Below are 63,668 nucleotides of genomic sequence, written 5' to 3'. Positions count from 1 at the left end.
CTGCTTTCATGTTCATGTTGTTTATTGTTAAATACAATAAGCTTGATTTAATTAAGACCAATCCAAGTAGCCTATGAGTTTCTCTCTACTATTTGCATCTTCTGCTCTATCGCTGTTTTATTATAAGCCTAATGCGTCACTGCTCGCCACCCCAACATTTTAAAAGTAAGTAGTGAACTGTCAAGTAATTGCAAAAAAGGAAACATTCAAGTAAATTAAAAGTTACATTCCACCACTGATCTTAGACTCACTTAAACTTCATTATAGTTTGTGGCACATAATAAAACACACTAATCCTGTTAATTATTGGTTGTCTATAGGTGGTTGTAGTAATAATAAAACACACTAATCCTGTTAATTATTGGTTGTCTATAGGTGGTTGTAGTAATAATAAAACACACTAATCCTGTTAATTATTGGTTGTCTATAGGTGGTTGTAATAATAATAAAACAAACTAATCCTGTTTAATTCTTGGTTGTCTATAGGTGGTTGTAATAATAATAAAACACACTAATCCTGTTTAATTCTTGGTTGTCTATAGGTGGTTGTAATAATAATAGGGAAATTGAAAAGACGATGGAGTGCTTCAACCCCCAGACCGACCGGTGGAGCATGTGTGCCTCCATGCAAATGGAACGCCGCTGGCCGACGGTTCAAATGGTTGAGGTGGACGGAAAGATCTACGTTCTAGGAGAACCAGATGAAGACGATGACGAGGCTAAGTATGACACTGTTGCTCCTTGAATGTCTGGGGAATGTCTTCTTGTCCACACCAGGCATTTCTCTCATGGCTGTTTGTGTGTCTTTGTGTAGTTTTATCCACAACATCGAGTGCTACTGTGAAGAGACGGACACGTGGACACATGTGGGAGAGATTGCTAATGCTCGCCCCGATCTCAAATGTGTGTCTCTCAAGCTGAGGAGGGATCACGGTCAACCCATAGATGATGATGATGATGAAGCAGAAGATGATTCTGATGATGACTAGGGTTGGGGTCTGGAACCAGAACCAGCATTGAGGAGCTGTTCCATCACACTTGGAACCAGTTGGCCACACTGTCAGAGCTGGTATGTGGACTTCATGTCTGCTAGACAATTACAATAGCAGTGGTTCTCAAACTTTTTTATTTTTTATTTTATCAAGGACTGACATAACTCTGAGTTACAGACACTGTGCTTAAACAAATCTATATAATTTTGGCATTCATTAAAATCTTTGATAAATATAGGGTTCGTCAAAGGGGAACCGTTAAGGAATCTGACCGTTAAGAGGGAATCGAAACAAACCAGAATCCTTAAGATCCTAAAGGTGACAGAATAGAGATGTGTATATAATATGATTAGATTAGATTGATATAATGTAAACAATGAAGAAGATGATCGAGAAGACTTCCTGCTGGGACATCACAGAGAAGAATAGACTCACTGTGTTGTGATGGTGGTGTGAGTTGAGGTGACTTCAGAAGCTCTGCTCAGACCAGCTCACTGTGTTGTGATGGTGGTGTGAGTTGAGTTGACTTCAGAAGCTCTGCTCAGACCAGCTCACTGTGTTGTGATGGTGGTGTGAGTTGAGTTGACTTCAGAAGCTCTGCTCAGACCAGCTCACTGTGTTGTGATGGTGGTGTGAGTTGAGTTGACTTCAGAAGCTCTGCTCAGACCATAGACTGTAAAAAATATGGACAAAGCGTTCCCCGGGTCTAACATGAACGTAAAATGAAGCCTGTAATAATATGCTAATTCCTGATGTAAGTCGCCATCTTTGGTACCAGCTGGCCATTGGCTGGCTCCGTTTTGTATACCAGCTGGTCATTGGCTGCCCAGACAACGAGGCGGGACTTCCCCCCTTCTTCTCCGTTGGTTTTTATTTTGACTCGAGTGGGAGGGGAATCCCGATCATAGACTGTAATGGTAGCCACGCCCCTCAGAACATACGCGATGGTTTTTTTTCTTTATGGTCATTTTTTTAATTAATGGGACCATAATTTTCCAAAAAGAATATTATGACATTAGAAATGAGACTTTAAACTAGTGACTGGAAGAAGAAAGTATTCATGACCATGTTTATTAAGGTAATACAGTCTAGGTGAAGTTGGGCCAAAATACATGGGCCTCTATGGAGCTATGGGGCTTTTTGGGTCCGGTCCAGCGCCACAACAGGCCATTATATGAACTACCGATTTCAAATGAGGCTTCACGAAATATCTGGCTGACTGCACCCCTGGCTCAGACCAGCTCACTGTGTTGTGATGGTGGTGTGAGTTGAGGTGACTTCAGAAGCTCTGCTCAGATGAAAGAGATCGGGCGTCTCTTCCGGGTTTTTAGACAGCTGGTGATTGGAAATGAAGCAGCTCCACCGACGCTCCAAGTTGCCGCTCCGGTGGAGCTTCATTTCCATCCACCAGCTGTCTAAAAACCCGGAAGAGACGCCTGCCGCTCGTGGCTTTTGGCATCTTCGTGACTCCACTGTCTGGAAGCAGTGAGTGAGATGGACACAGCGTCCCATGCTGCTGCTGCTCCTGGCCAGCCTATCAGAGCTGAGGGGCGGGGCCTTCCCTTCCAGTCCCTAAAAAAAAAGGAGAGGGAAAATACTCAGACTTGTTCTTTTCATTGTATTTTTTAGAGTTGCCAGTTATTGCCACTTCTTTTTTTTTCTTTGTCATTATGCCAATGCCTTCCCCGCAAATTGCCACTGCTGTTGTACCGTATTTACCCAGCGAGGAGCCCCCACCGGGACGACATAGTATTAGTGCCTCCCCAGTCCATTGGAGTCGCTAGCACAGCTTCCCTCTCCCGGACACGGACAGTGTGTTGGTATACTGTATACTGTAGATGCCCCGTGGTGGACTGGAACCCCCTAGACTTTACCCTGTAATGCCACAACCAGGTGCCACTGAAGTTGACCTTGTTTTGGTGGTGGGACTCAGTGATGTAAGTGACAGATTAGGTTTATAAATAAAAAGATTGTTCAGTGTTTTCTGTCATACATCGATCTAATTAATGTTACAGGAAGAATGGCGACCAGGCATAACTATAATATCCAAGTAACTCATTTAGTAACTATTAAGAACTGAAGTTGAATAAACTACCTCAATGTGTTGTTAAAGTATTGTAGTTGAGATACTTTGCACCACTGATAACAATTCAGGAATTTATAAATAGTCCAGGTTAGAATCTAATCTTCATCCTCCTTTTGTTTCAATTAATATATTCATTCAGTGTACAGTATATACATACAGGATTGTAGTCTAGATACAAATACTTTGTTAAATCTTTGTATTTATACTTGATTTAGTATTTATGTCAGCAACAAAGAAACACTAAAGTGACTACACTACCAATCAGGTGGATATGTAACATGTAAATATATATACAGGTACACGGTAAAGAGTGTTAATGTAACCTTGAACCCGAGAGGAGGTTAAAACACTCCAGATTATACAGTGTCTGGTATTGAGATGGGAGGGGAGAGACATGACGAAAACATGAGTGTAGAAAGTTTCACATTTATAAAACAATTACATTTTATGTGATGGTATTTATTAAACCATCTGTGGTTCTAATACCATACTTTGTAGTAAGATGGATGTCAGAACCTGTTGTCTACAGCAGACCTATGCTGCCATCTAGTGGTGCTGTGGTGGTAAGGACTCATTGCTCACACATTCATACAACATCTAAAATAAAGGTTTATATTCTTATCTTGTGTCAATTAATGACCATTTATTTCTACATAATGGGAAAATGCCAACATATGTCGAATCAGCATTCCATGACAAATGCATAGGTAAATTATGGACTAAGAATAAATGCAGAGAAACGTCGTTTATGAAGACAAGAGGTCATATAAGTTTGTACATCTGCTACTTCTGCCGAACGTTTGCATATTTTCAATTGAGTAGTATAATAAATCATTCACCACTCAGATTGCTTAATTGTCCTGCAGCTTTATCAATGAGGGTTTAGCTTTTATTTATAAAGCTGTTTTACAAAAGCCCCTGGGGGGATCAAATAAATAAATAAGTCCAATTTGTACCAAACTAAACATTTTAGGTGAACTGTGTTCTGGCCGCATGATGACGTCAGGTTATTTCCGCTCCGTCCGGAATCACCGGATCAGAAACCCGGAAATGGTATTTACTTTAGTGTCCGGAACCTTTCTACTGTAGTGTGTTGTTGTCAGGCGGACACAGTTAGTGGTAACACGTCGTTCCCTGTGAAGAAGGAGTAAAGTTATCTTATTGTTAAAGTTTAAAACGTCTAAAAGTGAAACTTACATTGTTTGACGGACTAATTCCATTGCTGTTTGTGTGCGGCTGTCCGTCTGTTGTGGAACACTTGGTTGGACTTTGGATTTGTAGGCAGAACAACGAGGTTTGTTTATTTGAGTTTTGTTTACGTTATGTTTGTGTCATATCATTACATGCGTGTTGTCGTGAGAGCTTGTTTATAGTCGGACGTTGGATTTAGGCTGATATTAGAATGGTGTACTTCTGCGTGTTGCCAGGTGTTTGCACATGGACTGTTGTCTCTATGAGGTTGGTGGATTGAAAGAGGGTAGTATAGTAGCTTATAGTATACCAAACTATACTTGTGTAAATGAAATGACTGCACACAAACATTTCATTTCATATTCAGTACGAGTTGCAATTTGGATCAATGGGATGTCAATGGAGGGTATTGCAACTCTAGATTCATACCATTTATTAAACAAATCTAGTATTGCAAATTGCGGCTAGTATATAGGCTGTATTTTTCAGTGTAATATGTATGATGCTATGCTATGTTATGTTTGTGTCATATCATTACATGCATGTTGTCGTGAGAGCTTGTTTATAGACGTTGGATTTAGGCAGATATTAGAATGGTGTACTTCTGCGTGTTGCCAAGTGTTTGCACATGGACTGTTGTCTCTATGAGGTTGGTGGATTGATAGCCCCTCTCGGAACCCCCTGGGTCAGCCCAATCTATCGTGCCGAACCGGGCTACCCATTGGGTCCCTGTGCGGTGATGTGTTTTCGTATGGAAATGATGGAACGCAGACATAAATACCTTCGGTAACGTCGTTTCTGCGCTGTTTGAGGGCTTCTGAATGTGTGAACTCTAGTTTGCAACGTACACTGCTGCGAATTCTCCTGTGCCGCGGAAGCCGTTAAGTATATTTAATCTATGTTTGACCAATTTGGAAGCTTTGATTCCTCTCTTCCTGCCTTGTTTATTGACATCCAATTGTACCGCCTCCAGGGTATTGCAACTCTAGATTCATACCATTTATTAAAAAAATCTAGTATTGCAAATTGCGGCTAGTATATAGCCTGTATTTTTCAGTGTAATATGAATGATGCTATGTACTATATTTTAGTGATGTAGCATGTATTCTTTCTTCTATAGATGATAACATATGACCAATAATAATAAAGTTGGTGTAAGTGTCGTGTAATTTGAATCATATATAGCATATGGTTAGTCATAGTGCAAGCCTTTCTCCCTTCATCCCATTACAGTGTTGTAACTATTTGCATATCAATTGTCCTACAGGCAGGAAGCCTTGTGGGCCTTCTTGGGAGTGATCTTTTGATCTTTAGGCCTTCCTGTTTGATAAGGACAGGAGGCTACAGTTTGTCTCCATGCATGCATTTTTATGAGTACTACAGGGACTGTCACAGTTGGGGGTCTTTTGATTAGCTGTTTAGCACACACACACACACACACACACACACACACACACACACACACACACACACACACACACACACACACACACAGGGAAAAGGGTTACAACCCACTGCATGAGAGAGATGTACGATATAAAGGGTTGGGGTTGGAGAGAAGTGGGGGACTTGTGGGTTGGGAGACGGAGGAGGCGAGGCAGGACAGGGCTTGACCTGGCCTGGAGGTATACCATGCTTGTAACTTGATGTAACTATGGGACATGCCTTGATTGAATAAAAGAAGGACTTTGCCTGGGAAAACGGAGCTCATTTCTCGTTCTTGTACAGTGGGGAAATAAGGTCATAATCTACAAACTCCTGGAAGAAAATATACCACAGATTTTGGCGCCCGACGTGATATATTCGATTCCGTGGATAATTCTGCGGCACGAACACTGGACCTGCGAAGGATTTTGTGGATTTTCCTTAATTTCTATTTTTTTGGAGTGAGTTCTGCGAACCAAGGACTGGCAAGAATTCGTAAGCTGAGTGTTTGGATGATAGTGTAGGTCAGTGCACACTGTGTTAGGGAGTTTAGGGATTGAGCGTGTGTGGTATGAGTGAGCGACTGTGTGTGTATGTGTTTGGTTTGTTTGAGTTTTGTCTGTGAGTCTATGTTCATGTATATGTTAGTGCTGGTAGATCATTGTGAGCTGTGATTGAATGCCAAATAGTTCTCAATCAAGTCTTTTGTTGCTATTTTTTAATTGTGCGGTCTTGGCTGTATAAATTGCTGTTGTTCAGGGACGTACACGTTGTTTGGGTGTGATTTGGCATTTATTAGTGGGAGGCCTTCCTTTGCCTCAAGGGCTGAGGGCTGGGGGAGGATTTTATTTTTTACTTGGGTGGTTTAAATTTGGGCTGGTTTTTTGTAAAGCGTTAATTGGTTTCTTTTAGATATTTCTGAAACATGTGAAACAAGTTTCAGAGGGGGGAGTGTATAGATATTAAATTGGGGGTTTAGTTCAGGTTTAAAATTAAATTGGCTTTAATTTGGGGTTAAATCTAAATTTTGAGTTTAGTATGAGAATACATTTCACATTTAGGATATTTCATTGATCTTTTGTAAAATTAGATAGGTTAAATTGGATTGTTAAGCCTACAGGTTTATTTTAGTCAAAATGTATAGTCTGCATATAAATAAATTGACCTTAGGGACGAAACCACTGGCACGGTTGCTTAAATGCAAATGAGATAGTGAGACATGCTGGTGGCAGGTCACTGAAGTGATCAAGGGGGGTATTTTCCCTAAATCAGTCTAAAAGAAAATAGAGGCATTTCTATATTTCTTTCTTAAATTGCAGACTAAGTATATAGTTTGTCTATCTCATTTCTTTATTTTACACTTTCCTGTGTGAACGGGGATAAGAAAGTATTGCCTGTTTTCCTTGAGTGAGTGAGTGAGTGAGTTTGTGGACTATCTGCTCATTCTATGGGGCCAGTATGCAAATGAGTATGCGTGTCTGTGACTGTGGGAGGTGAGGAGACATGCATGCGTGAGTGTGTGTCACCCAGAATGAGTAACAGTTAGTGAGATTAGCTACAATTTAGTAGTTATGGCCACAAAGCGTACTCCAGTGCAGATTATGCACAAGAAATATCCATCTAAGAATATTTCCAGCATTTCAGGAAAATGGCATAATCGTTGGCCGCCATGGCCAAAAGAGGGCTCTTTCGAGGTAGAAGACCTTGAATCTATAAAGGCAGAGGTGTGTAAATATAGAGCAGATGAGACGACAAAAGAGAGAGAAATGAAAAGGAAAGAAGAACTGTCAGTTTTAGACTTGTTTTGTGAGGAGGGTCGAACTCGAAGATTGAAAGAAAAAGTGAAAATGGGTCCTCATATTGTCGCACATATAGCGAGCCAGAGGCCTACTGTCAGTGAGGAGATGAGCAGGAAATTGTCAGACTCCGCACCATTGTCTGTGTCAGTACTGCCGGAGGAGAAGATTTCCGCTGATTGCAGCACAGACAACCAGAACCAGTGCATTGACATTGTGGGTCCCAGCGACAACTCAGCACAGACTGAGATGGACTTTATGGAGAACAGTGACATGAGGACATCAAAGCCAGACGACAGCGACACTCAATGCTCTGTTAAGAGGGAACTGGAGCGGGTACGTTCCCTGAAAGAGGACGTGACCAGTGAATTAAGGACACAGAGACAGTATATGCGTGCTATAGAGACACGTTTGAGTGAAATTCTGATGAAAGAGGCCCATCTGGTCCTCGACTTGATTGACCTGCATGATGAGGCTGCACACAGCTACAGAGAGGGAGGTGAAGACATCTACAGAAGGGCAGCCCGCCCCAACACAGACATGAACATTGATTCTGACACGGAGGAGGACAGTTCTACTCAAGCCCGCAAGAAGAGAGACTTACAGCATTTGAGACGACTTTATGAGAAATGTGGGGACAAAGACACTGCACAGAACTTTATGGAAAGTATTGCTACAATTGCTATGGAAGAAGTGGACTTGACCGCAGGATGTGAAGCTGCTCGAGAACTGGACAAGCTGAAAACCAGGCAGAGTGGAAGTAAGAGGAAGAGGAAGAGCATCAACAAAAGTGATGAGGACTTTGAACAGGACAGCAGTGATTGTGAGAGGCTTCCCCGCACTCGCACAAATTTGAGCCAGAGATGTGTGAGAGACTCCAGGGGGGCTTTGAGCAGGCGCCCATGCAGACCACAGAAGAGGACTGCCAGTCGCGCACTAGGATCGGAGGACGGAAGTGGAGATGGCGCGGATGGGGGTACACTCGCCCTGGATGCCGAGGCTTTCCGTAAGAGGCTGATCGAGATCAGGGAATGCAAGACACGCCAAGCGAAGGACCTGAAGGTATACAAAGACAACAAACCCATCGCGGATAGTCTGATGGCCAGTCTGGATGCGTTGACGAGAGAGGAGGAGGAGGTCAGTCGATTCCTGGTCGAAGGGGACAAGAGGCAGAAACGGTCAGGACAGGGCCGAGGGAGGAGGCACGAGGAGGCACTACAGGAAGCAATGACTGCCATGGCTGCCATGTCGTTAAGAGAGGAGGCCCTGGACCGGCAGATGAAAGACCTGAAGGAGCTCTTGGAGGAAGCCCGGGAGAGCAGGGCAAAGGCATCAGGCCCAGCACCGAGGGAAGGGATGGAGACGCGAAACCAGAGTAAGAAGAAGAGGACCGGATCCCGGGATGAGAAGGGTGGAACATCAGACACTGAGGGCAGGGAAGAAGAGGAGAACTGGGAGCCGGCCAGAGAAAATGAGAACAAGGGAGGAGGAAGTAGCAAGACGATGGCCCCCGCCAAAATACTGCCAATGACGGTACGCGGTCCGCATGTTGACTACCAGCCATGGCTCCATATGGATATGACAGATCTCGTCACAAAGCTGCCGCCAATACAGGAAGGAGCATACCCGTGGCTAGCGAAATTCGATGTAATGATGGTGGGAGTTCCCTTGGCCGTGGGAGATATGAAGAGACTATTAGCGCAACTGGTGGGGATTCAGAGGTTGAATGAAGTCCTAGACCGGGCAGGAATGCAGGCTTATAAAGACACTGCCGTGGGGGATGGAGACATGTACGCTGAAAACCAAGGAGTGATAAGCAGAGCACTCCGAGAGCTGTACCCCACGGATCTGAACCCAGACAGAATTCTAATTGACCCCCTGACTGACAGCGAGAACCCCAGGGCATATGTGGCCAAAGCGCACCAGATCTGGTCGAACGTGACGGGGAAGGACGCGAGCGGCCCGGGCTTCGAACGTGGGATACTGAGGAACAAGATTCTCAAAGGATTGCCCTTGGTCGTACAGGGCAAGCTAGAGGAAGTAGTCTCCCTGTCCACTCTGACATTGGAAACCTACACAGATCATATCGCACACGCAGTTGAGCTACACAGGAAAAAACAGGAGTTCCAAAGACTTGAAGATGTTGACCTTGTACGTCAAATGAACGAGAATACAGTGTCACTACAAGCGGAAGTGCTGACAAAGATTCAAGAAGAGAGACTGATTCAACCAGAAGTGACACATTTGCAGGACAGCGCAGACCAACAAAAAGTGCCGCCATGGAGAGTGAGGGCACCACAACAGCCAGTGCCACCCTATCAGTGGGCTGCACGTGCACCTCAGCAAGGATATATTCCACTGACACGTCACAGTTCAGAAAGCTGGAGGATGAAAGGAGAGTGTCATAACTGTAGGACACATGGTCATTTTGCTGGACAGTGTGATCAGAAACCGCAACGAGAGACTCTAAGAGGCTGCACACTGAGACGCCCCTCTGTGCTATTGACAGCATAGCTTTTGAGCTGTCACCTAGCTGTCATCTGACAACTGACTTTTTCTAGACTCCATCTAAGTGCGCTGAGGAATAGTGGTTATCTATTGTTTCCATGTTGATGTATTGATGTTTGATTTTCATGTACTGTATGTTTCTTCATTCATTTATTCTTGAGATTGAGATTGCAATAGTACAGTCTGATTGACAAATATTGTTTTAGCTCTTCTCTTGGTTTGTGTTGCTTTCCAGATCATTGGGTCAGATGATGGTTTCTGCAGGGCTATTCATCTGTCCATTATTCTGTGAAAGTTACTCACAAACTAAGGGGGGGAGAGGGGGATATTTATAAGGGAATATTATTCTTATCAAGTCGATATTGGAATCCACTTTCACACAAATATTAATGTCCATACAGGTACAGGGATCAGCCTCTCTTCTCTCCTTTGCACAGCTGGCAGGGGGGGGGGGAGGGGGGTCAGAGGTGCAAGGGGTGTTATGTGTCTGTGAGTGTATTTAAGTCCTGGCCAGGCCTGTCTGTGATAGAAAAATGTTGGGGTACATTTATATATTTGAATTAATTTTAATTATTCTGTTTAATTCTATTTACAGTTTTCTTTTAATGTGTTAAGTTTCATTTGCTGTGAGGAATTCTCAAATCAGGACTTTTATGTCAAGAACAGTATGTGAGTCTAAAACAGTCGCAGGGCAAGATAAGACGCAGTCGCAGGTCATTATCTAGCAGATGTCAAATAACATAGCTTTTGATTTTGTTCATTTTGTTTCGAGTTTTTGTGTCAACCTGACTGTGTTTTACATTTGGAATAGTGCCCAGGGGGGAGGAGGGTACTTATCTTACAAAAGGGATTCGGTTTCGGGGTTAATTGAGACATTTTTGGGAATTTGAACATTTGGGGATTGTGGGGAGGAAAACATGTTGAGCCAAATTATGATTCATATTTTAGACTAATAGCCTTGAGGACTATTAGTAGGGGGGATGTGTCGTGTAATTTGAATCATATATAGCATATGGTTAGTCATAGTGCAAGCCTTTCTCCCTTCATCCCATTACAGTGTTGTAACTATTTGCATATCAATTGTCCTACAGGCAGGAAGCCTTGTGGGCCTTCTTGGGAGTGATCTTTTGATCTTTAGGCCTTCCTGTTTGATAAGGACAGGAGGCTACAGTTTGTCTCCATGCATGCATTTTTATGAGTACTACAGGGACTGTCACAGTTGGGGGTCTTTTGATTAGCTGTTTAGCACACACACACACACACACACACACACACACACACACACACACACACACACACACACACACAGGGAAAAGGGTTACAACCCACTGCATGAGAGAGATGTACGATATAAAGGGTTGGGGTTGGAGAGAAGTGGGGGACTTGTGGGTTGGGAGACGGAGGAGGCGAGGCAGGACAGGGCTTGACCTGGCCTGGAGGTATACCATGAGAGGATGACTTGAATGCTTGTAACTTGATGTAACTATGGGACATGCCTTGATTGAATAAAAGAAGGACTTTGCCTGGGAAAACGGAGCTCATTTCTCGTTCTTGTACAGTGGGGAAATAAGGTCATAATCTACAAACTCCTGGAAGAAAATATACCACATAAGCACAACAGTAATGTTGTCTGTTCTCTCTCCACCTCACCTCAGCCATGGCTGACAACATCCTGGATGCTGCCAGCCAGAGAGAATCACCACAGGCTGCCAAGAGGATGAGACTGGACACTGACCATGTGATTGACCGTTTCCAAGCATCATTACCAGATCAGCAACATGACTCACAGATTGATAGTGGTTTATTTGTCTGCATTTAAATGTCCGTCTGGATGTTGATGTTGTTGTCGTTGCATTCAGGAGGACGCCACCAGTGTACCTCCATCCTCCCTGAAGGCTGAGGTGTTTGTGGACCCCCACCATCCCAACAAGCTGTTAGAGGGTCTCAACAGGCTGCGTCTCAACAGGTTCTTGTGTGATGTGATTCTGGTCTGTGAGGGACAGGACGTCCCCTGCCATCGTCATGTCCTGGCCTCCTTCAGCCCTTACTTTGAGGTAAATGCACACGTGAGCGTTGCAGTCCCACCCCCGACGACAGGCCCGGAAGAGAATTCCCCGTTAATTTTCCCCATAGAGGGAATCCTCTTCTGGGGCTCTCGTCGTCATGAAAGGGAGGCGGGACTGCAACGCTCTATTGAGCTGCTGCTGTTAAGGCAATGACATTTAACGTTTGCCTTGGCTTTCACATGAACCGTTACCAAATATCACTCTACTTCTACACCAAATTAATTAATCAATTAACAATGTAAATAAGAAAGAAACTATGGACAGTCCCCAGCCAACCGTTCTCCTTTCCAACGTGCACAGGCCATGTTTACGTCTGGTATGAGGGAGTCCACACAGGACAGAGTGACCATCAGTGGACTGGAACCTCAGATGATTGGTCTGCTGGTGAACTACGCCTACACGTCTAAGGTGTCCATCTCTACTGATAATGTGCAGGTAATATATTTTATTATTATCATAAACATCAGACATTGTCTCCAAGTTAGTCCTACATAACATCAGTTCCCCATAAGGCTAATGTGTTCATTTGTTCTAGTCCCTGCTGGCGGCATCAGACCTGCTGGAAGTCACGTCTGTGCGAGAGGCCTGCTGTGAATACATGAACCGTCACTTGGATACCACCAACTGTGTGGAGTTTTACTGCAGTGCTGACGACCACTCCTGTGAAATGTTGAAGAAACACAGCTTGGATCACATTCTGCAACACTTCAGTGTCATCTACCAGAAGGTCAGTGGTTGAGGATCATACATTTACCTCAGTGTTTGTTTTATTACCATTACTCAACTTCCCACCATCACAACTGACCCAGAACACCTGGGTAGAAACATTCAATCAGTCACGTCACATTGATTACACGGTAACAAGACTACTCGCCCCGTTTCTGTTTTCCTCCCAGAATTCTCCCCAGTGAGGGGTGGGAGAGGCTGGACAGCAGACGGCTGTACTTTGAATTTATTAACTATAAACTTTCATGACAGCCTAAGTACAAATATAATTTATGAAAAGCTACTACAGTGAAGTCTGTTCACAGAAGTTGTTGTAGGATATGTGGGGATTATCTGACGAGGTACCATTTGAGGGGGCAAAACCTTACATATACTAAATAATACTAAATTGTTTATAGGTTCAATATAAGTCAAATAATATAGCCTTTCCACAGGAGTATCTTTTTATATTTTTCCAAAAAGAATACAAACAGCCAATAGTATATTACAAAGTTATCCACCTCACTGGGGAAAATTCCGGGAGGAAAAACAGGCAAGCACCGGGGCGAGTAGTCCAGTATTCGATTACACTAGCCCTTACCCGTTGTGGCCGCGGGGGGTACTGCACCCTGGGTGCGTTTTCGCTTTTTAAATTCACTAATAAATTCATTATTAATCATTAATGTGTCAAATCGAAAAAAGGGCTTCGTTAAGACCTCCACACTATTATGGTCAATGCCTGTGTGAGCGATTGGTGCAGGCAGTGAGGAGATATGGCGGTGTTTCTGACACACACAGACAGACAGACAGACAGACAGACAGACACACACACACACACAGACAGATATTGACTGAATTATAGTATGATGATGATGATGATATACCCATATTAAAGGACCACTTCACCACTTTTCAACCTATCTTCATATAATAGGTCCTCACTAATAATCATGAAAATTATCTCATTATCTCATAGGAGGGCTGTGGGCAGTTTAGAAACCGTCCTCCAGTGACATCATCATTAGGCAGATTTTTTTTTAAACAATATTTTTTTACAAAAATGTTTAGATTTTCATTATCGTGAGAACGATGGCTTCGATGATGCACTGGAGGACGGTTTCTGAACTGCCCACAGCCCTCCTATGAGACACAGACTGAGTAGAAAGAAATCGTGCCATTTTATCATGATTATTAGTGAGGACCTCTTATATGAAGATAGGTTGAAAAGTCAAACCATCAGCCATCACCAGTGAACATTTGTTACATTTCAGACGAGAAAATGTGACTTCAGTGTGAAGTATGGGAACAGTCTTCATCTATCAGCTAATTGTGTTTTTTTCCCCCTCTACCAATAGGAGGAGTTTCTCTCTCTCTCTGTGGAAAGGCTGACAGAGGTTCTCTCCAGTGACCATCTGAATGTTCCTGAGGAGGACATGGTGTTTGAGGCTGCCATGCTGTGGTTAGACAAGAGTCCTACCCACAAGCAGAGCTTTGGACAGGTCAGTCATTTAAACAAGAGTCCTACCCGCAAGCAGAGCTTTGGACAGGTCAGTCATTTAAACAAGAGTCCTACCCACAAGCAGAGCTTTGGACAGGTCAGTCATTTAAACAAGAGTCCTACCCACAAGCAGAGCTTTGGACAGGTCAGTCATTTCTTATTCTCTCGCCTTGTAAGACAATCGGAGGTCTCTATCATGTTGATCACCCAATATCCAGTTGGACTAGTACTAATACTTGGTGTTCTGTGTGTTCTTGAAGGTGTTGGAGCACATCCGTCTGCCTCTCATCAGTCCCTCCTACCTCCACACTGTGGTTGAGAGTCTGGAGGTGGTGAAAGAACAGCAGGGCTGTCAGAGGTTCATCTCTGAGGCCAAGGGGGAGCAGCCATACTCTGACACAGCACGCCCACGCAGGATCACAGGTACCCTGCTGGACACATGCATGCATGTTGCACCTGATGATGCTGGAAAAAGCTTATCAGCCAATAAAGAATATGACTGGTTTTCTATTCAGGCTTCATAATGGTTATTACATCATGATTCCATTATTCTTTCACATTATTTCTTGTGCTTTTATACATGTCAAAATGCACACCAATTGTCTACTAATGTAGTGCTGCCTCTCTGGGGAGAGAGTTCCAGAGGGTTGGGGCTGCCACACTGCAGCCTCTATCCCAGAAGGTTCTACTCTCCATGGGGAGAGAGTTCCAGAGGGTTGGGGCTGCCACACTGAAAGCTCAAATACATTTGGTTTCTCCTTCAACTCTTAAATCTACTCTGTCTAACCTGCTCGTTCTCCTCTGCTTGTTGAAGTGATTGTGATGCTGGGAAATTCTAAAAAAGTTGAGAGCTTCGATCCACTGACCAATCAGCAGAAGGCTCTTGGACGACTGCCCATGTTCATAAAGGAGTCTGCTGTGTGTGCATCAGGTGAGTCAAATGAACTTAAGACCTGTAATGCAGTGGTAACCTACCTTTTCAAGCCCAAGGGCACATTTTATTATACCACTAAAATGTGTTAAAAATATGTAAAAACGAAATACAAAAACACAATTGCAATTTCAGACAAGCTCAATGCATGATCACACATCCACACATTTTTTTTATAAGAATAAACAGATATAATAAGCTAATAATATCCATTATATAATCAATGGCTAAATAGTAAAGGGATACTTCACCCTTTTTGCAAAAATATATATGTTAATGAGGTTTAGAAGATTTAGAACACTTTCCTGGGGTCTTTGTGTGTAATACAGTTCTTGGCATCTTTGTAATGTTAGTGTTAGTAAAAAGCAGGTATAGTAACGTTTGAAGCAGACTAACATCAGTCACTTTTCCATTCACTGTAGTAGAAGCTTGGTGCGGGGAAACCGCAGATGTGTCGTCTCCGCCTACAGGAAATACGTAGGCTGCGACCATGAGACCCGCTACGGAATCGCTCTATAGGGGGAGGGCTGTCTTACTGAGACAATGTAGTCCAGGAAGGAAGTGAGACTTTGGGTCAGTCTTGCACGTAGAATCTGAAGGTGCGTTCAAACCTGAAGATATATTTGTCTCCAGTCGCTTCAATCGTTTCACTTTAATCACACAGGTCAGCGTTGATTAAAAAAAAGTCCCTTTGCTCGGGTTGCGAGCCGATTGGCTGTAGACACTGTGAGCCGATTGGCTGTAGACACTGTAATTTAACTTTGGTAGTGTAACCAAATGGACCGGCTCGTTCACACAAGACAGCTCGGTTCAATATAACATAATTCCTGCTACTATCTGTCATGTATGAGTATAAGCAGCCAGAGTTTTAACTAGAACTAAGATACTAAGATTACTCCAGTTTTGGCATCACTGCACTGGCTTCCGGTTGTTTTTAGGATTGATTTTACAATTATTTTACTTGTCTATAAAGCTCTCAATGGTCTCGCACCTTCCTACCTACATGACTGCCTGCCTAAATATGTCCCAAACCGCCCCCTAAGGTCTTCCACTGCTGGCCTGCTCGCTTTGCCTAAAAAAATGGCAACTAAAAAATACGGGGAAGCAGCTTTTTGCTTCTACGGGCCGTCGGCGTGGAACAAGCTCCCACTGTACCTTCGTCAGGCAGCCTCTGTAGACATTTTTAAGGCTCAGCTCAAGACCCACTTCTACAACATTGCTTTTAATTGATCTTTTATTTTTTGTGTTATTCATGTCCTCACTTTATTGCATTACTGCTTGTTTTTTAATGTCATTGCCTTGCTTTCCTTTTATTCTCCATTGTTCTGTAAAGCACTTTGAGCTTCATGAAAGGTGCTATACAAATAAACTTTTATTATTATTATTAGTTCCTACTATATGTCATGTATGAGTATAAGCAGCTACATTAGTTCCTATGTCTATTATTTTCAAAGTTGCTGAGTCCCGGCAGATGAACGTTGCTCCAGTTAGATTTCTACAGCGAGGGCGAAGATACCAGGCAGCCGTTCGCTTCGTTGGCAGGAGCCTTTTGGTCAATCTGGGTCCTGGGAACACACTTTACATTCTTGTGAATCTCACAGTGCTACAGGGTCACTCTAGAAGCATTTATTTTAACAATCAAGGTATAACTTGTTTTAATTCTGCTCTTTCTCCACCGTAGGTTCCAGTCTGTATTTGGCCGGAGGCCGTGATGATTATAGTGACGAAAGCAGAGAGATGTGGCGCTATGATGTTCTTCATAACTCATGGTTGAGGATGGCTCCCATGAATGAGCCACGCTATCATTTCAGTAAGATTGGCAACAGATATTTTATGTAATTTGATAAATAATTCTAGACAATATCAGAAGATTTGATATAATATAGAATTATATGGAAATTCATTCAACTAGCAGAGGCAACTGTACAGGTAGCAAAATGTATTCCAACTGCAGAATAATGACATATTGTACATACTGTACTGACTGTAATATTGACCTACCAGTAAGATGCCCTGAGGGGCGAGAAGCCTCGGTGACAGCAGACTGCTGGGTGAGCGCTGGCGCTTTGGCATGGGAGGGTCAGATCAACATACTGGATGGAATGAATTCTGTACTGGCTTTATATGGAGTGTGTCTTCGAGTGTACAGGGTTTGATGAGGTCAGATCAACATATGGAATGTCAGGTCAGTGTCGTGATCTTCAATTATGGATGTGATGTCAAGAGGCGTGACCATATATGAAGGTGTGATGTCACGAGGCATGACCATATATGGTGTGATGTCACTTGGCGTGACCATATATGGAGGTGTGATGTCACTTGGCGTGACCATATATGGAGGTGTGATGTCACGAGGCGTGACCATATATGGAGGTGTGATGTCACTTGGCGTGACCATATATGGAGGTGTGATGTCACGAGGCGTGACCATATATGGAGGTGTGATGTCACTTGGCGTGACCATATATGGAGGTGTGATGTCACTTGGCGTGACCATTATGGAGGCGTGGCTAACGGGAGATGCAGGTTTTCATAGTAAATACAACCTACAGTCGCAATAAATGTGGATCCATTTCTATTGTTTTAAGTAAATGTATATTCCTGTATTAGTGCAGTGGTGTGGTCAGGCAGCAGTGAGTTAATACTACTTCTATTCCTGACATCACACAGAATGGGAAATATTGGAGGCAGGGTGGATTTAGCTCTTCAGACATGATATCCAGAATCTATGTGTATGAGAATGCCAAATTATAACATATATAACATTTATACAGTTTCATGTTTATGTTTTCCCTGTTCAACCCCACGTGTTCACAGGCCTGGTGATGCTGGATGGATGTGTGTTTGCAGTCGGGGGTCGAGGGAGTGAGAAGAGTGAAGACTCAATGGAGAATTACCACCCGCACACAGACTCCTGGAGGCTCATGGAGTCTGTCGGTGTGGCAGCGCATTACGATGGTAGCTGTAACGTGGTCGCTCTGGATGGACATCTCTATTGTTTTGGTATGATGGAACAGATTCATGGACCTGCAAGTTCAGTCTGTAGGTGTTGTGCAGTTGGGTTGACATGAGATTGTGTTTTTAATGTTCCCACATTGGTAGATTGGTGTATGTCAAGCATAATGGTTCACTGAAAATGTACAAATCCTTTGCTATTATTATGTATCCATGCTTCTCCTGTTGACAGTGAATAATGTTTTGATGTTTGTGTCCTCCTGGACTCTAGGTGGCACTAGAGGTGGCGAGACACGTGGCCAGGTGTCCAAGTACAACCCTAAAACATCTGTGTGGACACAACTCGCTCCTATGAAGATTCCACGATATGCTCAATCAGCTTGTGTTCTGAATGGAAAGATCTACGTTACAGGTATCATACCTCTACTTAAAGGCTCTTAGTCAGTGGTGGAAGAAGTACTCTTGTTTTCTTTTTACTCTAGAATAGCGATACCAGAATATAGAAATACTTTTATACCCGAGAGAAAGTACAAACGTATAGGCGTAAAATTAAAAGGTGCTTGCAATATCAAAAATAAGAATACTCAATATGTAAAATGGCCCTTTTCACAGTTTTCACAGTCGCGCCTGCGAAGCCTCGCGCTAGACAGCATTTTTGTATTCTTTGAAATGGGGGCTTATAGTGTGGTATTATGAGCTACTTTGATGGGAATGCGACCCAAGAACACCCGCTGCCCATGGGTGCACGTGGACAGTGAAGAATTGGTTTCTTACCTCGTGGTTTGTTTGAAGAAAGAAGAATTATAATCCAATAATTATAATCCAAGGTTTGTTTGTCTGGAGATCCAACACTATGTCATAATATTAACGTAAGTAGACTTTAAGAAGAGCTGGTCATTGTGTTGCTCCGCTCTGCTAAAGGCCTCTACATAGTCCGTTTTGTTCCTTGCCTGGGGGAGTCAAACAGACACAAAAAACACAAAAGAAAAAAAACAATGCAATTCCAATAGTGACCTACAGTATACACATTTCAAAAGGCTTTCATATACTACTTTTCTAATAAGGTTTGTCCTTATCGATAGAAATGTGATCATTTTTGTATAGTTTTGGATATGAATTAATTATTTTTTAAATCACAGGGCCTCGCATTTCTCCCAGGCGGCTCTGATTGCAAAGTGTCCGCTTTTGGTCTGCGAGCCATGCGTGGGCCTCGCAGAAAGCGCTCGTCGCGCTGCTGTCATAAAGCCTCCATTAAATGACGCTTTATTTCAGTTAATTTTACGGCAAGAGAAGCAAAATGCTGTTCGTTTACACTTGACAGCGTGTGCTGTTTTGAATGGTAGCCAAACTGTTACTTTTAGGCCTACCATTATTATTATTATTTTTGTTTATAGTTCCATGATAGAATAGAGCTTCGCAGTCCCTCCCCCTTTCAGAACAACGAGTGGCCCAGGAAATTAATCCCAATGCATTTTCCCCATAGGAATTTCTTAAATCTTTTATTTAAAGACCTTTTAAACGTCGTACGAAGCCAACTCTTGTCGTGACAAATCATGACAACAAACACAACTTCTCGGGCCAAACTAAAAAAAATAAAGTAGAAAAGAAACGGCAGGTTACAACACTTTTTTTTTGTTTTTCTTCTTTGTAATTATTTGTTTGGTCCAAAATATTGTGTGTGTGGTCATGATTTGTCACGACAAGAGTTGGCTTCGTACGACGCTTAAAAGGTCCTTAAATAAATACTTTTTGAAATGCCTATGGGAAAAATGCATTGGGATTCATTTCCTCGTTGTTCTGAAAGGGGGAGGGACTGCGACGCTCTATAGAATAGAGCCTAGAGGAAACGGAACGCCAGGTGTCATTGATTGATTTAAGAGTTCATTCATGTTACGGTCGGGTGGTGTTTTTTTTCACATCTGAGTTTCAGTTCAATTTTAAGAGAAGCAAAATGCCTTTCGTTTACAATTGCTGCTTTTGGATTATATTCTTTTATTTATTTGAGAGGTAGGCTAATGCCTGTGTCAGGCGCTGTTTCATTGTTGACTTCGCCGTTTTACCATCAGATGCCTAATCTTTTGTGCGTCACTGCTTTCATGAAACTACACTGCTACACTTCTGTGAAATGAACATTTTGTTCATGTTGTTTATTGTTAAATAAAATAAGCTTGATTTAATTAAGACCAATCCAAGTAGCCTATGAGTTTCTCTCTATTTACATCTTCTGCTCTATCGCTGTTTTATTATAAGCCTGATGTGTCACTGCTCGCCACCCCAACATTTTAAAAGTAAGTAGTGAACTGTCAAGTAATTGCAAAAAAATAAAAGACAGCAGAAAGGAAACATTCAAGTAAATTAAAAGTACACTAAAAGTATTCAGTTACATTCCACCACTGATCTTAGACTCACTTAAACTTCATTATAGTTTGTGGCACATAATAAAACACACTAATCCTGTTAATTATTGGTTGTCTATAGGTGGTTGTAGTAATAATAAAACACACTAATCCTGTTAATTATTGGTTGTCTATAGGTGGTTGTATTAATAATAAAACACACTAATCCTGTTAATTATTGGTTGTCTATAGGTGGTTGTAATAATAATAAAACACACTAATCCTGTTAATTATTGGTTGTCTATAGGTGGTTGTAGTAATAATACAACACACTAATCCTGTTAATTATTGGTTGTCTATAGGTGGTTGTAATAATAATAAAACACACTAATCCTGTTAATTATTGGTTGTCTATAGGTGGTTGTAGTAATAATAAAACACACTAATCCTGTTAATTATTGGTTGTCTATAGGTGGTTGTAATAATAATTGGAAAATTGAAAATACGATGGAGTGCTTCAATCCACAGACCAACGAGTGGTCGATGTGTGCCTCCATGCAAATGGTATGCCGCTGTTGGAAGGTTCAAATGGTCGTGGTGGACGGAAAGATCTACGTTCTAGGAGAACGAGATGAAAACGATGGCGAGGATAAGTATGACACTGTTGCTCCTTGAATGTCTGGGGAATGTCTTCTTGTCCACACCAGGCATTTCTCTCATGTTTGTTTGTGTCTCTCTGTGTAGTTTTATCCACAACATCGAGTGCTACTGTGAAGAGACGGACACGTGGACACATGTGGGAGAGATGGCTAATGCTCGCTACGATTTCGACTATGTCGAATGTGTCTCTCTCAAGCTGAGGAGGGATCACGGTCAACCCATAGATGATGATGATGATGATGAAGAAGTTGATTCTGATGGTGACTAGGGTTGGGGTCTGGAACCAGAACCAGCATTGAGGAGCTGTTCCATCACACTTGGAACCAGTTGGCCACACTGTCAGAGCTGGTATGTGGACTTCATGTCTGCTAGACAATTACAATAGCAGTGGTTCTCAAACTTTTTTATTTTTATATCAAGGACTGACATAACTCTGAGTTACAGACATTGTGCTTAAACAAATCTATATAATTTTGGCATTCATTAAAATCTTTGATAAATATAGGGTTCGTCAAAGGGGAACCGTTAAGGAATCTGACCGTTAAGAGGGAATCGTTAACAAACCAGAATCCTTAAGATCCTAAAGGTGACAGAATAGAGATGTGTATATAATATAATATGATTAGATTAGATTGATATAATGTAAACCATGAAGAAGATGATCGAGAAGACTTCCTGCTGGGACATCACAGAGAAGAATAGACTCACTGTGTTGTGATGGTGGTGTGAGTTGAGTTGACTTCAGAAGCTCTGCTCAGACCAGCTCACTGTGTTATGATGGTGGTGTAAGTTGACTTGACTTCAGAAGCTCTGCTCAGATGAAAGAGATCGGGAGGAGAGGAGGTGCGAGCGGCAGGCGTCTCTTCCGGGTTTTTAGACAGCTGGTGATTGGAAATGAAGCAGCTCCACCAACGCTCCATGTTGCCGCGCGGGTGGAGCTTCATTTCCATCCACCAGCTGTCTAAAAACCCGGAAGAGACGCCTGCCGCTCGTGGCTTTTGTTTTGGCATCTTCGTGACTCCACTGTCTGGAAGCAGTGAGTGAGATGGATACAGCGTCCCATGCTGCTGCTGCTCCTGGCCAGCCTATCAGAGCTGAGGGGCGGGGTCTTCCCTTCCAGTCCCTAAAAAAAAAGGAGAGAGAAAATACTCAGCCTTGTTCTTTTCATTGTATTTTTTTTTTTAGAGTTGCCAGTTATTGTCTCCACCAGGCCGAAGGCATGGGGGGAGAGTATGTTTTGCACTCCGTCCGTCCGTCCGTCCGTCCGTGTGTGTGTGTGTGTGTCCGTCCGTCCGTGAGCAGCTAATCTCGGCCACCGTTAACCCGGTCGATGCCAAATTTTGCACACACACTCCCTGGATGCCAACGATGAACCTCTGCCCCAAACTTTCCAGAACGGCCTGTTATAGCGCCACCAGGAGGCCGCTTTGTGCAAAACAGGTTTTTGCACAGCACACCTACAGATTTTGTCCAAACATCACGCAAATTGGTACACAGTCTCTCTAGAGCCATTCAACCAAACCGCTCTTTCAGATTTCTCACACTCCATCCTGATTGGTTAAGATTGGCTTCCAAAGTTCACAGGAGTGCTCAGTTTCAAACAAAATGCTGCAAATCATGAACACATTGCGTGATTTCCGTGAAATTGTGCACCCACATTCCCACTAGGCCGAGGACAAAATGCCACATGAACAATTTCAACTCAGCCTCAAGGTGGCGCTATAACTGGCAGAAAAGTGTTTTTACCTCTAACTGCACGGATCTGTGGATAACCTGGTGGAGACCTGTGCCCAGAAGGGCACTTTTTCTAGTTGTCACCTCTTTTTTTTCCTTTGTCATTATGCCAATGCCTTCCCCGCAAATGTTGCCACTGCTGTTGTACCGTATTTACCCAGCGAGGAGCCCCCACCGGGACGACATAGTATTAGTGCCTCCCCAGTCCATTGGAGTCGCTAGCACAGCTTCCCTCTCCCGGACACGGACAGTGTGTTGGTATACTGTATACTGTAGATGCCCCGTGGTGGATTGGAACCCCCTAGACTTTACCCTGTAATGCCACAACCAGGTGCCACTGAAGTTGACCTTGTTTTGGTGGTGGGACTCAGTGATGTAAGTGACAGATTAGGTTTATAAATGAAAAGATTGTTCTGTGTTTTCTGTCATACATCGATCTAATTAATGTTACAGGCATAATTGTGACCAGGCATAACTATAATATCCAAGTAACTAATTTAGTAACTATTAAGAACTGAAGTTGAATAAACTACCTCAATGTGTTGTTAAAGTATTGTAGTTGAGATACTTTGCACCACTGATAACAATTCAGAAATGTATAAATAGTCCAGGTTAGATCTAATCTTCATCCTCCTTTTGTTTCAATTCATATATTCATTCAGTGTACAGTATATACATACAGGATTGTAGTCTAGATACAAATACTTTGTTAAATCTTTGTATTTATACTTGATTTAGTATTTATGTCAGCAACAAAGAAACACTAAAGTGACTACACTACCAATCTGGTGGATATGTAAAATGTAAATATATATACAGGTACACGGTAAAGAGTGTTAATGTAACCTTGAACCCGAGAGGAGGTTAAAACACTCCAGATTATACAGTGTCTGGTATTGAGATGGGAGGGGAGAGACATGACGAAAACATGAGTGTAGAAAGTTTTACATTTATAAAACAATTACATTTTATGTGATGGTATTTATTAAACCATCTGTGGTTCTAACATACTTTGTAGTATGATGGAGGTCAGAACCTGTTGTCTATAGCAGACCTATGCTGCCATCTAGTGGTGCTGTGGTGGTAAGGACTCATTGCTCACACATTCATACATCTAAAATAAAGGTTTATATTCTTATCTTGTGTCAATTAATGACCATTTATTTCTACATAATGGGAAAATGCCAACATATGTCGAATCAGCATTCCATGACAAATGCATAGGTAAATTATGGACTAAGAATAAATGCAGAGAAACGTCGTTTATGAAGACAAGAGGTCATATAAGTTTGTACATCTGCTACTTCTGCCGAACATTTGCATATTTTCAATTGAGTAGTATAATAAATCATTCACCACTCAGATTGCTTAATTGTCCTGCAGCTTTATCAATGAGGGTTTAGCTTTTATTTATAAAGCTGTTTTACAAAAGCCCCTGGGGGGATCAAATTAATAAATAAGTCAAATTTGTACCAAACTAAACATTTTAGGTGAACTGTGTTCTGGCCGCATGATGACGTCAGGTTATTTCCGCTCCGTCCGGAATCACCGGATCAGAAACCCGGAAATGGTATTTACTTTAGTGTCCGGAACCTTTCTACTGTAGTGTGTTGTTGTCAGGCGGACACAGTTAGTGGTAACACGTCGTCCCTGTGTGTGAAGAACGCTTGCAAGAGTAAAGTTATCTTATTGTTAAAGTTTAAAACGTCTAAAAGTGAAACTTACATTGTTTGATGGACTAATTCCATTGCTGTTTGTGTGCGGCTGTCCGTCTGTTGTGGAACACTTGGTTGGACTTTGGATTTGTAGGCAGAACAACGAGGTTTGTTTATTTGAGTTTTGTTTACGTTATGTTTGTGTCATATCATTACATGCGTGTTGTCGTGAGAGCTTGTTTATAGTCGGACGTTGGATTTAGGCTGATATTAGAATGGTGTACTTCTGCGTGTTGCCAGGTGTTTGCACATGGACTGTTGTCTCTATGAGGTTGGTGGATTGAAAGAGGGTAGTAGCTTATAGTATACCAAACTATACTTGTGTAAATGAAATGACTGCACACAAACATTTCATTTCATATTCAGTACACACGAGTTGCAATTTGGATCAATGGGATGTCAATGGAGGGTATTGCAACTCTAGATTCATACCATTTATTAAACAAATCTAGTATTGCAAATTGCGGCTAGTATATAGGCTGTATTTTTCAGTGTAATATGAATGATGCTATGCTATGTTATGTTTGTGTCATATCATTACATGCATGTTGTCTAGCCCCTTTCGGGACCCTACGTAAAACTTTTTTGATATTTTGTTTAGTTTTACGTTGGGTCCCTGCTCGCTAGTGTATTTTCGTATGGAAATTCCTAAATGCGGATGTGGAGATTCTCTCTAAAATAGGACCCGCGGCATGTGACGCCATTATTTTCCTTGAGTTATTCTGAATTCGGTAACTTTAAGTAGCTATACATCCCGGTGCGAATATCTCCTGTGGCGCGGAAGCCGTTAAGTATTTTTAATCTTTGTTTGACCGATTTGGTCGCTTTATTTCTTCTTGTTTGTTTACCGTTTATTGTACCGCCTCCCGGTGTGCGGTTGGCTTGTGAGGCTACGTCCCTGCCTCTGATCTGCTGTGTCATAGCTATAGCGCCACTAGCTAGCCAGATAGGCGGTACAATGAGATGTCAATAAACAAGAAGAATCCAAGCTTCCAAATCGGGCAAACATATATTAAAAATACTTAACGGCTTCCGCGCCACAGGAGATATTCGCACCGGGATGTATAGCTACTTAAAGTTACCGAATTCAGAATAACTCAAGGAAAATAATGGCGTCACATGCCGCGGGGAGGCGTTTTAACATGTAAACATGAGCCAGTAAATGTTTTAATCAGGTGGCATGGACGACGTGGAACAGGACCCAATGCACTGGGTCGAACAAATGTCAGAAACTTCAGTAGCATTTGGGTTCTGCTTGGAGGGCTACATGTTGTCGTGAGAGCTTGTTTATAGACGTTGGATTTAGGCAGATATTAGAATGGTGTACTTCTGCGTGTTGCCAAGTGTTTGCACATGGACTGTTGTCTCTATGAGGTTCGTGGATTGATAGCCCCTCTCGGAACCCCCTGGGTCAGCCCAATCTATCGTGCCGAACCGGGCTACCCCTTGGGTCCCTGTGCGGTGATGTGTTTTCGTATGGAAATGATGGAACGCAGACATAAATACCTTCGGTAACGTCGTTTCTGCGCTGTTTGAGGGCTTCTGAATGTGTGAACTCTAGTTTACAACGTACACTGCTGCGAATTCTCCTGTGCCGCGGAAGCCGTTAAGTATTTTTAATCTATGTTTGACCAATTTGGAAGCTTTGATTCCTCTCTTCCTGCCTTGTTTATTGACATCCAATTGTACCGCCTCCAGGGTATTGCAACTCTAGATTCATACCATTTATTAAAAAAATCTAGTATTGCAAATTGCGGCTAGTATATAATAATAATAATAATAATAATAATAATAATAATAATAAAACTTTATTTGTATAGCACCTTTCATGACATCAAATGCAGCTCAAAGTGCTTTACAGAACAATGGAGAATAAAAGAAAAGCAAGGCAACGACATTAAAAAACAAGCAGTAATGCAATACAGTGAGGACATGAATAACAAAAAATATAAGATCACTTAAAAGCAATGTTGTAGAAGTGGGTCTTGAGCTGAGCTTTAAAAATGTCTACAGAGGCTGCCTGACGAAGGTACAGAGGGAGCTTGTTCCATGCCGATGGCCCGTAGAAGCAAAAAGCTGCTTCCCCGTATTTTTTAGTTGCTATTTTTTTAGGCAAATCGAGCAGGCCAGCAGTGGAAGACCTTAGCGGGCGGTTTGGGACATATTTAGGCAGGCAGTCATGTAGGTAGGAAGGTGCGAGACCATTGAGAGCTTTATAGACAAGTAAAATAATTTTAAAATCAATCCTAAAAACAACCGGAAGCCAGTGCAGTGATGCCAAAACTGGAGTAATATGTTCTCTCATCTTAGTTCTAGTTAAAACTCTGGCTGCTGCATTTTGGACAAGTTGTAATCTGTCAGTTGTTTTCTTAGGCAGTCCTGAAAAAAGTGCATTGCCTGTATTTTTCAGTGTAATATGAATGATGCTATGTACTATATTTTAGTGATGTAGCATGTATTCTTTCTTCTATAGATGATAACATATGACCAATAATAATAAAGTTGGTGTAAGCACAACAGTAATGTTGTCTGTTCTCTCTCCACCTCACCTCAGCCATGGCTGACAACATCCTGGATGCTGCCAGCCAGAGAGAATCACCACAGGCTGCCAAGAGGATGAGACTGGACACTGACCATGTGAGTGACCGTTTTCAAGCATCATTACCAGATCAGCAACATGACTCACAGATTGATAGTGGTTTATTTGTCTGCATTTAAATGTCCCTCTGGATGTTCATGTTGTTGTCGTTGCATTCAGGAGGACGGCACCAGTGTACCTCCATCCTCCCTGAAGGCTGAGGTGTTTGTGGACCCCCACCATCCCAACAAGCTGTTAGAGGGTCTCAACAGGCTGCGTCTCAACAGGTTCTTGTGTGATGTGATTCTGGTCTGTGAGGGACAGGAGGTCCCCTGCCATCGTCATGTCCTGGCCTCCTTCAGCCCTTACTTTGAGGTAAATGCACACGTGAGCGTCGCAGTCCCACCCCCGTCGACAGGCCCGGAAGAGAATTCCCCGTTCATTTTCCCCATAGAGGGAATCCTCTTCCGGGGCTCTCGTCGTCATGAAAGGGAGGCGGGACTGCAACGCTCTATTGAGCTGCTGCTGTTAAGGCAATGACATTTAACGTTTGCCTTGGCTTTTACATGAACCGTTATCAAATATCACTCTACTTCTACACCAAATGAATTAATCAATTAACAATGTAAATAAGAAAGAAACTATGGAGAGTCCCCAGCCAACCGTTCTCCTTTCCAACGTGCACAGGCCATGTTTACATCTGGTATGAGGGAGTCCACACAGGACAGAGTGACCATCAGTGGACTGGAACCTCAGATGATTGGTTTGCTGGTGAACTACGCCTACACTTCTAAGGTGTCCATCTCTGCTGATAATGTGCAGGTAATATATTTTATTATTATCATAAACATCAGACATTGTCTCCTTATAGTCCTACATAACATCAAGCTAATGTGTTCATTTGTTCCAGGCTCTGCTGGCGGCATCAGACCTGTTGCAAGTCACGTCTGTGCGAGAGGCCTGCTGTGAATACATGAAGCGTCACTTGGACGTAAATAACTATGTGGAGTTTTACTGCAGTGCCGACGACCACTCCTGTGAAATGTTGAAGAAATACAGCCTGGATCACGTTCTGGAATACTTCAGTGTCCTCTACCAGAAGGTCAGTGGTTGGGTAGCGTGATATTGGTCCGACCTCACGTTAGATCGACCATTACTAACCATAACCGCAAGCACGGGAGCATCGCCTCTCTCATCAACCCTAATCCGGTCGTGTTAACGCACCCCTCACCAACCTTAATCCGGTCGTTTTAACGCATCCCTCACCAACCTTAATCTGGTCGTTTTAACGCATCCCTCACCAACCTTAATCCGGTCGTTTTAACGCATCCCTCACCAACCTTAATCCGGTCGTTTTAACGCATCCCTCACCAACCTTAATCCGGTCGTTTTAACGTACCCCTCACCAACCTTTATCCGGTCATTTTAACACACCCCTCACCAACCTTAATCTAGTCGTTTTAACGTATCCCTCGAACCTTATGGCAGCCCCCCAGTGGTTGAGGGTCATACATTTGGGTTGTTTTATTACCATTACTCAACTTCCCACCATCACAACTGACCCAGACCTGGGTAGAAACATTCAATCAGTCACAGTGATTAGATATATGTATATTACCATTAACCACAGTCTTATGTCTATTTCACTAAACAAACCATCTTTCACCAGTGACAATTTCAGACGAGAAAATGTGACTTCAGTGTGAAGTATGGGAACAGTGTCTTCATCTATCAGCTAATTGTGGGTTTTTTTCTACCAATAGGAGGAGTTTCTCTCTCTCTCCGTGGAAAGGCTGACAGAGGTTCTCTCCAGTGACCATCTGAATGTTCCTGAGGAGGACATGGTGTTTGAGGCTGCCATGCTGTGGTTAGACAAGAGTTCTACCCGCAAGCAGAGCTTTGGACAGGTCAGTCATTTAAACAAGAGTCCTACCCACAAGCAGAGCTTTGGACAGGTCAGTCATTTAAACAAGAGTCCTACCCACAAGCAGAGCTTTGGACAGGTCAGTCATTTAAACAAGAGTCCTACCCACAAGCAGAGCTTTGGACAGGTCAGTCATTTAAACAAGAGTCCTACCCACAAGCAGAGCTTTGGACAGGTCAGTCATTTAAACAAGAGTCCTAGATCTTTGGACAGGTCATTAATTTCTTATTCTCTCGCCTTGTAAGACAATCGGAGGTCTCTATCATGTTGATCACCCAATATCCAGTTGGACTAGTACTAATACTTGGTGTTCTGTGTGTTCTTGAAGGTGTTGGAGCACATCCGTCTGCCTCTCATCAGTCCCTCCTACCTCCACACTGTGGTTGAGAGTCTGGAGGTGGTGAAAGAACAGCAGGGCTGTCAGAGGTTCATCTCTGAGGCCAAGGGGGAGCAGCCATACTCTGACACAGCACGCCCACGCAGGATCACAGGTACCCTGCTGGACACATGCATGCATGTTGCACCTGATGATGCTGGAAAAAGCTTATCTGCCAATAACGAATATGACTGGTTTTCAGGCTTCATAATGGTTATTAATTACATCATGATTCCACATTTTCTCTCATTTTTTTATGCTTTTATACATGTCAAAATGCACACCAATTGTCTCCTGGATTCATCCAGTGACTACTAATGTAGTGCTGCCTCTCTGGGGAGAGAGTTCCAGAGGGTTGGGGCTGCCACACTGCAGCCTCTATCCCAGAAGGTTCTACTCTCCATGGGGAGAGAGTTCCAGAGGGTTGGGGCTGCCACACTGAAAGCTCAAATACATTTGGTTTCTCCTTCAACTCTTAAATCTACTCTGTCTAACCTGCTCGTTCTCCTCTGCCTGTTGAAGTGATTGTGATGCTGGGAAATACTAACAAAGTTGAGAGCTTCGATCCACTGACCAATCAGCAGAAGACTCTTAGACGACTGCCCAAGTACATAAAGAAGTATGCTGTGTGTGCATCAGGTGAGTCAATCAACTTAAGACCTGTAATGCAGTGGTAACCTACCTTTTCAAGCCCAAGGGCACATTTTATTATACCACTAAAATGTGTTTAAAAAAATGGAAAAACGAAATAAAAAAACACAATTGCAATTTCAGACAAGCTCAATGCATGATCACACATCCACACAAAGACAAATATTTTTTAATAAGAATAAACAGATACAATAAGCTAATAATAACCAATATATAATCAATGGCTAAATAGTAAAGGGATACTTCACCCTTTTTGCAAAAATATATATGTTAATGAGGTTTAGAAGATTTAGAACACTTTCCTGGGGTCTTTGTGTGTAATACAGTTCTTGGCATCTTTGTAATGTTAGTGTTAGTAAAAAGCAGGTATTAAGAGTAACGTTTGAAGCAGACTAACATCAGTCACTTTTCCATTCACTGTAGTAGAAGCTTGGTGCGGGGAAACCGCAGATGTGTCGTCTCCGCCTACAGGAAATACGTAGGCTGCGACCATGAGACCCGCTACGGAATGGGTCTATAGGGGGAGGGCTGTCTTACTGAGACAATGTAGTCCAGGAAGGAAGTGAGACTTTAGGTCAGTCTTGCACGTAGAATCTGAAGGTGCGTTCAAACCTGAAGATATATTTGTCTCCAGTCGCTTCAATCGTTTCACTTTAATCACACAGGTCAGCGTTGATAAAAAAAGTCCCTTTGCTCGGGTTGCGAGCCGATTGGCTGTAGACACTGTGAGCCGATTGGCTGTAGACACTGTAATTTAACTTTGGTAGTGTAACCAAATGGACCGGCTCGTTCACACAAGACAGCTCGGTTCAATATAACATAATTCCTGCTACTATCTGTCATGTATGAGTATAAGCAGCTACTGTACATTAGTTCCTACTATATGTCATGTATGAGTATAAGCAGCTACATTAGTTCCTATGTCTATTATTTTCAAAGTTGCTGAGTCCCCGCAGATGAACGTTGCTCCAGTTAGATTTCTCCAGCGAGGGCGAAGATACCAGGCAGCCTTTCGCTTCGTTGGCAGGAGCCTTTTGGTCTATCTGGGTCCTGGGAACACACTTTACATTCTTGTGAATCTCACAGTGCTACAGGGTCTAGAAGAATTTATTTTAACAATCAAGGTATAACTTGTTTTAATTCTGCTCTTTCTCCACCGTAGGTTCCAGTCTGTATTTGGCCGGAGGCTGTGATCGTGATAATGATGTTAGCAGAGAGATGTGGCGCTATGATGTTCTTCATAACTCATGGTTGAGGATGGCTCCCATGAATGAGCCACGCTATAATTTCAGTAAGATTGGCAACAGATATTTTATGTAATTTGATAAATAATTCTAGACAATATCAGAAGATTTGATATAATATAGAATTATATGGAAATTCATTAAACTAGCAAGTGGATCCAGTTGCTAATATTGTACATACTGTATTGACTGTAATATTGACCTACCAGTAAGATGCCCTGAGGGGCGAGAAGCCTCAGTGACAGCAGACTGCTGGGTGAGTGCTGGCGCTTTGGCATGGGGGGGTCAGATCAACATACTGGATGGAATTAATTCTGTACTGGCCATATATGGAGTTTGTCTTCGAGTGTACAGGGTTTGATGAGGTCAGATCAACATATGGAATTAATTCTGTACTTGCCATATATGGAGTGTCAAGTATCGAGTCAAATAAACCAGTGGAGCTGAGTTTTTCATACCAGTGTTGCAGACTCTATTTGTTCCCCAGATATGGAGTGTGTCTTGAGTGTACAGGGTTTGATGAGGTCAGATCAACATATGGAATGTCAGAACAGGTCAGTGTCGTGATCTTCAATTATGGAGATGGCCATATATGGTGGTGTGACGTGTCACGAGACGTGATGTCACGAGGCGTGACCATATATGGAAGCGTGATGTCACGAGGTGTGACCATATATGGAGGTGTGATGTCACGAGGCGTGACCATATATGGAGGTGTGATGTCACGAGGCGTGACCATATATGGAGGTGTGATGTCACGAGGCGTGACCACATATGGAGGTGTGATGTCACGAGGCGTGACCATATATGGAGGTGTGATGTCACTTGGCGTGACCATATGGAGGCGTGGCTAACGGGAGATGCAGGTTTTCATAGTAAATACAACCTACAGTCGCAATAAATGTGGATCCATTTCTATTGTTTTAAGTAAATGTATATTCCTGTATTAGTGCAGTGGTGTGGTCAGGCAGCAGTGAGTTAATACTACTTCTATTCCTGACATCACACAGAATGGGAAATATTGGAGGCAGGGTGGATTTAGCTCTTCAGACATGATATCCAGAATCTATGTATGTGTATGAGAATGCCAAATTATAACATCTATAATATTTATACAGTTTCATGTTTATGTTTTCCCTGCTCAACCCCACATGTTCACAGGCCTGGTGATGCTGGATGGATGTGTGTTTGCAGTCGGGGGTCGAGGGAGTGAGAAGAGTAGACACTCAATGGAGAAATACCACCCGCACACAGACTCCTGGAGGCTCATGGAGTCTGTCGGTGTGGCAGCGCATTACGATGGTTGTGACAGCTGTAACGTGGTCGCTCTGGATGGACATCTCTATTGTTTTGGAATGGAAGCTGCAAGTTCAGTCTGTAGGTGTTGTGCAGTTGGGGTGACATGAGATTGTGTTTTTCATGTTCCCACATTGGTAGATTGGTGTATGTCAAGCATAATGGTTCACTGAAAATGTATAAATCCTTTGGTATTATTATGTATCCATGCTTCTCCTGTTGACAGTGAATAATGTTTTGATGTTTGTGTCCTCCTGGACTCTAGTTACACTTGGTGGCAAGTACAACCCTAAAACATCTGTGTGGACACAACTCGCTCCTATGAAGATTCCACGATATTCTCAACCAGCTGCTTGTGTTCTGAATGGAAAGATCTACGTTACAGGTATCATACCTCTACTTAAAGGCTCTTAGTCAGTGGTGGAAGAAGTACTCTTGTTTTCTTTTTACTTAAGAATAGCGATACCAGAATATAGAAATACTTTTATACCAGAGAGAAAGTACAAACGTATAGGCATAAAATTAAACGGTGCTTGCAATACCAAAAGTAAGAATACTCAATATGCAAAATGGCCCTTTTCACAGTTTTATTATTTCATTGGAATAAGTAATGTATTCAATTCAATTCAATTTTATTATAGTGTCAAATCACAACAAGTTGTCTCAAGACACTTTACGACCAACAAAGATCCACCCAGAGCAAGAAATATTGCGACAATGGTAACGAAAAACTCCCCTTTAGGAACCATCTGCCTCGACCGTGTCGGGGGGGGGGGGGGGGCTAGAGGGAGAGAGAGAGAGATAGACAGAGAGAAATAGACAGGTGGGCTCCGTGGAGGGGTCTGGTCCACATCTGGTCGAGGTCGAGCTCTGTGAGGCCGGGTCCAGGTCACACTTCTGGTGGGCTCCATGAAGAGGCCTGATCCACGGTCACACTCGGCAGTCAGTTGGGCGTTAATATTAGAGGTCCACAGAACTGCGACGGGGAGGATGAAAAGAGACTCCGGGGAGAGATTCCCCGGATGTTGGATTAGTGGCAGGCCTTACTGGAGCCTATATAGTGTATATTACATGTACTGCTGGGAGACAAACCCACACAACAATGTACGACTACAGTATCCAGCCAGACTTGGAGACAACTCTAGCTATAGGCTTTGTCGTAGAGAAAGGTTTTCAACCTAGTCTTGAATGTGCAGAGCGTGTCAGCCCCACGGACCGAAGCCGGGAGAAGGTTCCACAGCTGAGGTGCCTGGGACCTAAACGCCCTGCCTCCTATTGTAACTTTTGATATTGTTGGGACAGTAAGCATTTTTGCATACTGTAGAGTCTAACTTTGTAGTGGTGTAGAAGTAAAAAAAGACAATAAAAAGGAAACAGTAAATTAAAAGTACAGTACTTGAGTAAATGTATTCAGTTACTTTCCACCACGGATCTTGGTCTAGTCTCACTTAAAGTTCTCTATGGTTTGGGCACATAATATCACTCACTATCCTGTTCATTGTTGTTTGTCTATATAGGTGGTCTGAGTTATGATATTAATACTATTAGTGAAAAGACCATGGAGTGCTTCAACCCCCAGACGTTGCAGTGGTCCATGTGTGCCTCCATGCAATTCAAACGCGTCTGGCATGGCGTGGCTGTGGTGGATGGAAAGATCTACGTTGTAGGAGGGCAAGACAGGGTTTCTGACTGGGTTTCTGGGTATGTCACTGTTACTCCATGAATGTCTGGGAAAATGTGTCTTCTTGTCCACACCAGACATTTCTCTCATGGCTGTTTGTTTGCGTCTTTTCATGTAGGCCACCGGTCAGCAACATCGAGTGCTACTGTGAAGAGACGGACACGTGGACACATGTGGGAGAGATTGCTAATGCTCGCCCGGAACTCAAATGTGTGTCTCTCAAGCTGAGGAGGGATCACGGTCAACCCATAGATGATGATGATGATGATGAAGAAGATGATTATGATGGGTACTAGGGTTGGGTTCTGGAACCAGAACCAGCATTGAGGAGCTGTTCCATCACACTTGGAACCAGTTTGCCACACTGTCAGAGCTGGTATGTGGACTTCATGTCTGCTAGACAATTACAATAGCAGTAGCCTCGATACCCAGGCTTTCATTTCGTCTGCGCGAAAGATGAAAGCCTGGAAAAAGCCGTGGGCTGAACCAGTCTAAAAGTGGGAGTCAACCCTTCCGGGTGGGCGTCGCTCTAAATTATGTGACGTAGCGCTGCACTAGGGGGGAGAGGAGGGGCCGGGGGTGACGGACAGATCGATGAGATCCAATCAGGGTGCGCGCATTTCTGAGGCGCGACCCGCCCCTCTAGACCAGAAATGTCTCTGCTTAGGTCAGGCTACAATAGCAGTGGTTCTCAAACTTTTTTTATTTTTATATCAAGGACTGCCATAACTCTGAGTTACAGACATTGTGCTTAAACAAATCTATATAATTTTGGCATTCATTAAAATCTTTGATAAATATGGGGTTCGTCAAAGGGGAACCGTTAAGGAATCTGACCGTTAAGAGGGAATCGTTAACAAACCAGAATCCTTAAGATCCTGAAGGTGACAGAATAGAGATTTGTATATAATATAATATGATTAGATTGATATAATGTAAACCATGAAGAAGATGATCGAGAAGACTTCCTGCTGGGACATCACAGAAGAATAGACTCACTGTGTTGTGATGGTGGTGTGAGTCGAGGTGACTTCAGAAGCTCTGCTCAGACCAGCTCACTGTGTTGTGATGGTGGTGTGAGTTGAGTTGACTTCAGAAGCTCTGCTCAGATGAAAAGAAAAAGATCGGGAGGAGAGAAGGTGCGAGCGGCGGGCGTCTCTTCCGGGTTTTTTAGACAGCTGGTGATTGGAAATGAAGCAGCTCCACCAACGCTCCAAGTTGCCGCGTGGGTGGAGCTTCATTTCCATCCACCAGCTGTCTAAAAACCCGGAAGAGACGCCTGCCGCTCGTGGCTTTTGTTTTGGCATCTTCGTGACTCCACTGTCTGGAAGCAGTGAGTGAGATGGACACAGCGTCCCATGCTGCTGCTGCTCCTGGCCAGCCTATCAGAGCTGAGGGGCGGGGCCTTCCCTTCCAGTCCCTAAAAAAAAGGGGAGAGAAAATACTCAGCCTTGTTCTTTTCATTGTCTTTTTTAGAGTTGCCAGTTATTGTCACCTCTTTTTTTTTCTTTGTCATTATGCCAATGCCTTCCCCGCAAATGTTGCCACTGCTGTTGTAGCGTATTTACCCAGCGAGGAGCCCCCACCGGGACGACATAGTATTAGTGCCTCCCCAGTCCATTGGAGTCGCTAGCACAGCTTCCCTCTCCCGGACACGGACAGTGTGTTGGTATACTGTATACTGTAGATGCCCCGTGGTGGACTGGAACCCCCTAGACTTTACCCTGTAATGCCACAACCAGGTGCCACTGAAGTTGACCTTGTTTTGGTGGTGGGACTCAGTGATGTAAGTGACAGATTAGGTTTATAAATAAAAAGATTGTTCAGTGTTTTCTGTCATGCATCGATCTAATTAATGTTACAGGCAGAATGGCGACCAGGCATAACTATAATATCAAAGTAACTAATTTAGTAACTATTAAGAACTGAAGTTGAATAAACTACCTCAATGTGTTGTTAAAGTATTGTAGTTGAGATACTTTGCACCACTGATAACAATTCAGGAATTCATAAATAGTCCAGATTAGATCTAATCTTCATCCTCCTTTTGTTTCAATTCATATATTCATTCAGTGTACAGTAGATACATACAGGATTGTAGTCTAGATACAAATACTTAGTTAAATCTTTGTATTTATACTTGATTTAGTATTTATGTCAGCAACAAAGAAACACTAAAGTGACTACACTACCAATCTGGTGGATATGTAACATGTAAATATATATACAGGTAGGCCTACACGGTAAAGAGTGTTAATGTAACCTTGAACCCGAGAGGAGGTTAAAACACTCCAGATTATACAGTGTCTGGTATTGAGATGGGAGGGGAGAGACATGACGAAAACATGAGTGTAGAAATTTTCACATTTATAAAACAATTACATTTTATGTGATGGTATTTATTAAACCATCTGTGGTTCTAATACCATACTTTGTAGTATGATGGAGGTCAGAACCTGTTGTCTATAGCAGACCTATGCTGCCATCTAGTGGTGCTGTGGTGGTAAGGACTCATTGCTCACATTCATACAACATCTAAAATAAAGGTTTATATTCTTATCTTGTGTCAATTAATGACCATTTATTTCTACATAATGGGAAAATGCCAACATATGTCGAATCAGCATTCCATGACAAATGCAGTTTGTTATGAAGGTAAATTATGGACTATAAGAATAAGTGCAGAGAAACGTAGTTTATGAAGACAAGAGGTCATATAAGTTTAAGATGACCCTGAAATCTGTCTGCTTTTGGATGAATGAATATATATATTTTCATACAATAGTTGAATGAATCAGTATTTGAATGTATTGGAAAGCCTACACAGATGTTTAGGCTTCATATGGCTTGAGGTCCACTCTCAAACCTTTGTGTTCAGTAGGCCTATATCATTTTTTGACAACCATATATATAAATATATATAGCCTACTTCACAAGAGCTTGTACATCTGCTACTTCTGCCGAACGTTTGCATATTTTTAATTGAATAGTATAATAAATCATTATTTAATAAATCAAATTATTTCCGCTCCGTCCGGAATCACCGGATCAGAAACACGGAAATTGTATTTACTTTAGTGTCCGGAACCTTTCTACTGTAGTGTGTTGTCAGGCAGACACAGTTAGTGGTAACACGTCGTTCCCTGTGAAGAAGGAGTAAAGTTATCTTATTGTTAAAGTTTAAAACGTCTAAAAGTGAAACTTGCATTGTTTGATTTGTAGGCAGAACAACGAGGTTTGTTTATTTTAGTTTTGTTTACTTTATGTTTGTGTCATAATCATTATATGCGTGTTGTCGTGAGAGCTCACAATAATCGATCACATAATCACCACCTGTCTCCTTTTACTGTCGATCACATAATCACCACCTGTCTCCTTTTACTGTCGATCACATGATCACCACCTGTCTCCTTTTACTGTTAATCACATGATCACCACCTGTCTCCTTTTACTGTTAATCACATGATCACCACCTGTCTCCTTTTACTGTTAATCACATGATCACCACCTGTCTCCTTTTACTGTTAATCACATGATCACCACCTGTCTCCTTTTACTGTCCATCACATGATCACCACCTGTCTCCTTTTACTGTTAATCACATGATCACCACCCGTCTCCTTTTACTGTTAATCACATAATCACCACCTGTCTCCTTTTACTGTTACTGTCAATCACATAATCACCACCCGTCTCCTTTTACTGTTCCTGTCGATCAGTGCTGTTCTGTGCTGTGTTCTGCTACCCCCCCAATCCCCCCCAACCCCTTCCCTCCCCCTGTTTGGGGGGGGGGGAAGGGCGTCCCCACTCTCGGCCTGCACCTTGTCGTGGTGAGTGGGCTTTAAACCAAGACAGGCCATTTTTACACATTAACTAATTTACTGAATGAATAAATATGGCCAAATTTTACTGAGGGATTGGATTTTTATGAATTTTGTGTGGCGCAAATCTTTGAATACCGTATATTTCCAAATAACTGCCCAGGTTCTGACACCATTTTGCATAATAACCGCCTCGTCCAAATAACTGCCCTTGTCCATATAACCGCCCATGGGCCCTTATTTGCAAACTTAGTCAGCCTCTCATATGTAAATGTAAATGTATGTGTATACAGCGTGCTGAGTTTGCAGATCTCCTCGTGGCCTCATACGTTTTTAACTCATATCTTTGCTTCTGGGCGGGTCCCATGGAACAACATATTTTCAGATGAGGGTCGGCGGCCAAATACATATAATTCTGGAGGTCCTTGACATAAAATAGTTTGAGAACCACTGACATAGAAACAGAGTTTTTTTTGTTTGTTAGAACCGGTCGGGTCTAATTAGGCTAGTTGGGGTCCGTTGAAAAGAGCATGCTGGCCAAAAATAGAGGAACATAACTGAAGACAAGCATTTATAGAAAAGCTTCTCTCTTCACCACTGGGAGTATTAAACATAAAATAGTTTTTTAACCCATTTAGACCTGAGGATGATTCTATAAATGTCTTCTAAATCCTGACAGTTTGTCTGAAAAACCCCATGTTTCTGTCTCAAACATTTTCATGTCAAGGACCCCCAAAAATATATGTAATTGCCCGCCGACCCCCATCTAAAAACATGTTGTTTCAGGGAAGATTTGAGTTAAAAACGTTCATCCTGGAATATTAAATTCAAAGATTTGCGCCACATTTTCACGATTTTTCAAAAATAGCAGACCCACAAGCTACCCACCCACAATAGCAGATCTACAAGCTCATAGCGCGGCACAGAGTGCCGTGCTACGAGCTTGTAGATCTGCTATTTTTCATAACATACACACCAAAGGGGTTCCCGCCCAAAATGGGTTCATGGACAATAGAATATTTTGGCTCAAGTATTTTCAATCTGGAAATTGTAGGCAAGACACACTGTGATTTGGATAAATTATAAAACAAAAACTAAGGCACTGGTTGTGGTACTTCTGGTTTACCAGAACGGGGTTCAACTCCCTGCGGTGCCCTGCTCAATTATAGTGGCCCTCTGGAGTGAGTGTGGTAATATAAAATAGTGGCCCTCTGGAGTGAGTGTGGAAATATAGTGGCCCTCTGGAGTGAGTGTGGAAATATAGTGGCCCTCTGGAGTGAGTGTGGTAATATAAAATAGTGGCCCTCTGGAGTGAGTGTGGAAATATAGTGGCCCTCTGGAGTGAGTGTGGAACTATAGTGGCCCTCTGGAGTGAGTGTGGAAATATAATATAGTGGCCCTCTGGAGTGAGTGTGGAAATATAGTGGCCCTCTGGAGTGAGTGTGGAACTATAGTGGCCCTCTGGAGTGAGTGTGGAAATATAATATAGTGGCCCTCTGGAGTGAGTGTGGAAATATAGTGGCCCTCTAGAGTGAGTGTGGAAATATAATATAGTGGCCCTCTGGAGTGAGTGTGGAAATATAGTGGCCCTCTGGAGTGAGTGTGGAACTATAGTGGCCCTCTGCAGTGAGTGTGGAACTATAGTGGCCCTCTGGAGTGAGTGTGGAACTATAGTGGCCCTCTGGAGTGAGTGTGGAATGATAGTGGCCCTCTGGAGTGAGTGTGGAAATATAGTGGCCCTCTGGAGTGAGTGTGGAACTATAGTGGCCCTCTGGAGTGAGTGTGGAATGATAGTGGCCCTCTGGAGTGAGTGTGGAACTATAGTGGCCCTCTGGAGTGAGTGTGGAATGATAGTGGCCCTCTGGACTCTGGAGTGAGTGTGGAACTATAGTGGCCCTCTGGAGTGAGTGTGGAACTATAGTGGCCCTCTGGAGTGAGTGTGGAAATATAGTGGCCCTCTGGAGTGAGTGTGGAACTACAGTGGCCCTCTGGAGTGAGTGTGGAACTATAGTGGCCCTCTGGAGTGAGTGTGGAAATATAGTGGCCCTCTGGAGTGAGTGTGGAACTACAGTGGCCCTCTGGAGTGAGTGTGGAACTATAGTGGCCCTCTGGAGTGAGTGTGGAATGATAGTGGCCCTCTGGAGTGAGTGTGGAACTATAGTGGCCCTCTGGAGTGAGTGTGGAACTATAGTGGCCCTCTGGAGTGAGTGTGGAAATATAGTGGCCCTCTGGAGTGACTGTGGAAATTTAGTGGCCCTCTGGAGTGAGTGTGGAACTACAGTGGCCCTCTGGAGTGAGTGTGGAACTATAGTGGCCCTCTCCATCGTCAACGTTTCCCACCCCTGTCTCACAGCGTGGAACATCTCCCACCACTGTATCGCTCCCAGTTCATGTCTCACAGCATCGAACAGGAGGAGGAGGATAGCATTGAAGGAAGGACCTTTTCCGAGGTCCACACCAAATGTTCTCTTATAGTGAGAATCACACCGCATACCTCAAAAGAAGGCTTATCTTATCCTACTCCAATTTTAAAAAGGTATTTTGATTTTACCATCTTCCATTCTGGAGCTATTGACCTTTTTGTAACACCTGCTTTTGTCTGAAAGTGATGTTCTTGAACAGAAAGCTAGCTATGGACCGTTTAAGGTCACAGACATTGACAGGCAGATATAAAAATGAACACAAAAAATATCCTATACATACTATTATAGTATGTATAAGAAATAGTTTGTGTTAATTTTTTATACACCGAAAGAAAGGAACATCTCCCACAACTCTATCGCTTCCCAGTTCACTTTATGAGCACGAAAAAAATAAAAGCAAATTTCTTAGTTTATGTCTGAGGAGTTTTCCTTAAGGTATTTGTGGAGTGAATCTTCCGGTTTTCAATTGTATAAAGACATAATCATGGCTATCATTTATAGTCATGATTCAAATTGAGTGTGTAGGCTATTAAGGACGTTTCTTTTTTTTTTTATTTATCATCAAATGATCTTGCCGTGGGACGTCGGCAAGACACACAGGCAACTGTGATTTGGACCTGTAAATTATAAAACAAACACTAAGGCACTGGTTGTGGTACTTCTGGTTTACCAGAACGGGGTTCAACTCTCTGCGGTGCCCTGCTCAATTTGTTGTTACTACATGGTTCATTTTCTGCTCATTGTGTTTTGCTTTTTCATAGATGATAACCCCCAGGTTCTTTACTGATTGTACCGTATTCCTTGCTTGCCTCTTGAAGAGGGCGGTCGCTCTGATGCAAGAAAGCTGAGGGCAGCGCCGAAATATGGCTGCAGCTGTGTAGCTCTGATTGTTCTGCAATGAGTGCCTGCACAACCAGAATTTCACCCATGTTACTTGTAATGTGTTGTGACAATAAAGTCTGATTGATTGATTGATTGGGTATAGTATATATTAATAGAGACGGCAACTGGAGGAAACCCTGAGGCGAAATGGACATGGTGGCCGAATTTGTTATTGCAGCTTTGGGGCCAAAGCTGGTCCGTTGACTATCATTGCTCACGCGCATGAAGACACGTGAACGCTGTTTCATACGTGAACGCTGTTTCATACGTGAACGCTGTTTCATACGTGAACGCTGTTTCATACGTGAACGCTGTTTCATACGTGAACGCTGTTTCATACGTGAACGCTGTTTCATACGTGAACACTGTTTCATACGTGAACGCTGTTTCATACGTGAACGCTGTTTCATACGTGAACGCTGTTTCATACGTGAACACTGTTTCATACGTGAACACTGTTTCATACATGAACGCTGTTTCATACGTGAACGCTGTTTCATACGTGAACGCTGTTTCATACGTGAACGCTGTTTCATACGTGAACACTGTTTTATACGTGAACGCTGTTTCATACGTGAACGCTGTTTCATACGTGAACGCTGTTTCATACGTGAACGCTGTTTCATACGTGAACGCTGTTTCAGTGCAACGATAGTCAGCGGCCCAATCCATCCCAGAATGCACTCTGTTCCAACCCGGAAGGAGTGAAATCGCCTCATGTGCTTTTGAGCAACTTAATGCAAGTGGATGGGAGGAGAAACCCGGTGCCATCTCTATTAATATATACTCTAAGGTTTGTACTCCCTACAGTTGGGTTACAAGTATATTTAGGGACGAAGCCCGAAGGGACCCTTGGTCGCTTTTTCGCTTCTCCTTCGCGAAAATTGGCTTTTTTTTTGGCTCCCGATTCCAATAATTTGAAGATTACTATTGGCCCTGATTTGACCCCATCTGATCGGACAACCTCTAGAGGGCAATGCCAAACGGTGAGGACACGGAGCCCACAACCATTGACCAATGGGTGGCGCTATAGCACTCAACTGAGCTTGTAGAAACTCAAAGGATCACTTCACCACTTTTCAACCTTCATATGAAAAGTGTACGGCATACTATAGCACGCCGTTTATAGCGGGTTATAGCCCATCGTTTTGAGATGTTTTTAGTTCTTTTTTTAAAGGTATATTCAGTGATTTCACTTAATTCAAATATCACTTATTTTTTTGTTTTGTTGTGATAATCCTCCCTACTATAGAGTGTGCTGACCATATAAGGAGTTCCTCCCTGTCCCCAGTTAACCCCAGGGGGTCAAAAAACCTTAGGTTTCGTTTTTGACTCTCTATCCTGATTGGACGAAAGGCTGGGTCCCAGGCCAAAAACGAAACCTAAGGTTTTTTGAGTGAAATCACTGAATATACCTTTAACCTAGTTTTTCATCATTTTTGATCATGGGCTATGGCCCATACCGTACGGCATACTATAGCACGCCGTTTTTCATCATTTTTGAGGATTTAAAAAAAATGATAAAATTAAAAAAACATGGGTTATAGCCCATCGTTTTTTGAATTTTTGAAAAAAGAATTTAACCTCGTATTTCATCATTTTTGAACATCCCACTGAGCAATAGCCGGCTATTAGATGTGCGTCTAAAAATGGGATAAAAAACGTCTAAAAATAGACGTCTAAAAAAGTCTAAAAATAGACGTCTAGAACACGTCTATTTTTAGACGTGTTTTAGACGTCTATTTTTAGACGTTTTTTATCACATTTTTAGACGCTCGTCTAATAGCCCATATCGTACGGCATACTATAACACGCCGTTTTTCATCATTTTTGAGGATTTGAAAAAAATTCAAAATTTCAAAAAACATTATAGCCCATCGTTTTTTTGAAATTTTGAAAAAAAATTAAACCTCGTTTTTCATCATTTTTAAACATGGGCTATAGCCCCTACCGTACGGCATACTATAACACGCCGTTTTTTATCATTTTTGAGGATTTGAAAAAAAAAATCAAAATAAAAAAAAAACATGGGTTATAGCCCATCGTTTTCTTTGAAATTTTGAAAAAAATTTAAACCTTGTTTTTCATCATTTTTAAACATGGGCTATAGCCCTTACCGTACAGCATACTATAACACGCCGTTTTTCATCATTTTTGAGGATTTTTAAAAAATTCAAAATTTCTAAAAACATGGGTTATTGCCCATCATTTTTGAAAATTTGAATTTTTTTTAAACCTCGTTTTTCATCATTTTTAAACATGGGCTATAGCCCCTACCGTACGGCATACTATAACACGCCGTTTTTCATCATTTTTGAGGATTTTTAAAAAATTCTAAATTTCAAAAAACATGGGTTATAGCCCATCGTTTTTTTTTAATTTTGATTTTTTTTAAAACCTTGTTTTTCATCATGTTTAAACATGGGCTATAGCCCCTACCGTAGGGCATACTATAACACGCCGTTTTTCATAATTTTTGAGGATTTGAAAAAATTTCAAATTTTCAAAAAACATGGGTCGTACGGCATACTATAACACGCCGTTTTTCATCTTTTTTGAGGATTTAAAAAAAATTCAAAATTTCTAAAAACATGGGTTATAGCCCATCGTTTTTTTGAAAATTTTGAAAAAAATTTAAACCTCGTTTTTCATCATGTTTAAACATGGGCTATAGCCCCTACCGTACGGCATACTATAACACGCCGTTTTTCATCATTTTTGAGGATTTTTTTAAAATTCTAAATTTCAAAAAACATGGGTTATAGCCCATCGTTTTTTTGAAATTTTGATTTTTTTTAAAACCTTGTTTTTCATCTTTTTTAAACATGGGCTATAGCCCCTACCGTACGGCATACTATAACACGCCGTTTTTCATCATTTTTGAGGATTTGAAAAAATTTCAAAATTTCAAAAAACATGGGTTATAGCCCATCGTTTTTTTGAAATTTTGAAAAAAAATTAAACCTCGTTTTTCATCATTTTTAAACATGGGCTATAGCCCTTACCGTACGGCATACTATAACACGCCGTTTTTCATCATTTTTGAGGATTTGAAAAAAAATTCAAATTTTCAAAAAACATGGGTTATAGCCCATCATTTTTGAAATTTTGAAAAAAAATTAAACCTCGTTTTTCATCATTTTTAAACATGGGCTATAGCCCCTACCGTACGGCATACTATAACACGCAGTTTTTCATCATTTTTGAGGATTTGAAAAAAATTAAAAAAACATGGGTTATAGCCCATCGTTTTTTTTTTAATTTAGAATTTTTTTTAAACCTCGTTTTTCATAATTTTTAAACATGGGCTATAGCCCCTACCGTACGGCATACTATAACACGCCGTTTTTCATCATTTTTGAGGATTTGAAAAAAATTCAAAATTTCAAAAAACATGGGTTATAGCCCATCGTTTTTTGGAAATTTTGAAAAAAATTTAAACCTCGTTTTTCATCATTTTTAAACATGGGCTATAGCCCTTACCGTACGGCATACTATAACACGCCGTTTTTCATCATTTTTGAGGATTTAAAAAAAATTCAAAATTTCAAAAAACATGGGTTATAGCCCATCGTTTTTTGAAATTTTGAAAAAATTTTAAACCTCGTTTTTCATCCTTTTTAAACATGGGCTATAGCCCCTACCGTACGGCATACTATAACACGCCGTTTTTCATCATTTTTGAGGATTTGAAAAAAATTCAAAATTTCAAAAAACATGGGTTATAGCCCATCGTTTTTTTGAAATTTAGATTTTTTTTTAAACCTCGTTTTTCATCATTTTTAAACATGGGCTATAGCCCCTGTACGGCATACTATAACACGCCGTTTTTCATCATTTTTGAGGATTTGAAAAAAATTCAAAATTTCAAAAACATGGGTTATAGCCCATCATTTTTTTAAATTGTGAATTTTTTTTAAACCTCGTTTTTCATCATTTTTAAACATGGGCTATAGCCCCTACCGTACGGCATACTATAACACGCCGTTTTTCATCATTTTTGAGGATTTGAAAAAAATTCCATCGTTCCATCGTTTTTTTTAATTTTTGATTTTTTTTCAAAATCAAAATTTCAAAAAAACGATGGGGTATAACCCATGTTTTTTGAAATTTTGAATTTTTTTCAAATCCTCAAAAATGATGAAAAACGGCGTGTTATAGTATGCCGTACGGTAGGGGCTATAGCCCATGTTTAAAAATGATGAAAAACAAGGTTTAAAAAAATTTCAAAATTTCAAAAAAACGATGGGCTATAACCCATGTTTTTAGAAATTTTGAATTTTTTTAAAATCCTCAAAAATGATGAAAAACGGCGTGTTATAGTATGCCGTACGGTAAGGGCTATAGCCCATGTTTAAAAATGATGAAAAACGAGGTTTAAAGTTTTTTCAAATTTTAAAAAAAACGATGGGCTATAACCCATGTTTTTTGAAATTTTGAATTTTTTTCAAATCCTCAAAAATGATGAAAAACGGCGTGTTATAGTATGCCGTACGGTAGGGGCTATAGCCCATGTTTAAACATGATGAAAAACAAGGTTTAAAAAAAATTCAAAATTTCAAAAATGATGGGCTATAACCCATGTTTTTTTTATTTAGAATTTTTTTCAAATCCTCAAAAATGATGAAAAACTGCGTGTTATAGTATGCCGTACGGTAGGGGCTATAGCCCATGTTTAAAAATGATGAAAAACGAGGTTTAAAGTTTTTTCAAATTTAAAAAAAAACGATGGGCTATAACCCATGTTTTTTGAAATTTTGAAATTTTTTCAAATCCTCAAAAATGATGAAAAACGGCGTGTTATAGTATGCCGTACGGTAGGGGCTATAGCCCATGTTTAAACATGATGAAAAACAAGGTTTAAAAAAATTTCAAAATTTAAAAAATGATGGGCTATAACCCATGTTTTTTTTATTTAGAATTTTTTTCAAATCCTCAAAAATGATGAAAAACTGCGTGTTATAGTATGCCGTACGGTAGGGGCTATAGCCCATGTTTAAAAATGATGAAAAACGAGGTTTAAAGTTTTTTCAAAATTTCAAAAAAACGATGGGCTATAACCCATGTTTTTTGAAATTTGAATTTTTTTTCAAATCCTCAAAAATGATGAAAAACGGCGTGTTATAGTATGCCGTACGGTAGGGGCTATAGCCCATGTTTAAAAATGATGAAAAACGAGGTTTAAATTTTTTTCAAAATTTCAAAAAAACGATGGGCTATAACCCATGTTTTTAGAAATTTTGAATTTTTTTTAAAATCCTCAAAAATGATGAAAAACGGCGTGTTATAGTATGCCGTACGGTAAGGGCTATAGCCCATGTTTAAAAATGATGAAAAACGAGGTTTAAAGTTTTTTCAAAATTTCAAAAAAACGATGGGCTATAACCCATGTTTTTTGAAATTTTGAATTTTTTTCAAATCCTCAAAAATGATGAAAAACGGCGTGTTATAGTATGCCGTACGGTAGGGGCTATAGCCCATGTTTAAAAATGATGAAAAACAAGGTTTAAAAAAAATTCAAAATTTCAAAAAAACGATGGGCTATAACCCATGTTTTTTTAAATTTAGATTTTTTTTCAAATCCTCAAAAACGATGAAAAACTGCGTGTTATAGTATGCCGTACGGTAGGGGCTATAGCCCATGTTTAAAAATGATGAAAAACGAGGTTTAAAAAAAAATCAAAATTTCAAAAAAACGATGGGCTATAACCCATGTTTTATGAAATTTTGAATTTTTTTCAAATCCTCAAAAATGATGAAAAACGGCGTGTTATAGTATGCCGTACGGTAGGGGCTATAGCCCATGTTTAAAAATGATGAAAAACGAGGTTTAAAATTTTTTCAAAATTAAAAAAAAACGATGGGCTATAACCCACTTTTTTAGAAATTTTGAATTTTTTTAAAACCCTCAAAAATGATGAAAAACGGCGTGTTATAGTATGCCGTACGGTAAGGGCTATAGCCCATGTTTAAAAATGATGAAAAACGAGGTTTAAAGTTTTTTCAAAATTTCAAAAAAACGATGGGCTATAACCCATGTTTTTTGAAAATTTGAAATTTTTTCAAATCCTCAAAAATTATGAAAAACGGCGTGTTATAGTATGCCGTACGGTAGGGGCTATAGCCCATGTTTAAACATGATGAAAAACAAGGTTTAAAAAAAATTCAAAATTTCAAAAATGATGGGCTATAACCCATGTTTTTTTTAATTTAGATTTTTTTTCAAATCCTCAAAAATGATGAAAAACTGCGTGTTATAGTATGCCGTACGGTAGGGGCTATAGCCCATGTTTAAAAATGATGAAAAACGAGGTTTAAATTTTTTTCAAAATTTCAAAAAAACGATGGGCTATAACCCATGTTTTTTGAAATTTTGAATTTTTTTCAAATCCTCAAAAATGATGAAAAACTGCGTGTTATAGTATGCCGTACGGTAGGGGCTATAGCCCATGTTTAAACATGATGAAAAACAAGGTTTAAAAAAAAATCAAAATTTCAAAAATGATGGGCTATAACCCATGTTTTTTGAAATTTAGCATTTTTTTCAAATCCTCAAAAATGATGAAAAACTGCGTGTTATAGTATGCCGTACGATAAGGGCTATAGCCCATGTTTAAAAATGATGAAAAACGAGGTTATTTTTTTTTTCAAAATTTAAAAAAAATGATGGGCTATAACCCATGTTTTTTGAAAATTTGAATTTTTTTCAAATCCTCAAAAATGATGAAAAACGGCGTGTTATAGTATGCCGTACGGTAGGGGCTATAGCCCATGTTTAAAAATGATGAAAAACAAGGTTTAAAAAAAATTCAAAATTTCAAAAAAACGATGGGCTATAACCCATGTTTTTTGAAATTTTGAATTTTTTTCAAATCCTCAAAAATGATGAAAAACTGCGTGTTATAGTATGCCGTACGGTAGGGGCTATAGCCCATGTTTAAAAATGATGAAAAACAAGGTTTAAATTTTTTTTTAAATTTCAAAAATGATGGGCTATAACCCATGTTTTTAGAAAATTTGAATTTTTTTCAAATCCTAAAAAATGATGAAAAACGGCGTGTTATAGTATGCCGTACGGTAGGGGCTATAGCCCATGTTTAAAAATGATGAAAAACAAGGTTTAAAAAAAATTCAAAATTTCAAAAAAACGATGGGCTATAACCCATGTTTTTTGAAATTTTGAATTTTTTTCAAATCCTCAAAAATGATGAAAAACGGCGTGTTATAGTATGCCATACGGTAGGGGCTATAGCCCATGTTTAAACATGATGAAAAACAAGGTTTAAAAAAAATTCAAAATTTCAAAAATGATGGGCTATAACCCATGTTTTTTGAAATTTTGATTTTTTTTCAAATCCTCAAAAATGATGAAAAACTGCGTGTTATAGTATGCCGTACGGTAGGGGCTATAGCCCATGTTTAAAAATGATGAAAAACGAGGTTTAAAAAAAAATCAAAATTTCAAAAAAACGATGGGCTATAACCCATGTTTTATGAAATTTTGAATTTTTTTCAAATCCTCAAAAATGATGAAAAACGGCGTGTTATAGTATGCCGTACGGTAGGGGCTATAGCCCATGTTTAAAAATGATGAAAAACGAGGTTTAAAAATTTTTCAAAATAAAAAAAAAACGATGGGCTATAACCCATGTTTTTAGAAATTTTGATTTTTTTTAAAATCCTCAAAAATGATGAAAAACGGCGTGTTATAGTATGCCGTACGGTAAGGGCTATAGCCCATGTTTAAAAATGATGAAAAACGAGGTTTAAAGTTTTTTCAAAATTTCAAAAAAACGATGGGCTATAACCCATGTTTTTTGAAATTTTGAAATTTTTTCAAATCCTCAAAAATTATGAAAAACGGCGTGTTATAGTATGCCGTACGGTAGGGGCTATAGCCCATGTTTAAACATGATGAAAAACAAGGTTTAAAAAAATTTCAAAATTTCAAAAATGATGGGCTATAACCCATGTTTTTTAAAATTTTGAATTTTTTTCAAATCCTCAAAAATGATGAAAAACTGCGTGTTATAGTATGCCGTACGGTAGGGGCTATAGCCCATGTTTAAAAATGATGAAAAACGAGGTTTAAAAAAAAAATCAAAATTTCAAAAAAACGATGGGCTATAACCCATGTTTTTTGAAATTTTGAATTTTTTTCAAATCCTCAAAAATGATGAAAAACGGCGTGTTATAGTATGCCGTACGGTAGGGGCTATAGCCCATGTTTAAAAATGATGAAAAACGAGGTTTAAAAAAATTTCAAAAAAACGATGGGCTATAACCCATGTTTTTTGAAATTTTGAATTTTTTTCAAAACCTCAAAAATGATGAAAAACTGCGTGTTATAGTATGCCGTACGGTAGGGGCTATAGCCCATGTTTAAACATGATGAAAAACAAGGTTTAAAAAAAATTCACAATTTCAAAAATGATGGGCTATAACCCATGTTTTTTGAAATTTTGCATTTTTTTCAAATCCTCAAAAATGATGAAAAACTGCGTGTTATAGTATGCCGTACGGTAAGGGCTATAGCCCATGTTTAAAAATGATGAAAAACGAGGTTTAATTTTTTTTCAAAATTTAAAAAAAACGATGGGCTATAACCCATGTTTTTTGAAAATTTGAATTTTTTTCAAATCCTCAAAAATGATGAAAAACGGCGTGTTATAGTATGCCGTACGGCAGGGGCTATAGCCCATGTTTAAAATGATGAAAAACAAGGTTTAAAAAAAATTCAAAATTTCAAAAAAACGATGGGCTATAACCCATGTTTTTTGAAATTTTTATTTTTTTTCAAATCCTCAAAAATGATGAAAAACTGCGTGTTATAGTATGCCGTACGGTAGGGGCTATAGCCCATGTTTAAAAATGATGAAAAACAAGGTTTAAAAAAAATTCAAAATTTCAAAAATGATGGGCTATAACCCATGTTTTTAGAAATTTAGAATTTTTTTCAAATCCTCAAAAATGATGAAAAACTGCGTGTTATAGTATGCCGTACGGTAGGGGCTATAGCCCATGTTTAAACATGATGAAAAACAAGGTTTAAAAAAAATTCAAAATTTCAAAAATGATGGGCTATAACCCATGTTTTTTGAAATTTTGCATTTTTTTCAAATCCTCAAAAATGATGAAAAACTGCGTGTTATAGTATGCCGTACGGTAAGGGCTATAGCCCATGTTTAAAAATGATGAAAAACGAGGTTTAAAAAAAAAATCAAAATTTCAAAAAAACGATGGGCTATAACCCATGTTTTTTGAAATTTTGAATTTTTTTCAAATCCTCAAAAATGATGAAAAACGGCGTGTTATAGTATGCCGTACGGTAGGGGCTATAGCCCATGTTTAAAAATGATGAAAAACGAGGTTTAAAAAAATTTCAAAAAAACGATGGGCTATAACCCATGTTTTTTGAAATTTTGAATTTTTTTCAAAACCTCAAAAATGATGAAAAACTGCGTGTTATAGTATGCCGTACGGTAGGGGCTATAGCCCATGTTTAAACATGATGAAAAACAAGGTTTAAAAAAAATTCACAATTTCAAAAATGATGGGCTATAACCCATGTTTTTTGAAATTTTGCATTTTTTTCAAATCCTCAAAAATGATGAAAAACTGCGTGTTATAGTATGCCGTACGGTAAGGGCTATAGCCCATGTTTAAAAATGATGAAAAACGAGGTTTAATTTTTTTTCAAAATTTCAAAAAAACGATGGGCTATAACCCATGTTTTTTGAAAATTTGAATTTTTTTCAAATCCTCAAAAATGATGAAAAACGGCGTGTTATAGTATGCCGTACGGTAGGGGCTATAGCCCATGTTTAAAATGATGAAAAACAAGGTTTAAAAAAAAATCAAAATTTCAAAAAAACGATGGGCTATAACCCATGTTTTTTGAAATTTTTATTTTTTTTCAAATCCTCAAAAATGATGAAAAACTGCGTGTTATAGTATGCCGTACGGTAGGGGCTATAGCCCATGTTTAAAAATGATGAAAAACAAGGTTTAAAAAAAATTCAAAATTTCAAAAATGATGGGCTATAACCCATGTTTTTAGAAATTTAGAATTTTTTTCAAATCCTCAAAAATGATGAAAAACTGCGTGTTATAGTATGCCGTACGGTAGGGGCTATAGCCCATGTTTAAACATGATGAAAAACAAGGTTTAAAAAAAATTCAAAATTTCAAAAATGATGGGCTATAACCCATGTTTTTTGAAATTTTGCATTTTTTTCAAATCCTCAAAAATGATGAAAAACTGCGTGTTATAGTATGCCGTACGGTAAGGGCTATAGCCCATGTTTAAAAATGATGAAAAACGAGGTTTAATTTTTTTTCAAAATTTCAAAAAAACGATGGGCTATAACCCATGTTTTTTGAAATTTTGAATTTTTTTCAAATCCTCAAAAATGATGAAAAACTGCGTGTTATAGTATGCCGTACGGTAGGGGCTATAGCCCATGTTTAAAAATGATGAAAAACAAGGTTTAAAAAAAATTCAAAATTTCAAAAATGATGGGCTATAACCCATGTTTTTAGAAATTTTGAATTTTTTTTAAATCCTCAAAAATGATGAAAAACGGCGTGTTATAGTATGCCGTACGGTAGGGGCTATAGCCCATGTTTAAACATGATGAAAAACAAGGTTTAAAAAAAATTCAAAATTTCAAAAATGATGGGCTATAACCCATGTTTTTTGGAATTTTGATTTTTTTTTAAATCCTCAAAAATGATGAAAAACGGCGTGTTATAGTATGCCGTACGGTAAGGGCTATAGCCCATGTTTAAAAATGATAAAAAACGAGGTTTAAAGTTTTTTCAAAATTTCAAAAAAACGATGGGCTATAACCCATGTTTTTTGAAATTTTGAATTTTTTTCAAATCCTCAAAAATGATGAAAAACGGCGTGTTATAGTATGCCGTACGGTAGGGGCTATAGCCCATGTTTAAACATGATGAAAAACAAGGTTTAAATTTTTTTCAAAATTTCAAAAATGATGGGCTATAACCCATGTTTTTGAAATTTTGAATTTTTTTCAAATCCTCAAAAATTATGAAAAACTGCGTGTTATAGTATGCCGTACGGTAGGGGCTATAGCCCATGTTTAAACATGATGAAAAACAAGGTTTAAAAAAATTTCAAAATTTCAAAAATGATGGGCTATAACCCATGTTGTTTTTATTTAGAATTTTTTTCAAATCCTCAAAAATGATGAAAAACTGCGTGTTATAGTATGCCGTACGGTAGGGGCTATAGCCCATGTTTAAAAATGATGAAAAACGAGGTTTAAAGTTTTTTCAAAATTTCAAAAAAACGATGGGCTATAACCCATGTTTTTTGAAATTTGAATTTTTTTTCAAATCCTCAAAAATGATGAAAAACGGCGTGTTATAGTATGCCGTACGGTAGGGGCTATAGCCCATGTTTAAAAATGATGAAAAACGAGGTTTAAATTTTTTTCAAAATTTCAAAAAAACGATGGGCTATAACCCATGTTTTTAGAAATTTTGATTTTTTTTAAAATCCTCAAAAATGATGAAAAACGGCGTGTTATAGTATGCCGTACGGTAAGGGCTATAGCCCATGTTTAAAAATGATGAAAAACGAGGTTTAAAGTTTTTTCAAAATTTCAAAAAAACGATGGGCTATAACCCATGTTTTTTGAAATTTTGAATTTTTTTCAAATCCTCAAAAATGATGAAAAACGGCGTGTTATAGTATGCCGTACGGTAGGGGCTATAGCCCATGTTTAAAAATGATGAAAAACAAGGTTTAAAAAAAATTCAAAATTTCAAAAAAACGATGGGCTATAACCCATGTTTTTTTAAATTTAGAATTTTTTTCAAATCCTCAAAAACGATGAAAAACTGCGTGTTATAGTATGCCGTACGGTAGGGGCTATAGCCCATGTTTAAAAATGATGAAAAACGAGGTTTAAAAAAAATTCAAAATTTCAAAAAAACGATGGGCTATAACCCATGTTTTATGAAATTTTGAATTTTTTTCAAATCCTCAAAAATGATGAAAAACGGCGTGTTATAGTATGCCGTACGGTAGGGGATATAGCCCATGTTTAAAAATGATGAAAAACGAGGTTTAAAATTTTTTCAAAATTAAAAAAAAACGATGGGCTATAACCCATGTTTTTAGAAATTTTGATTTTTTTTTAAACCCTCAAAAATGATGAAAAACGGCGTGTTATAGTATGCCGTACGGTAAGGGCTATAGCCCATGTTTAAAAATGATGAAAAACGAGGTTTAAAAAAAATTCAAAATTTCAAAAATGATGGGCTATAACCCATGTTTTTTTTAATTTAGATTTTTTTTCAAATCCTCAAAAATGATGAAAAACTGCGTGTTATAGTATGCCGTACGGTAGGGGCTATAGCCCATGTTTAAAAATGATGAAAAACGAGGTTTAAAAAAAAATCAAAATTTCAAAAAAACGATGGGCTATAACCCATGTTTTTTGAAATTTTGAATTTTTTTCAAATCCTCAAAAATGATGAAAAACGGCGTGTTATAGTATGCCGTACGGTAGGGGCTATAGCCCATGTTTAAAAATGATGAAAAACGAGGTTTAAATTTTTTTTTAAATTTCAAAAAAACGATGGGCTATAACCCATGTTTTTTGAAATTTTGAAATTTTTTCAAATCCTCAAAAATGATGAAAAACTGCGTGTTATAGTATGCCGTACGGTAGGGGCTATAGCCCATGTTTAAAAATGATGAAAAACGAGGTTTAAAAAAAAATCAAAATTTAAAAAAAACGATGGGCTATAACCCATGTTTTTTGAAATTTTGAATTTTTTTCAAATCCTCAAAAATGATGAAAAACGGCGTGTTATAGTATGCCGTACGGTAGGGGCTATAGCCCATGTTTAAAAATGATGAAAAACGAGGTTTAAATTTTTTTCAAAATTTCAAAAAAACGATGGGCTATAACCCATGTTTTTTTAAATTTTGAAATTTTTTCAAATCCTCAAAAATGATGAAAAACTGCGTGTTATAGTATGCCGTACGGTAGGGGCTATAGCCCATGTTTAAACATGATGAAAAACAAGGTTTAAAAAAAAATCAAAATTTCAAAAAAACGATGGGCTATAACCCATGTTTTTAGAAATTTTGAATTTTTTTAAAATCCTCAAAAATGATGAAAAACGGCGTGTTATAGTATGCCGTACGGTAAGGGCTATAGCCCATGTTTAAAAATGATGAAAAACGAGGTTTAAAGTTTTTTCAAAATTTCAAAAAAACGATGGGCTATAACCCATGTTTTTTGAAATTTTGAATTTTTTTCAAATCCTCAAAAATGATGAAAAACGGCGTGTTATAGTATGCCGTACGGTAGGGGCTATAGCCCATGTTTAAAAATGATGAAAAACGAGGTTTAAAAAAAATTCAAAATTTAAAAAAAACGATGGGCTATAACCCATGTTTTATGAAATTTTGAATTTTTTTCAAATCCTCAAAAATGATGAAAAACGGCGTGTTATAGTATGCCGTACGGTAGGGGCTATAGCCCATGTTTAAAAATGATGAAAAACGAGGTTTAAATTTTTTTCAAAATTAAAAAAAAACGATGGGCTATAACCCATGTTTTTAGAAATTTTGAATTTTTTTAAAACCCTCAAAAATGATGAAAAACGGCGTGTTATAGTATGCCGTACGGTAAGGGCTATAGCCCATGTTTAAAAATGATGAAAAACGAGGTTTAAAGTTTTTTCAAAATTTCAAAAAAACGATGGGCTATAACCCATGTTTTTTGAAATTTTGAAATTTTTTCAAATCCTCAAAAATTATGAAAAACGGCGTGTTATAGTATGCCGTACGGTAGGGGCTATAGCCCATGTTTAAACATGATGAAAAACAAGGTTTAAAAAAAATTCAAAATTTCAAAAATGATGGGCTATAACCCATGTTTTTTTTAATTTAGATTTTTTTTCAAATCCTCAAAAATGATGAAAAACTGCGTGTTATAGTATGCCGTACGGTAGGGGCTATAGCCCATGTTTAAAAATGATGAAAAACGAGGTTTAAAAAAAAATCAAAATTTCAAAAAAACGATGGGCTATAACCCATGTTTTTTGAAATTTTGAATTTTTTTCAAATCCTCAAAAATGATGAAAAACGGCGTGTTATAGTATGCCGTACGGTAGGGGCTATAGCCCATGTTTAAAAATGATGAAAAACGAGGTTTAAATTTTTTTTTAAATTTCAAAAAAACGATGGGCTATAACCCATGTTTTTTGAAATTTTGAAATTTTTTCAAATCCTCAAAAATGATGAAAAACTGCGTGTTATAGTATGCCGTACGGTAGGGGCTATAGCCCATGTTTAAACATGATGAAAAACAAGGTTTAAAAAAAAATCAAAATTTCAAAAATGATGGGCTATAACCCATGTTTTTTTAAATTTAGCATTTTTTTCAAATCCTCAAAAATGATGAAAAACTGCGTGTTATAGTATGCCGTACGGTAAGGGCTATAGCCCATGTTTAAAAAAGATGAAATTAATTTTTTTTTCAAAATTTCAAAAAAACGATGGGCTATAACCCATGTTTTTTGAAAATTTGAATTTTTTTCAAATCCTCAAAAATGATGAAAAACGGCGTGTTATAGTATGCCGTACGGTAGGGGCTATAGCCCATGTTTAAAAATGATGAAAAACAAGGTTTAAAAAAAATTCAAAATTTCAAAAAAACGATGGGCTATAACCCATGTTTTTTGAAATTTTGAATTTTTTTCAAATCCTCAAAAATGATGAAAAACTGCGTGTTATAGTATGCCGTACGGTAGGGGCTATAGCCCATGTTTAAAAATGATGAAAAACAAGGTTTAAAAAAAATTCAAAATTTAAAAAATGATGGGCTATAACCCATGTTTTTAGAAATTTTGAATTTTTTTTAAATCCTCAAAAATGATGAAAAACGGCGTGTTATAGTATGCCGTACGGTAGGGGCTATAGCCCATGTTTAAACATGATGAAAAACAAGGTTTAAAAAAAATTCAAATTTTCAAAAATGATGGGCTATAACCCATGTTTTTTTTATTTTGAATTTTTTTCAAATCCTCAAAAATGATGAAAAACTGCGTGTTATAGTATGCCGTACGGTAGGGGCTATAGCCCATGTTTAAAAATGATGAAAAACGAGGTTTAAAGTTTTTTCAAAATTTCAAAAAAACGATGGGCTATAACCCATGTTTTTTGAAATTTGAATTTTTTTTCAAATCCTCAAAAATGATGAAAAACGGCGTGTTATAGTATGCCGTACGGTAGGGGCTATAGCCCATGTTTAAAAATGATGAAAAACGAGGTTTAATTTTTTTTCAAAATTTCAAAAAAACGATGGGCTATAACCCATGTTTTTAGAAATTTTGAATTTTTTTTAAATCCTCAAAAATGATGAAAAACGGCGTGTTATAGTATGCCGTACGGTAAGGGCTATAGCCCATGTTTAAAAATGATGAAAAACGAGGTTTAAAGTTTTTTCAAAATTTCAAAAAAACGATGGGCTATAACCCATGTTTTTTGAAATTTTGAATTTTTTTCAAATCCTCAAAAATGATGAAAAACGGCGTGTTATAGTATGCCGTACGGTAGGGGCTATAGCCCATGTTTAAAAATGATGAAAAACAAGGTTTAAAAAAAATTCAAAATTTAAAAAAAACGATGGGCTATAACCCATGTTTTTTTAAATTTAGAATTTTTTTCAAATCCTCAAAAACGATGAAAAACTGCGTGTTATAGTATGCCGTACGGTAGGGGCTATAGCCCATGTTTAAAAATGATGAAAAACGAGGTTTAAAAAAAAATCAAAATTTCAAAAATGATGGGCTATAACCCATGTTTTTAGAAATTTTGAATTTTTTTCAAATCCTCAAAAATGATGAAAAACTGCGTGTTATAGTATGCCGTACGGTAGGGGCTATAGCCCATGTTTAAAAATGATGAAAAACAAGGTTTAAAAAAAAATCAAAATTTCAAAAAAACGATGGGCTATAACCCATGTTTTTTTAAATTTTGAATTTTTTTCAAATCCTCAAAAACGATGAAAAACTGCGTGTTATAGTATGCCGTACGGTAGGGGCTATAGCCCATGTTTAAAAATGATGAAAAACGAGGTTTAAAAAAAAATCAAAATTTCAAAAATGATTGGCTATAACCCATGTTTTTAGAAATTTTGAATTTTTTTCAAATCCTCAAAAATGATGAAAAACTGCGTGTTATAGTATGCCGTACGGTAGGGGCTATAGCCCATGTTTAAAAATGATGAAAAACGAGGTTTAAAGTTTTTTCAAAATTTCAAAAATGATGGGCTATAACCCATGTTTTTTGAAATTTTGAAATTTTTTCAAATCCTCAGAAATGATGAAAAACTGCGTGTTATAGTATGCCGTACGGTAGGGGCTATAGCCCATGTTTAAAAATGATGAAAAACGAGGTTTAAAAAAAAATCAAATTTTCAAAAAAACGATGGGCTATAACCCATGTTTTTTGAAAATTTGAATTTTTTTCAAATCCTCAAAAATGATGAAAAACGGCGTGTTATAGTATGCCGTACGATAGGGGCTATAGCCCATGTTTAAAAATGATGAAAAACGAGGTTTAAATCTTTTTTCAAAATTTCAAAAAAACGATGGGCTATAACCCATGTTTTTAGAAATTTTGAATTTTTTTAAAACCCTCAAAAATGATGAAAAACGGCGTGTTATAGTATGCCGTACGGTAAGGGCTATAGCCCATGTTTAAAAATGATGAAAAACGAGGTTTAAAGTTTTTTCAAAATTTCAAAAAAACGATGGGCTATAACCCATGTTTTTTGAAATTTTGAAATTTTTTCAAATCCTCAAAAATTATGAAAAACGGCGTGTTATAGTATGCCGTACGGTAGGGGCTATAGCCCATGTTTAAACATGATGAAAAACAAGGTTTAAAAAAAATTCAAAATTTCAAAAATGATGGGCTATAACCCATGTTTTTTTTAATTTAGATTTTTTTTCAAATCCTCAAAAATGATGAAAAACTGCGTGTTATAGTATGCCGTACGGTAGGGGCTATAGCCCATGTTTAAAAATGATGAAAAACGAGGTTTAAAAAAAAATCAAAATTTCAAAAAAACGATGGGCTATAACCCATGTTTTTTGAAATTTTGAATTTTTTTCAAATCCTCAAAAATGATGAAAAACGGCGTGTTATAGTATGCCGTACGGTAGGGGCTATAGCCCATGTTTAAAAATGATGAAAAACGAGGTTTAAATTTTTTTTTAAATTTCAAAAAAACGATGGGCTATAACCCATGTTTTTTGAAATTTTTAAATTTTTTCAAATCCTCAAAAATGATGAAAAACTGCGTGTTATAGTATGCCGTACGGTAGGGGCTATAGCCCATGTTTAAACATGATGAAAAACAAGGTTTAAAAAAAAATCAAAATTTCAAAAATGATGGGCTATAACCCATGTTTTTTTAAATTTAGCATTTTTTTCAAATCCTCAAAAATGATGAAAAACTGCGTGTTATAGTATGCCGTACGGTAAGGGCTATAGCCCATGTTTAAAAAAGATGAAATTAATTTTTTTTTCAAAATTTCAAAAAAACGATGGGCTATAACCCATGTTTTTTGAAAATTTGAATTTTTTTCAAATCCTCAAAAATGATGAAAAACGGCGTGTTATAGTATGCCGTACGGTAGGGGCTATAGCCCATGTTTAAAATTGATGAAAAACAAGGTTTAAAAAAAATTCAAAATTTCAAAAAAACGATCGGCTATAACCCATGTTTTTTGAAATTTTGAATTTTTTTCAAATCCTCAAAAATGATGAAAAACTGCGTGTTATAGTATGCCGTACGGTAGGGGCTATAGCCCATGTTTAAAAATGATGAAAAACAAGGTTTAAAAAAAATTCAAAATTTAAAAAATGATGGGCTATAACCCATGTTTTTAGAAATTTTGAATTTTTTTTAAATCCTCAAAAATGATGAAAAACGGCGTGTTATAGTATGCCGTACGGTAGGGGCTATAGCCCATGTTTAAACATGATGAAAAACAAGGTTTAAAAAATTTCAAAATTTCAAAAAAACGATGGGCTATAACCCATGTTTTTTTAAATTTTGAATTTTTTTCAAATCCTCAAAAATGATGAAAAACGGCGTGTTATAGTATGCCATACGGTAGGGGCTATAGCCCATGTTTAAACATGATGAAAAACAAGGTTTAAAAAAAATTCAAAATTTCAAAAATGATGGGCTATAACCCATGTTTTTTGAAATTTTGAATTTTTTTCAAATCCTCAAAAATGATGAAAAACTGCGTGTTATAGTATGCCGTACGGTAGGGGCTATAGCCCATGTTTAAAAATGATGAAAAACGAGGTTTAAAAAAAAATCAAAATTTCAAAAAAACGATGGGCTATAACCCATGTTTTATGAAATTTTGATTTTTTTTCAAATCCTCAAAAATGATGAAAAACGGCGTGTTATAGTATGCCGTACGGTAGGGGCTATAGCCCATGTTTAAAAATGATGAAAAACGAGGTTTAAAATTTTTTCAAAATAAAAAAAAAACGATGGGCTATAACCCATGTTTTTAGAAATTTTGATTTTTTTTTAAATCCTCAAAAATGATGAAAAACGGCGTGTTATAGTATGCCGTACGGTAAGGGCTATAGCCCATGTTTAAAAATGATGAAAAACGAGGTTTAAAGTTTTTTCAAAATTTCAAAAAAACGATGGGCTATAACCCATGTTTTTTGAAATTTTTTCAAATCCTCAAAAATTATGAAAAACGGCGTGTTATAGTATGCCGTACGGTAGGGGCTATAGCCCATGTTTAAACATGATGAAAAACAAGGTTTAAAAAAATTTCAAAATTTCAAAAATGATGGGCTATAACCCATGTTTTTAAAAATTTTGAATTTTTTTCAAATCCTCAAAAATGATGAAAAACTGCGTGTTATAGTATGCCGTACGGTAGGGGCTATAGCCCATGTTTAAAAATGATGAAAAACGAGGTTTAAAAAAAAAATCAAAATTTCAAAAAAACGATGGGCTATAACCCATGTTTTTTGAAATTTTGAATTTTTTTCAAATCCTCAAAAATGATGAAAAACGGCGTGTTATAGTATGCCGTACGGTAGGGGCTATAGCCCATGTTTAAAAATGATGAAAAACGAGGTTTAAAAATTTTTCAAAATTTCAAAAAAACGATGGGCTATAACCCATGTTTTTTGAAATTTTGAATTTTTTTCAAAACCTCAAAAATGATGAAAAACTGCGTGTTATAGTATGCCGTACGGTAGGGGCTATAGCCCATGTTTAAACATGATGAAAAACAAGGTTTAAAAAAAATTCAAAATTTCAAAAATGATGGGCTATAACCCATGTTTTTTGAAATTTTGCATTTTTTTCAAATCCTCAAAAATGATGAAAAACTGCGTGTTATAGTATGCCGTACGGTAAGGGCTATAGCCCATGTTTAAAAATGATGAAAAACGAGGTTTAATTTTTTTTCAAAATTTCAAAAAAACGATGGGCTATAACCCATGTTTTTTGAAAATTTGAATTTTTTTCAAATCCTCAAAAATGATGAAAAACGGCGTGTTATAGTATGCCGTACGGTAAGGGCTATAGCCCATGTTTAAAAATGATGAAAAACGAGGTTTAATTTTTTTTCAAAATTTCAAAAAAACGATGGGCTATAACCCATGTTTTTTGAAATTTTGATTTTTTTTCAAATCCTCAAAAATGATGAAAAACTGCGTGTTATAGTATGCCGTACGGTAGGGGCTATAGCCCATGTTTAAAAATGATGAAAAACAAGGTTTATAAAAAATTCAAAATTTCAAAAATGATGGGCTATAACCCATGTTTTTAGAAATTTAGAATTTTTTTCAAATCCTCAAAAATGATGAAAAACTGCGTGTTATAGTATGCCGTACGGTAGGGGCTATAGCCCATGTTTAAACATGATGAAAAACAAGGTTTAAAAAAAATTAAAATTTTCAAAAATGATGGGCTATAACCCATGTTTTTTGAAATTTTGCATTTTTTTCAAATCCTCAAAAATGATGAAAAACTGCGTGTTATAGTATGCCGTACGGTAAGGGCTATAGCCCATGTTTAAAAATGATGAAAAACGAGGTTTAATTTTTTTTCAAATTTTCAAAAAAACGATGGGCTATAACCCATGTTTTTTGAAATTTTGAATTTTTTTCAAATCCTCAAAAATGATGAAAAACTGCGTGTTATAGTATGCCGTACGGTAGGGGCTATAGCCCATGTTTAAAAATGATGAAAAACAAGGTTTAAAAAAAAAATCAAAATTTCAAAAATGATGGGCTATAACCCATGTTTTTAGAAATTTTGAATTTTTTTTAAATCCTCAAAAATGATGAAAAACGGCGTGTTATAGTATGCCGTACGGTAGGGGCTATAGCCCATGTTTAAACATGATGAAAAACAAGGTTTAAAAAAAAATCAAAATTTCAAAAATGATGGGCTATAACCCATGTTTTTTGGAATTTTGATTTTTTTTTAAATCCTCAAAAATGATGAAAAACGGCGTGTTATAGTATGCCGTACGGTAAGGGCTATAGCCCATGTTTAAAAATGATAAAAAACGAGGTTTAAAGTTTTTTCAAAATTTAAAAAAAACGATGGGCTATAACCCATGTTTTTTGAAATTTTGAAATTTTTTCAAATCCTCAAAAATGATGAAAAACGGCGTGTTATAGTATGCCGTACGGTAGGGGCTATAGCCCATGTTTAAACATGATGAAAAACAAGGTTTAAATTTTTTTCAAAATTTCAAAAATGATGGGCTATAACCCATGTTTTTGAAATTTTGAATTTTTTTCAAATCCTCAAAAATGATGAAAAACTGCGTGTTATAGTATGCCGTACGGTAGGGGCTATAGCCCATGTTTAAACATGATGAAAAACAAGGTTTAAAAAAATTTCAAAATTTCAAAAATGATGGGCTATAACCCATGTTTTTTGAAATTTTGCATTTTTTTCAAATCCTCAAAAATGATGAAAAACTGCGTGTTATAGTATGCCGTACGGTAAGGGCTATAGCCCATGTTTAAAAATGATGAAAAACGAGGTTTAATTCTTTTTCAAAATTTCAAAAAAACGATGGGCTATAACCCATGTTTTTTGAAAATTTGAATTTTTTTCAAATCCTCAAAAATGATGAAAAACGGCGTGTTATAGTATGCCGTACGGTAGGGGCTATAGCCCATGTTTAAAAATGATGAAAAACAAGGTTTAAAAAAAATTCAAAATTTCAAAAAAACGATGGGCTATAACCCATGTTTTTTGAAATTTTGAATTTTTTTCAAATCCTCAAAAATGATGAAAAACTGCGTGTTATAGTATGCCGTACGGTAGGGGCTATAGCCCATGTTTAAAAATGATGAAAAACAAGGTTTAAAAAAAATTCAAATTTTCAAAAATGATGGGCTATAACCCATGTTTTTTGAAATTTTGCATTTTTTTCAAATCCTCAAAAATGATGAAAAACTGCGTGTTATAGTATGCCGTACGGTAAGGGCTATAGCCCATGTTTAAAAATGATGAAAAACGAGGTTTAATTTTTTTTCAAAATTAAAAAAAAACGATGGGCTATAACCCATGTTTTTTGAAAATTTGAATTTTTTTCAAATCCTCAAAAATGATGAGAAACGGCGTGTTATAGTATGCCGTACGGTAGGGGCTATAGCCCATGTTTAAAAATGATGAAAAACAAGGTTTAAAAAAAATTCAAAATTTAAAAAAAACGATGGGCTATAACCCATGTTTTTTGAAATTTTGAATTTTTTTCAAATCCTCAAAAATGATGAAAAACGGCGTGTTATAGTATGCCGTACGGTAGGGGCTATAGCCCATGTTTAAAAATGATGAAAAACAAGGTTTAAAATTTTTTCAAAATTTCAAAAAAACGATGGGCTATAACCCATGTTTTTTGAAATTTTGAATTTTTTTCAAATCCTCAAAAATGATGAAAAACGGCGTGTTATAGTATGCCGTACGGTAGGGGCTATAGCCCATGTTTAAACATGATGAAAAACAAGGTTTAAAAAAAATTCAAAATTTCAAAAATGATGGGCTATAACCCATGTTTTTTGAAATTTTGCATTTTTTTCAAATCCTCAAAAATGATGAAAAACTGCGTGTTATAGTATGCCGT

At 38.7% G+C, this 63,668-nt stretch overlaps 1 protein-coding gene across 1 annotated transcript; it reads left to right on the top strand.

Moving 5' to 3' along the window:
• Nucleotides 1-4,224: 4,224 nt before the first annotated feature.
• Nucleotides 4,225-34,644, top strand: LOC310874085 (kelch-like protein 25; the record flags this gene model as incomplete). Its single annotated transcript, XM_083786760.1, has 14 exons — nt 4,225-4,372; nt 11,654-11,736; nt 11,858-11,905; nt 27,360-27,551; nt 27,864-27,998; nt 28,087-28,278; nt 28,940-29,083; nt 29,429-29,591; nt 29,999-30,115; nt 31,290-31,418; nt 32,533-32,748; nt 32,933-33,052; nt 34,185-34,368; nt 34,467-34,644. Exons 2-14 carry the CDS (start codon nt 11,656-11,658, stop codon nt 34,642-34,644), a joined length of 1,899 nt encoding a protein of 632 aa, XP_083642886.1. The 5' UTR covers nt 4,225-4,372; nt 11,654-11,655.
• Between the last annotated feature and the right edge of the window lie 29,024 nt (nt 34,645-63,668).

Source organism: Protomyctophum parallelum (genome assembly GCF_964188405.1).
Source record: "Protomyctophum parallelum genome assembly, chromosome: 17".
In the NCBI taxonomy this organism is placed as follows: Eukaryota; Metazoa; Chordata; class Actinopteri; order Myctophiformes; family Myctophidae; genus Protomyctophum; species Protomyctophum parallelum.
This window is presented reverse-complemented; position numbering and strand designations above follow the sequence as displayed.